This window comes from Nylanderia fulva, unplaced genomic scaffold (genome assembly GCF_048542155.1).
Source record: "Nylanderia fulva isolate GAGA-0341 unplaced genomic scaffold, ASM4854215v1 Scaffold257, whole genome shotgun sequence".
Taxonomy (NCBI): domain Eukaryota; kingdom Metazoa; phylum Arthropoda; class Insecta; order Hymenoptera; family Formicidae; genus Nylanderia; species Nylanderia fulva.
The window spans coordinates 8,432-80,520 of NW_028190322.1; the positions used below are offsets into that span (position 1 = coordinate 8,432).

A 72,089-nucleotide genomic window follows, 5' to 3' on the forward strand; every position below is an offset into this window, starting at 1 on the left:
TTCCGTCAAGTACATGTTCAGCCGAAGAAGAAAAAAAAATGTTTGTTCTCGTAATGTTAGTTTTCCCCCAATAGTTCCCGATAAGTAAAGGGAGAAAGCGAGAGAGAAAAAAAAACTTCTCTCCTTCAAATTAGCTCGTCGCGACAGATATCTTCAATTTTCCACGAAAGTTATTTTTTTTTTTCCCGAAAAGAAAAAAAAAGAAAAATTTTTTTCTCAGTCTTACGTGATGTCGTTAACGTCAACGCAAAAAAAAAATTAATTTTTCGATACTTATTTTACTCATAATAATTTTACAGAACTTTATCTTCCCAAAAATCTCCCAACAAAATTTTCCAACATTTATTAATTTTTGACGAGCCAATTTCCTATCTCCCCTTAATTACACACAAAAAAAAAAGAAAACTTTAATCCTCTGGTGAATTTCAGTTTCTTCGCCACGCACCGGGTCTTCGGGCCCCACGTTGGGCGCCAATTTACAACCGTATCGCGCGGAATTCGCAGCGAATATCCATTCGTCGCGGAAGGAGAAAAGTCTCCTGTGGAATATCGGTTACCTTCGGCGCGATCTCTCCGTTCGATCACCAAAAAAAAAGAAAAGAAAAATATTTTGCAACAAAAGAAAAATAATAAAGAGAAAACTAAAATCTCAATTTAGTTGGGCGCCAGGTGCGGCAGCCGCACCGTCTCTCAATTAATAAATTCGCGGGACGCTAAGTCTTAATTTACTCGGACTTCCTAGTCCCAGCCCTTTCGCGGGCGTCAATCGCGGGAGAGAGAGAGAGATCGCGACGGCAACTTTCCCGCTCGGCTAGCCTCTGTGCGGGTAAGGGTTCGGGTGCGTGGCGGCAAGAAATCACCCTAGGAATTAAAGTTAGTAAAACATATATTTAACTTTGGTTCACAAGACACATGAGTATATAATATAAAGAAATAAGCGGCGTGCACAGACGCACGATTGAGAGTTCGGTGGGGCACTACGCCCGGTGGTTCGCCGTGCCGAGTTATGAATAATCTTTAACAAATTCGCGGCAACAAAGTAGGGTCCCCAATAACGAAAAGACGATTAATTAAATCGGCGACTCGCCACCGGGTATATGGCTCCACGCCGCGGGCGCGTGATCCGCGCGGTATGCGCGACAACAAAGGGGCCGGCGTAAGGGCGCACCGCGTGCGCCGTACATAAATTCCACACACACAAAATCAAACGTAATCACGCCTTTTCGTTTAAGCCTTTACAACCTCAATACTTTACAACATTAATACTTTACATTATCAATACTTTAATGAGCCTGAAAGCGTTTATGAGCTCTTTGATTTTCGCTTCGAACAATAATCGGCAACGCGTAAATCGCGGTAATTTTCGCGCGACAATGTTACGCGCGAAGACTGTCCACGCGGGAGAGAGAATATGCGGAAACGCGAGAGAGTGGATGGGTCGTAATTTCTCCCAATAGGGTCTCGTTACGTTACTAACGCGACTCGACAATAAACGAATCTCTCGCAAATTTTACAACGGCCGGCAACTAAGTCCAGCGTAATCTATTAACGATAAATGACTCGGAACCCATCCACCCTACTACCTTAATTCGGCGACAGCAGGATGACCACGTCGTCTCACCAGTCCTATGACGCTCCTTGGCGTCCTCTCCTCTCTCGCTCTCTCTGAGTTGCGCCTCAGCTCGGGACTTCTGCTCTCCTCGGGCGCTCGCTAGACAGTGCCGAACCGGGGGCCCTCAGGAGACACGTCGGTGACCCAATTACGTAGATAAGCCACTCGCGGCGCTATCAGGTCGGCCGCGCGCGCGGCCTCGGTGATCCTTGCGGCCGCGCGCGTAATTATCCTTACCCGCGGAGTCCTGATCCGCGGGTTGCCCTTCGTAGGCGGTCGTCGCGGCAGCGCACGGCAGGGCCGCTCCTTGCTCTCCTTCGGGATTCCGGAAGTCCCGGGGGCGGCAGCTCTCCTGCCGGCGCTCCGTATGCGGGGACTCGGGTGCTTGTTGCACCCGAGTGGCCATCCCCTGTTCGCCCCTGGAAGGTACAAATTTTGAGGCAGTGGCACCTACTCCGTTGTCGGATATTTGGTGAAGAAATTTTTAACTTTGGGCTTACCGGGCATGTCCCTGACGAAGGGGGTCCCCGTCGTCCTGCTTCCTATGCCTTCCCTTTTCTCCTCCAGGTTTTCTCTATCGGCTGAGACTCGTCGCACATCCTGTCTGCCGCCGAAATAATCCTAACTCTCAACAAAAAAAATATATGGAAACGCGTAGCAGCGGGTTCGCGTCCGATCCCTCGCTTTTCGCACGCACGCTCTCTCTCTCTCTCACTGTCTCGGGAGAGCAGAGGTCCCGTGCCCTCCCCCGATCGGGCCATTCAGCCCTTGTGACGGACAATTTCAATTTGTCACGTCACAATATATATATACACACACACGCGCGCACACACACACACACACACACACACACACACACATACACACACACACACGCACGCGCACGCACGCACGCACACACACGCACGCACGCACACACACACACACACACACACACACACACACATATATATACAGGGTATCCCAAAAAGATCGGAACACTGAAAAATCTCGAAAAGTATACGTTTTACAGAAAAAAGTTTTAGACAAAAGTTATAAAAAATCTATTCATTGATCTGATCAGTTTGACCTTGGACAGTGTTACCAAGGTCAGAATAAGGTTACCTTAAATTTCTTAGATGGAATCCTATATTTTTTATTACATATTCTTGTAGCTTATCTCGAGGGCTTTCAAAACACTATAATAAAATTATTTTTCATAAAGTGCTCTTTGAGTTATAAAGGTTAGAAGCTAACAATTTTTTGACATAAAATATATCCTAAAAAAATCATAAAAATGAAAAGGTCAGGCCATGTTCAAAAGAAGGTACTCAAAAATTTAAACGATCTAATAATAAATTATCACGAAAAGTAACTGATATGTTATTCAAGGTGCCAGTTCAAAGTGAACATACAGTAAAGTGTATATTATCTAAATTTAGTAATAATATATTATCATGAAAAGTAACTGTAATAGTTTATTCAAGGTGCAAGTTCACATTGAATATACATACATATAAGTAAAACTGATTACAATTTGATTCTAGAAAATAAGTGCGATATGTTATTCTTAGTGCACAAAATATAATAGTCGTTTATAGAGATTTGATTTGAAATTCATACTAGCCCGTACAATGAAAAATAATTGCTCGTAATTCCAGAGTACTAATTTGTTAATGACTCAGAAAAATAACATGGCGGCCTGCTCTCAAAAAACTATGATGTTTCTCGATGTCCATTTAGAAATAATGTCGAAGCTCTTACAGAATAATTACTACAACATTTGAAATACGAAAAGTATTACATTAGAAGAAGATTAGATTAGAATAAGGATTCAACGTATTTTTAAAAGCTCTACACACACAACGAAGTGAATATACAAAACTATATACAAATACCTTTTTCTTCTGTGTTTCTGAAGAAAATTGTAAGTCAAATGAAACCTTGCACTTTGAGAACCATGTCACTTACTTTTCAGAGTCAAATTGATAAATTTTTTTTGTATATTTTAATGATATTTATTTCTCACTTGTATTTTGAATAATTAATATGTAATTTTTTATTGTATGTTACGACAAATAATCAGTAAACTTTTTAAGCGTATAGCTTTATTGTAGTTGACCTGAGAACTGTACATTTATAAATTTTACTTAATATACACCCGTTTCAAGCAACAAGGCAAAGTTTTCTGATCAATAACTTACTCCCTGAAAATACGGTATAACACAAATCGGAAGTTGATACGAAAATTCGAAATTTTACTAAAGAAAGATTGGAGGTTTTTAATTTATACAATTTTCACAACTCTTATTTTAATTATTTATTCTACCCATCGAAAGTTTTTTGAGAGCAGGCCGCCATGTTATTTTTCTGAGTCATTAACAAATTAGTACTCTGGAATTACGAACAATTATTTTTCATTGTACGGGCTAGTATGAATTTCAAATCAAATCTCTATAAACGACTATTATATTTTGTGCACTAAGAATAACATATCGCACTTATTTTCTAGAATGTGAACTTGCACCTTGAATAAAATATTACAGTTACTTTTCATGATAATATATTATTACTAAATTTAGATAATATACACTTTACGTATGTTCACTTTGAACTGGCACCTTGAATAACATATCAGTTACTTTTCGTGATAATTTATTATTAGATCGTTTAAATTTTTGAGTACCTTCTTTTGAACATGGCCTGACCTTTTCATTTTTATGATTTTTTTAGGATATCACTTACTTTTTAAAGTACAGATATATAGAGCAGCTTTCTAGTAATTCAAGTATCACAAATATATGTATTTTCGATTCTTATCACATAACTTTGTATAAGTAACAATTTATGCAATACAGTTCAAAATAATTGAAATATATGGTATATATGTACATATATAAAATATATAATTATATTATAGTATACATATAATATTTTATTTAATCATATATGTAAATGTTTGTATAATTGTAATAACTTTTAACGATACATTGCACATTTATTTGAATTGCAACAGAATGAATTTATATTCTTGTATGAATATTGAAAATAAGGAATGGGCCCCTCCATCGCCCATTCTCGTGAGAACGCAACCATATATTTTTCTTTGTCTCTCCGATTTTAACACGACATACATATTTCTGTCTGATAATTTTTTTCTTGATGATACTTTTTGAAATGTCATGAAGCCTAGGTCAAATTAGAAACTTATTGCACTCGTTTTAATGCAGCGCTTACAGCAGCTTTTATAAAGCGCCAGAGCAGCCGATATTTTATTTTGGCGCTTACGGCAACTTTTATACAGCGCTAGAACAGTTGATGTTTTAATGTAGCGTTTACGGCAGTCTTTATACAGCGCCATTATTTAATCTGTTCTAAGAACAATATGTATGCTCCTTGTGCTCCTTTGGGCCATTTTTTCTTGAACACTTCCATATCATTAGAGTAATACCATTCCGATTTTGTGTCAGCTCTCAACATACACGTGTAGTGACCACGATTCATTTTTTCATCTTCGTGAAATATAGCGCTTATTAGCTTGTACTTTTTTTATTAATCGTGATATTACTCGTCGGCACGGCGGTAATCCGATTGTTGATAATTTTTTTAGAAGCACCGTTTACAAAAGTATATAAATTGAGCTGTATTACTACGACGGATAAAGTTGATTCGATTACGGTTTTCTTTTTCAACACGGTGCCCTTACATTCGTTACAATTGCCGTTTATCGTTTCCCATTTAGAAAATTCTACATTAATCAAACTTTGTAGAGTGACACCTTTTTTCCTTTTTAATGTCGAATGTATAGGTAATATTAACAAACTACTGCTTTCCAGCTTAGTTACATTGTAATTACATTTGACATTCGAGCAACATGTTACGTGCTTTAATTCGAGTTTTAATACATTATTGATGTCGGAATACGTCGACATTAGAGCCGTAAAAAATTCCGAAACATCTTGTTGTGTTCGTTCTTCGAGGCGTTTTCCGACAGATCTTCTAACCGCTTGAACGTTGCAATATTTACGTTCACCATACGCGCAGATAGCATCAATCAATGCATTCGATGCTTTATTTTTCAGTATTTGTTGCCTAATGCGTACGCAATGAAACGCACATTGTAATATTACATTAGCGTAACACGAAACAGCATCATTATTGCAAAGGCCATATATTTTCCACGTAACTATACTTTCTGGTTCCTCACAATCATAATTCTGCATATCATCAATGATATTAGGGATATCCCATCGACGATCGTACATTTTCACAACCTTTTTCTCGGACGGATTGATTTGTGGCAGTTCAGATTTGAATATAGATCTCAGTCGATTATATTCTACAATGGCTCTCGTTTGCTTTAACTGATGCTGGATTGAAATTTATCAAATGTAGGCCTTCCAATTTACTTACTCGTGACAAACCTACATAGGCTTGACCATCACTGAATACAGTCGTTCCTAAATCCATCATTGCATTGTTACATGTAATTCCTTCGATTATAAATAATTCGACATTCTTTAATTTGTCTCTCAAAGTTTTCAAGACCATGTCTGACAATTGCGTATATTTTGGTGTAGATTCATGACTAACCGGTAGTTGAAACATTCTATGGATTGTCAAGCCATCGATATTGAATGCTGCGATACCCGTGGGAACAGATATGGCAGTCGTTTTTTCCAAATTTATTCTGATCCAATGTTTAATCGTTTCAATTAGAAAACTTTTACCTGCACCACCCTCGCCACTTACGTACAGTCGCAGAATCTGATTTTTATCTTGTAAAACTTGGCATACTCCATCAAAGACTCTTTTCTGGTCTTTGTTCAATTGCGATATCATTTGCGATAAATCAATCGGGTCGTCAATCTTACCAAAATCTTCCAGATCTTTCATCACGTCGTCAGCTTCTATCGGATTACAATCCAGTTCATCGTCATCGGATTTATCTCTGTCTGCTGTTTTCAGATCATTTTCGCGCTTCTCGATTAATTCAGCAACGTTCTCAAAAGCTTTCTGTATTTCTTCGAGCCTTTCGTGATATTTCATTGCCTTCGTTAAAACAGACTCTGAATTCTTAAAGGCATCCGTGTAAGTCTCGAATGTACCTTTGAGTTCACTCAAATCTCTCCATGGTTTGAACAGAAGAAGCAGCGAGTAAAAGTATTTTTCGGGCTCAGTTTTTGTATTAAATCGATAATGGTTAATTAAATAACCCTTTTTTCGTTTTTTTAAAAATAAACCCGATGCCAGTTTGTAACACTTGACTTCGTCATTATTTGACATCTGTTTCGTAATTTCCCAGAATCTGGCAAAATCGTACAAATTCAATGATTCTAATTCCTGAGGTCTATTTGGATAGTAATCATCGATGAGTGACGAACAGTAAATATTCGTAGAATTTTCATCGAGAGCTTAAATTTCATTAAATGTTTTAACTTTTCTATTTCTCACCTCATTAACATCGATCCATTTGACCATGGTATCATTATCCGTACCGTACAAGGGATTCCCTAATAGTGTATCCGCAGCTTCTAAAGCGCCGCATTCTCTGTTATTTAATGAATGCATTGCAAAATTCCACAGTTTCGATGCCAAGGACTTATTCGAATCTATCACTTTAAAGTCTGTATTGCATTTTTCCGACTTTGTCGTGTATTTTGTTAAATATGAGTTTAAAAACTCTGATTTTTCTCTAATAAATTGTATGTCCATATTTCCCTCCCAGGCTAATTTGATAGCCGGATTATAATCATTTATAAACCTTTCCGACTCCTTGCGAGGAAGATCGTACAATCTGCTCTTACTGCGTAAATTTTTTCTACCGACTATCAAAGTGATAACGTCTCTTAAAACGAAATTCTCAATAACTGGCCGAGGAAAATCGAACCGACACTTTCTGTATATATTAGTTTCCGTTTTTTTTTGTACGCATGCAATCCGAGTTATGTTTATGATTCTGATCACTTATTACCGTATCGTACAACGTTGGCGAAACATTTTCATCTGGAATTTCACACGTTACGTATTTTTGAATAAACGTAGCAACTTCTTCATCCGGCGATTTTCCTAATACTGGAGCATCTTTTATCCAAATCATACAATGCATGTGCTGGATACTTCTACGTTGATATTCCAGTCGCCAGAAGTAATGAATAACCTTTCCTATTGGATTATCGGACGAACAAATAAAATCAATCATGGCTTTGAATTTTATGCACATGAATCTAGAAGTACTTACAGGATCGTATGCGATTAGTTCGCTGATGCCTAACTTCTCTTTATCGGGATTCATATCTCGTAAATATTCACCCAAATCGGACCATTTCCATTCACTAGGACTCAAAGTCAAAAACCACGTCGCTGGACCGTAATGCAAAGTCATGCATTTTACATTATTGGACGGTTGTCGCCAAAATTGATCCGTATTTCTCAATTTTGCGAAAATACTCATTAAATTCGATTCTAATTGGTAACCTTTCAATTCGTTCAAGTATCTACCAGCAGTGTATCTCTCTCGTGGGTTAGTAACCATCATCGTATAATAGATACCACTTTTCAACTGTCGGTAGTTAGCATCATTGAGAAGGAAGAACAGATACTGCAGATTCAACCTGAATCTACTATGTTTCGACATCAATCGTGTTCTAATAAATAAATATTCCGGCAATGCAAAGTTTCTATCTTCTCGTTGTCCATTGACACCATCAGGATATAAATCAGGGAAACACATGACATCCAGATATTTATAACGATTATCCATTGGAAAATCTTCAATTTTCACCATTTGATAAAGCTTCAATGCAGATTCGTTATCAATTCTTTTCGCGTGTATTGGGTATATTGTATACTGATCGTTAATATCCGAATGTTCAGTGATTTGTGTGAGAAAAGCCGTACGTTTTAAAACGGTTTGATCATTATTATTTTTCTCAGAAATAAATATTTTTATCGGCTCTCAATATAAAGAATATAAGTATGCTTCCTTCTAAGCCGGGCAATAGAGCCAAGGAAACGAAACGAAAAATTAATTAAGTTTCCCGCTTCAGCGACTTTTCGGACCTATATTTTTCTCGCTTATTTCTCCATATGTAATTTTCAAAATTAATTTATATGTGGAACTTTGGGATCTCAAATTGAGATACAGTTCCGTTTAATTAATTTTTCGTTTCGTTTCCTTGGCTCTATTGCCCGGCTTAGAAGGCAGCATACTTATATTCATTATTATTTTTGTTAAAACTCTTATATTATTATTTTTGTTTTGCTGTACATTGTACAAATTCAATGCTGGTAATTCCTCAACCACCTCATTTATTTCGTCATTGTCGCTTTCCTCATCGACAATCCTATATTCTGTTTCCTGCAACTTATCCTTTAATAGATCATCAGATGACGCTGGAAGACGAATTTTCGAGTAATGAGGATTATTTTCTTTCAACCATTGTAAAGCCTTATACATTTTATTAATATCTACCAAATTTTCCCAAACCACTTTAGATTTCTTGGGTATACCTCGAACGAGAATGTGCAACTCGTGATTCAAATTTATAGGATCTTCCGGAGGACATATCTTATCCAATGTTTCTTGTAAAGGCAGAGGCAAATGAAATGTTTTACCTTTTCCTAAACAGAGTTCGATTATATAAGTTTCTTGATTTAAAATGTGCTATATTTAAATCATTTAATTATTTTTTTTGTTCAAGTACATTTAACAGCAAAAACTGCATATACGTAGGTATGTATTTGACTCTACTGCCATTACTTGAAACAAATACATTATTCGATATTAACAAATTGGAACTCTAAAATTACGAGTAATTATTTTTCATTGTACAGACTAGGTTTAAATTTTTGAGGACCTTCTTTTGAACATGGCTTGACCTTTTCATTTTTATGATTTTTTGGAGATAGGGTGAGAGAGGACGAATGAGGGTAAGAGAAGACGAAATAGTCGAAAGAGGGTAAAAGAGAACGAAAGAGGGTGAGAAAAGACGTACGAGGGTGAAAGAGGTGAGAGAGGGTGAGAGAGGACAAAAGAGGTCGAAAGAGGGTGAGAGAGAACGAAAGAGGGTGAAAGAGGACGAAAGAGGGTGAGAGAGGACGAAAGAGTGTGAAAGAGGACGAAAGAGGGTGAGAGGACAAAAGAGGATGAGAGAGAATGAAAGAGAGTGAGAGAGGACAAAGGAGAGTGAAAGAGGACGAAAGAGGGTGAGAGAGGTCGAAAGAGGGTGAGAGAGAATAAAAGAGAATGGGAGAGGACAAAGGAGAGTGAAAGAGGACGAAAGAGGGTGAGAGGACGAAAGAGGATGAAAGAGGACGAAAGAGGGTGAAAGAGGACGAAAGGGGGTGAGAGGGAATGAAAGAGGGTGAAAGAGGGTGAGAGAGAATGAAAGAGGGTGAGAGAGGACGAAAGAGGGTGAAAAAGGCGAAAGATGGTGAAAGAGGACGAAAGAGGGTGAAAGAGGACGAAAGAGGGTGAAAGAGGCGAAAGATGGTGAAAGAGGACGAAAGAGGGTGAAAGAGGACGAAAGAGGGTGAAAGAGGGTGAAAGAGGACAACAGAGGATGAGAGAGGACGAAAGAGGGTGAAAGAGGCGAAAGAAGGTGAGTTAGGGCAAAAGAGGGGTGGGTGTGGGGGTGGGGGTGGGGGTGGGCGGTATGTGGGAGGGAAAGGGGTGGGTGGAAGTTGAGGGAGGTGTGAGTGAAAGGTGTGAGAAGAGATTTATATATATATATAATCCTGATGACGTCAGCGGACGCGGACAGAGAAGAAGAAGAAGACGACGTTACTTCATTTTTCATGAAAAACGTCACTTTTTGACCGCTTGTATCTCCAGAACGGCTTGACCGATTTTATTCCTTCTTGGCTCAAATTACTCGTGGCGATGCCGCCTTTCAGGTTATATTACGTGCAATTCAAAATTTTTTATATTTTAGTAGTTCTATACTTCCAAAAAATGGACTTTGATGGTGCAGGATAAGGAGACTTGTAGTGTCTTTTAAGGTCTTTTAGGGTTTGAATATGGCCGGAGACACTACCGCGTCTCCTAATCTTTATAAAATATTCCATTTTCGATAATCATACCTACTTTTTTGCACAGTATAATAAAAAATCAATTTATTAAAGAAAACAGATAATTGAATATGTAATATTCAATATGCAGCAGCATACTTTTTTTTATAAGCAACTATGTGTTTTTTTACACCAATTTATTGGTCTCATTATTCCGTGCAAAAAAGATATGATTACCGAAAATGGAATATTTTACAAAGATATTTTACATTTTATGTCAAAAAATTGTTAGCCTTTATAAATCAAAGAGTACTCCATAAAAAATAATTTTATTAGTGTTTTGGAAAACTCTCCAGATAAGCTACAAGAATATGTAATAAAATTATAGGATTCCATCTAAAAAATTCAAAGTGACCTTATTCTGACCTTGGTAACGCCGTCCAAGGTCAAACTGATAAGATCAATAAATACTATTTTTATAACTTTTGTCTGAAACTTTTTTCTGTAAAACGTATACTTTTCGAGATTTTTCAGTGTTCCGATTCTTTTTGAGACACTCTGTATATATATATATATATATATATATATATATATATATATATAATATATATACACATACCTATTGATTTATTTAGCAATCTATCTATCGAACTATCTATCATCTATCGATTAACCTATCTATTTATCTATCTATCGATCTATCTGTCTCTTCTCTCTTTTCTACATTGCATTCTTTTATATATGCACACGTATATAATAATTTTTTTAAAATATTGTACATTACAAAAGTAAAAATAATTAAATTTATAATCTAAAAATATATAAAAATTCTTTATGAATATAATGATTACAAAGATTTAGTAGATAATTTTTTGTAATAAATAAATTATTTATATGATTTAGTTGTATCTAACTACTGCTCTGTTTTGATAATAATAGCATTATTATGTATTCAATCTCTAAAATACTTTTATATAAATCATTTATTACAAAGAATTATTTACTTTATAATCAATTATAATTATTATAGATAGGCCTGTTTATACACATACACACACTTACACACAATATATATGTGTATGTGTATAAACAGGCCTATCTATAATAATTATAATTGATTATAAAGTAAATAATTCTTTGTAATAAATGATTTATATAAAAGTATTTTAGAGATTGAATACATAATAATACTATTATTATCAAAACAGAGCAGTAGTTAGATAAGAATAAATTATATAAATCATTTATTTATTACAAAAAATTATCTACTAAAACTTTGTAATTATTATATTCATAAAAGATTTTTATATATTTTTAGATTATAAATTTAATTATTTTTACTTTTGTAATGTACAATATTTTTAAAATATTATTATATACGTGTGCATATATAAAAGAATGCAATGTAGAAAAGAGAAAAGAGACAGATAGATCGATAGATAGATAGATAGATAGGTTGATCGATAGATGATAGATAGTTCGATAGATAGACAGATTGCTAAATAAATCAATAGGTATGTGTATATATTATATATATGTATATATATATATATATATATTTATATATATATATATATATATATATATATATATGTATGTGTATGTATGCATATATAGAAAATGTATATAAATAAACTAACCTGTACATCCAGCCCTTCTTGAAGGAAACTCTACGTTTCGAAAGCGGCAAATGTTTGGCGTCATATTTTCGTCCCATGGTGTGGACAACACACAAACTCAAGTATACGCTGCTTTTTACGCGTATGAACGTGTATAGCACCGCGCGACGTGAGTGAGGCGTCGCACAGTAGATCATATCAACGTATAATACGCGCGGATTACTGTGGTACATACATACTACTGATACCGCGCGAATACGAAAGATCTGACGCGCATTTTTACGTACATAATAAATCGGAATATTTGATAAAAAAATATATATATAAAATATATGATGAAAATATATATATATATATATATATATATATATGTATGTATGTATATATATATATATATATACACATATATATTATATGTATATATATATACACATATATATAATATTGGCATATTATATCTACATACTTTTAGAAAGCATATTTTCTCTCTTTCAAATCACTCGCATACAATTATGAACGAGCAATTTGAAAGAGAGAGAGAGAGAGAGAGAGAGAGAAAGAGAGAAAGAGAGAGAGAGAGAGAGAGAGAGTGTCAGAAGCACGGTCGTATACACACCGTGGTCAGAAGACAAGACAGCATGAGAGAGACGAAGATAATATGACTGTCTGTCCTTGTCTAACTGCACGATTGCAGCTCCATCTATCGCGACATCGCGCAACTAATTTTGTGCTCTGTATTATTCCCAAATGTCATTTCGCACATACACATGTGAATGAAATATTCCATAACCAAGATCTTTTTTATTAGACTTCTAAACTTATTTCTGCAAGCTCACTAATATTCCTTTATGCAATCTTTTCCGCGAAGTGGTCTTATTTTGTACGTATAAATTGTGAAACTTTTATACAAGCAAATATTGTTATGACGTGATGCGAGAAGCCAGAAAAAAAACTCGTATTTAAAAATTTTTTGTCTTTTTATCACAAATTGAGACAGCTTCGCAGTTTATTATTGTATTAACTTTAATCGTGGAAAAGCATTTGTTATTCTATTAACGCAATAAAAACTTCTTGGTGTTGGAAAATATAATTGGTTCGGCCGATAATAGTAGACCTCCGGCATCCCCTTAACATCTTTTATTGTACAATATTGCAAAAAATTATTTTATTATAGTATTATACCCAGCAAATACCAAGTTACAGTTATATAATTGTTAGTTGTAATTTTCCACTCAACAATATAATTGTTATAATACACGTATTATATTTTTGAGTGGAAAATTACAACTAACAATTATATAGCTGTAACTTGGTGTTTGCTGGGTATATGTATATATATTACAATATATAAATTATAGAATTTGGATTACATGCAATATTTCCGAAATATTAATGTCATGTTGCTACAAGTGTGCTGGAATTTTGTGCACCTATATCTCTGCAATGTCCTTATAATGTTGCATTGCAACTTGCAACATTGCAATGTTGCTGCAATATAATTGCAATAATCTGTGCTGTATGGGACGGTACGTTCTTTCACGTTATAAGTTATTGGAGCAAATTATACAATAGCATCAATAATCAAAAAGAAATCATAAATAATCAACATATCCCTTATATAATATATATATATATATATATATATATTTATATATATATATATATATATATACGCACATATGTGCATAAGGATATATAAAATTTATAAAAAGTAGGTACTTATTAGCCTTGCTACGCTACTGCCTTCTGCTACGGAAGGCCAGAAAGCATTTTCAGGCGGCATCTCGCGTATACCGGCACGGTAGAGGAACAAGGAGAACACGTGATTATCGGTCCTTGTCTCTCTACGGTGCGTCCGCGTGAGCAATGCAATGGTGTATGTACGTGTACAGACATGCACCACTACATAAAACCCGAGAATTGGTTTCTCGGCGTTGGCAACACTGAAATCGGAGTTTCGCGTTGTCACCGCGCGAGGTCTCCAACATCAATTCGGAGTTTGGCCGACCGACCTGTCGACCCTTAAGCAAAAAAAAAAACTTTGTAATTAAGCAATGGTTTGTAGTTTATAGAAACTAGTTGTTAGCTGATTCATAAAAGAAGTATGTTTTGTACCATTAAAAGTACGAGTCGGGCGGTATGTTCGTGATTGAGCGCCGAAATTAAGAACTTTATCTTAGGGATTGTGGGGACAACACCAATTGAGTGCTGCCGATTCGAAAAACCCTTTCCATTGAGAATCGATACATTCCGAAGCTTGTTTTGATAGACTCACTCTGCTTCGTGCCTCGACGAGATATACTCGTGTTTAGAGTCCTCACTAATTGTTAGTGAATCAAATCTCGATCTGTATTAAAATTGAGTAAATTGAGTGAAATTGACTAATTATCTGTGTATTTCTCCTTTTATCTCACAACGCTATTTCCCAACGCTTCGCAAGATTGAATCGAAATTTCTGTGGCAAACAAGATTCGAAGCAATTGTTTGACATAAAATTATATCTTTGTAAAATATTCAGTTTTACGTTATCATACTTTTTATTTTTATGCACATAATAATGAGACCAATTTGGTGTAAAGAAAATGCACCCAGCAAACACAAAATATAACTGCTGTTACATGTATATAATACTATATAACGTGCATGTTACATGTAACATATACGGTAATTTCTCACTCATAGATGTAACATTTGTAATACGAGGGTCACTATTTATATTTCGGGAATAGGAACAAAAACAAATAGTTAAGCTGCGAATATATTTTTATTGTTTTTCAAAGTACTCGCCACGATGATCGATACACTTTTGCATGCGCTTAAACCAATTTTCAAAGCATTTATTCCATTCCGAATGAGGTATCTCCAAAACATGATTTTTGAACGCTTCAATAGCTTCTTCGGGCGATGAAAATCGTTGACCACGTAGTTTATTCTTCACGGATGGGAACAAAAAGAAATCATTGGGTGCCAAATCAGGGCTGTACGGCGGATGACCCATCAATTCGATGTTTTGAGTGCTCAAATAGTCTCTTGTTTGAGCCGATGTGTGAGAGCTCGCATTGTCATGATGAAGAACAATCCGACATCTCTTGTATGTTTTCCTTATTTCACCGAAGATTTCTGGCAAACAGATGGTTGTGTACTACTCAGAATTTACTGTTCTACGATCCTCTAGAGGCACTGTTGCAATATGACCAGTTTTTCCGAAGAAACAGGCCACCATTTTCTTTGAAGTGCTTAGTGCGCGACCAACTTTTGTTGGATATGGTTCATCTTGGAACACCCATACAGTCGACTGCTGCTTACTTTCGGGCTCATACGAATATATCCATGATTCGTCACCTGTCACGATTTTATAAACGTCTTTTGAAGCACCGCGATTGTATTTCTTAAGCATTTCTTTGCACCAATCGACACGAGGCTTTTTTTGAGCGATTGTCAAATTATGTGGGATCCAACGCGAACATAACTTTCGCACAGCTAAGTGTTCATGTAAAATCGCATATATGCTGATGGAACTAATGCTTAGGGATGCCTCAATCTCACAATAGGTTACATGACGATCTTGCTTAATCATTTCGTGCACAGCATCGATGTTTTCTGGCACTAGAGTCGATTTTGGACGACCTTCACGAAACTCGTCGGACAGCGAACTACGACCACGATTGAATTCACTATACCAGCGATACACAGTGGTTTTTGATGGAGCTTCATCGCCAAAAGTCAAATTAAGTTGATTGACGCACTCTTGTTGTGATAATCCACGTCGAAAGTCGTAAAAAATCATCGCACGAAAATGTTTACGATTCAGTTTCATTTTTTGCCGAGACGAAACTTTCAACTAAATATAAAATAAACAAATAGCGTCCGTATGACAAAATGTTCTGAGTACGTATATCGTCAAAAATGTCAAACTTTACGATGGAACCGTCAGATGGACTCACATGACATCAGTGTTGCCAATTCCCGAAATATAAATAGTGACCCTCGTATGACAAGTTATTTATATATTGTAATAACATCCCAGATAGCATTGATATTGTAGGATGCCGAAAGATAATCTTTCGCTAAGTCACTATCCTATCTAGGATATAATTACAATAAATAATAGAATCCATAAGTGGGAAATTACAACTAACGTGTATGTTACATGTTACATGCACGTTAATTACGTGTTATATAGTAATTATAATGTTGTTTGCTGGGCAGTTGCTTCTTGGAAATTACATACGTCTTTTGCAACTGTGTTTTCTTTGCACCTATTGATTGGTCTCATTATTCCGTGCATAAAAAGTATAAATGTATAACGAAAATTGAATGTTTTACAAGATATTGTCAATTTTATAAAAGAAATGTTCACTTTAAACCTTTATAACTCAATAAGTACATCAAAAAATATTTTATTTGTAGGCGTGCGATTATTATTTTCAAGAGTATGTATCACGCCATCATATTATTGTCGCCTTGTCGTCTCGTCCTCGTGTTCGATTATTTATTTATATTTATGTTACTGTGTGCGAATAATAAGAGATTTGATCGGTGTAGAAAATAACAGATGCGACCGTTCGAAAACAAACCAGAGCACGGGTTAGTTGTCGCTTAGCGATTGGCTCAAGTATGATAGGAAGGGATAAAAATTAGGAGCGATATAAGTATCAGCGATTTTTGGTAGACGAACACTCTTTTGACGCACTTTTACGCTTCATCACGGACTCTCAGACACTCTCTCTTACGATCGGACAGAGGACCGCCGAGGTCGGAGCGACGGGGAAGAGATAAGGGAACATTTCGTATTTGGACGACAAGAGGCACCTTGATTTCGCAATAAACAGATTATACTTTAATAATAATTCCTTATTTGATCCGGATTCTTTCCTGACTCACATTTATCCGGTCTTCTCCTATATATATATCTATTGAAACCACAATCGTTTCACCGTCTACATATTAGTGTTTTGTAAAATTCTCGAGATAAGCTACAAGAATATGTAATAAAAATAGAGGGTTTTGTTTAATAAAAGTTGATCTTGAAATAACCTCTAAATTTGACCCCTACGTCAAAGTCAAGGTCACCATAAAATATCTTATTTTTGCTAGAAACAATTTTTATATATAACAATATAAAATTATATAGAAATATATAAAATTATACATATAATTGCAAAATTAAATATGAAATATGTCTATATATAATTAGATAAAAGAGCTTTTTATATACATATACTTATGTAAATTTATATATATATATATATATATAATAAATAAGTATTCACATATATAAATATATATAATGTTTTATATATAACTTGACATGAGATTGTAACGGGGCTCCTTTCCCGACGCCACGGATCGGCTCGTCGGTGCCAGGATTCGGGAAGAGGGGGGGGGGGGAGACTCAGGTTCGCAATAACCACGCCAATCGTTCTGGTAAACACAGAGTTTATTGAAGCCACCCTTCGAGAGTTGACTTATTATCTAGTCTACGCGTACAGAGGGAATCGCAGGAAGTGCGGAACGCGACCACCTTCTACGGACGCGGACACGATTTATAACTAAGGAATACAAGTAATGCAACGGACGAAGCGTGGCCAAATCATACAGACGTGGACACGGCTTATAACTAAGGTTTACAAATAATAACGCGACGGACGGAACGCGACCAAATCATACGGGCGCGGACACGACTTATAACTAAGGTTTACAAATAATAACGCGACGGACGAAACGCGACCAAATCATACGGGCGCGGACACGACTTATAACTAAGGTTTACAAATAATAACGCGACGGATGAAACGCGACCAAATCATACGGGCGCGGACACGACTTATAACTAAGGTTTACAAATAACGCGACGGATGAAACGCGACCAAATCATACGGACGCAGACACGACTTATAACTAAGATAGTAGCGCGGCGGACGAAATTTACCCAACGCGGCGTGGATACGAGCGCCCTGAAAAGGGCGAGCTCCGTAAACCGCCTTGGATTCGGGCGCCCTGAGAAGGGCGAGCTCCGCAAGATGTCGGTGACTCTCGGAGGATCCGGTGACCGAGGAAACTCGGCCTTCCCGACGAGAACGCTCGTCGGCCGGGGTGATGTTTGGAGTGGATCCGGTGCCCGAGGACGCTCGGCCTGCCCGACGAGAACGCTCGTCGACCGGGGTGATGTTCGGAGAGGATCCGGTGCCCGAGGACGCTCGGCCTGCCCGACGAGAACGCTCGTCGACCGGGGTGATGTTCGGAGAGGATCCGGAGACCGAGAATGCTCGGCCTACCCGACGAGAACGCTCGTCGACCGGGGTGATGTTCGGAGAGGATCCGGAGACCGAGAATGCTCGGCCTGCCCGACGAGAATGCTCGTCGACCGGGGTGCTGTTCGGAGAGGATCCGGTGACCGAGGACGCTCGGCCTGCCCGACGAGAACGCTCGTCGACCGGGGTGCTGTTCGGAGAGGATCCGGTGACCGAGGACGCTCGGCCTGCCCGACGAGAACGCTCGTCGACCGGGGTGATGTTCGGAGAGGATCCGGTGACCGAGGATGCTCGGCCTACCCGACGAGAACGCTCGTCGACCGGGGTGATGTTCGGAGAGGATCCGATGCCCGAGAACACTCGGCTTACGCGACGAGAACGCTCGTCGCCCGGGATGGTTAGGAGGTGAGGAGTGGTCCTTGAGTACGCTCAAGAGACCAGGACGGGACTGGTCCCGAAGTCTCGGCTGCGCCGCTTTATATACCCGTCGGTCAGCCCCCTCCAACTAGCTTGGAGTGGGGCGGTTCGGTCGGGTGGGGCGAAAAGGCAAATTCCCACGTGTTCGACGTGTAGTGGCCCCGACAGGGGCCGTTTGTATGAGCGCGGGCGGACGGTCGGCCTCGCGCTTGCGCGGCTTCTAGTGACGATAAAACGGGTCGTCACAAGATTATACATGAACTTTATAATTTATATATAAATAAATTTAATTATATATAAAATGAACATATTTCACATATAATTATGTATAATTATATAATTATTTAGATATAATTATATATAAAAAATTTTTCCCGGGTTGAACCCTGCAATTTTTATATTTTATTCATAAGACCACTATTTCTTGGACATAATTGACCGTTGCCGGACTTTTGAACCACCTTGTATATAAATATATATATATATATATATATATATATATACGATATTACTTTTATTTTGTGTTTGCTGGGACATATGGGATTTGTAATCTGGCTACAACATTTATATATATATATATAAATGTTGTAGCCAGATTACAAAATTCGTCGTTTTATAAAACGTTTAGCCATTTTATTAAGTGCAGCCACATACATTCTTAAATTATGATTAAAAATGAAATATTTTATAATCTGGCTAAGAATTTTAGTCCTTATATATGAAAAGAAATCATCGCCACATTGTCAAATTCAATGATTTGTACGTCATTTTAAATTCTGGCTGGTTCACTTCAGTCATTTAATATGAACGACGCGTTTTATCCCTATTAATTTTCTGTAAACAAGACTCATGTTACTTACCATAAAATCTCAATTGTAATAAATGTGTTAATAAAAAGTACTATAATTTATAAAATTTATAAAAATACTAAAATTTTTATAAAAATACTAAAAATAACATCAGTCATGCCGTTCATTAAATAACTAAAGTGAATTAGCCATCAGAATCTAAAATAAATATACAAACAATCGTTGCGTTTGACAATGCAGCGAGTTTTTTTTATAAAAAGACTAAAATTCTTAGCCAGATTAAAAAACATTTCATTTTCAATATGTCATAATTTGAGGATGATATTCAATATGTCATAATGTGGCCGCATTTAATAAAATATCTAGACATTTTATAAAACGACGAATTTTGTAATCTGGTTACGATATATATATATATATATATATATATATATAAAACGACGAATTTTGTAATCTGGTTACGATATATATATATATATATATATATATATATATATATCGTAACCAGATTACAAAATTCGTCGTTTTATATATATATATATATATATATATATATATATGTATGTATATATATTCTTCACTCACCCACACACACACACACACACCCACACACACACACACGCACGCACGCGCACACACACACACACACGCGCGCGCGTAAATACGAATATATATATAATATTAATTAATTACTACTTACTCAACTTTTAATCTACTATTTCTGCTAGCCTCGATCTTTCCTGTTTCACAGCCTCGGATAAACTGCCAAGCGGAGTGCTATACACTTTTATATAATATATATATTGGACACGAGTTTCGTTTGTTTCAGATTCTCGAGAGTTAAAGTAGGAACATACGAGTATCATATATCGTTTGTGACTTGCCGAATGAAAGCAAGACAGAGAGCGAACAAGATGATGAGCTTAATAGCTCATAATGTTATAAATAAATAAATAAAAAATTATAACGTGACCTACTAGTTATTGAATCTTTTTTTAATAAAATGTTTCATTATTATTATCATCTAAGTCTAAGTCGTTTAATTACTTTTTAATTTTTTAATAATTAATTTAATTTACTCTAGTCATTTTTATATGAGAAAAATAATATCACGTATATGTTTTATAATGAATTAATATATTTCGGGAGCCGAATTATATATTCTTAATAATATAAGTGTTCAAAAATTATATTTGACTTTTAATTTTAATTATTTTAGCAAAGAATTCCGAAATCTCTTACACACATAATGGGGATTTTTTTCATCCATATAATTCGCAATTAAGTATATATGTTAATTATTAATTTTAATAAAATAAAAATTAAAATTGAAGGTCAAATATAATTTTTGAACACAAATATATTAATTCATTATAAAACGTATACCCATGATAGTATTTTTCTCGTACAAAAATAATTAGGGTACATTAAATTAATCATAAAAAAATTAAAAATAATTAAAGAATTCAAACTTATATTTTATATGATAATAATAAAACATTATTAAAAAACAGATTCAATAAATATAAGTACATGTTATATATATACTTATATTTATTGAATCTGTTTTTTTATAAAATGTTTTATTATTATCATATAAAATATAAATTATTTAATTAATTTTTTATTTTTTTATGAGTAATTTAATTTATTCTAGTTATTTTTGTACGAGAAAAATACTATCACGGGTATACGTTTTATAATGAATTAATATATTTATTATAAAAAAACTGTTAATCTCGGCTCGATTTATTGTGTTACAATAAAAATAACATATCGACGGCAATCGGAGCCTGTGCGGATGACATGCACAAAATTAATAAATTAAAATGAGATCTCAAATCAAACTCATTTATTAAATTCTAAACGTTTCGACCCACTTCGGGTCTTCTTCAGTAGCTGCAAAATACAAAGAAACAAAAATAGAAGATAATCGGTACAATCAGAAAATTATAAAACTCGTATACATACAATCCGCAAATAAATTAAATATCATTCTCCTCCCTATTCAAACCGTCCGGCCGTCGGAGTGTCTCCCTAACGGTGACCATCGTCAGGAAGGAAGCAGAGCCGTGACTCCCTTACCAACACTAATCAACATGGTATAAATTAAACGTAGAACAATTCACAAGAATTAAAAATTAAAAACCGGGAAGAACACTCACCCCGACAGCAAAAACAGAGAGAAGACGATGCTACACGTGACACATCACTCTAACGACTGTGCGGTATTCTACCTCGACACAGTCGATACATATATACGCAAAAAACAAATATAAAAATAAAATATGAAAATAAAAATAAAAATAAAAACAACTAAACTAATCGGCACTCATGTCAAAAGTCTAACAAAAAAACCCGGCTATGTAAAATCACAAAGCTAGATTTTGGTAAATTTTTCTATTAACAGATCAAGATTCTCATTTAATTTATCAGTGTCGCTATGTAAATTTAAACTATTCCTCTGACGTTTTATGTGGATCATTTCGGATATCAAACGTTTACCTATATAAAAAAGGCTCCTCGTCTAAGACTTTTACATCCTCCCAATTAAATTCATGGTTCAATAATCTATGTTCCGATATGACTGATAATTGTGACGCGTTCCTTTTTATGTTGTTACAATGTTCTTTCATCCTAGTTTTCAACAATCTACCCGTCTGCCCTACGTACGACGCATCACAATCCATACAATCAATTTTATAAACTACATTATTATGGAGTTCCCTTGGTAACTTATCCTTGTGTACTTTAATGAATTTACGGAGACTGTTAATTGCTGTATATGATGGAATGACATCCAAATCACGTGTAATGTCCTTGATTCTCTTCGATACATTATTAATATACGGAATATTAAAGTACGAAACTTTTTTCTGCGTTGGAATCTTGTCATTGCATATATTTGCTCTATTGTTATGCAACTTATTATTATAGCGGAAGAACAACTTTTTTAACCGCGCTTGCAAAGTATGAAATATCAAATTGAGAGGATAATTATTAGACAAAAGAACTCCAATCATAGACTCAAAGTTACCTTTATGGAATTTCGGATGAGATAGCCAAAAAACTCTATCTATGAGGCTGATAATGGTGCCTTTTTTATGACAGAGAGGATGCTGCGATTCAAAATTTAAATATCTACCTGAATACGTCGGCTTATGAAACAAATCAAACTCAATGTTCCCATTATTTATAATAATGGTGACATCTAAAAAATTCAATCGGTTGTCAACCCCCTCCTCCATGGTGAACTGCAATCTAGGATGGAAAGAATTGAAAGTGTTTAAAACTATTTTAAGCATGGAGGGTGGGGCCGCCAACGCGATATCGTCAACATATCTAAAATAAAATGGAAATGACAATGGAATCGCAGCAATCGCTCTACTCTCCAAATCTTGCAACGTGATATCCGCAATGATCGGTGAGAGGGGGGAACCCATAGGTGTGCCAAAAGTCTGTTGATAACATACATTATTAAACATAAAATAAGTCGAGTTCATAATAAAACGAATTGCCAATAAAAATTCATCTCGTGGAATAATACACTCTTTTTCAATAAACCCCCATCTGTTAATTAAACTATCAATAGCCATATCCAATCATTCCTAGAATACACCTCTTTATTACTTGGCAAAATTTTTACATAAGATAATATATAAGGCAATTCCGAAACCTGATTCGGCTATTTCTGATAGTTTTCAATTAGTGAACAAATTAAATGGTTTATGTGTGGATAGTGATGTGAAGCTAGTTTCACTAGATGTTGCATCATTGTTCACCAACGTACCATTGGATATGGCTATTGATAGTTTAATTAACAGATGGGGGTTTATTGAAAAAGAGTGTATTATTCCACGAGATGAATTTTTATTGGCAATTCGTTTTATTATGAACTCGACTTATTTTATGTTTAATAATGTATGTTATCAACAGACTTTTGGCACACCTATGGGTTCCCCCCTCTCACCGATCATTGCGGATATCACGTTGCAAGATTTGGAGAGTAGAGCGATTGCTGCGATTCCATTGTCATTTCCATTTTATTTTAGATATGTTGACGATATCGCGTTGGCGGCCCCACCCTCCATGCTTAAAATAGTTTTAAACACTTTCAATTCTTTCCATCCTAGATTGCAGTTCACCATGGAGGAGGGGGTTGACAACCGATTGAATTTTTTAGATGTCACCATTATTATAAATAATGGGAACATTGAGTTTGATTTGTTTCATAAGCCGACGTATTCAGGTAGATATTTAAATTTTGAATCGCAGCATCCTCTCTGTCATAAAAAAGGCACCATTATCAGCCTCATAGATAGAGTTTTTTGGCTATCTCATCCGAAATTCCATAAAGGTAACTTTGAGTCTATGATTGGAGTTCTTTTGTCTAATAATTATCCTCTCAATTTGATATTTCATACTTTGCAAGCGCGGTTAAAAAAGTTGTTCTTCCGCTATAATAATAAGTTGCATAACAATAGAGCAAATATATGCAATGACAAGATTCCAACGCAGAAAAAAGTTTCGTACTTTAATATTCCGTATATTAATAATGTATCGAAGAGAATCAAGGACATTACACGTGATTTGGATGTCATTCCATCATATACAGCAATTAACAGTCTCCGTAAATTCATTAAAGTACACAAGGATAAGTTACCAAGGGAACTCCATAATAATGTAGTTTATAAAATTGATTGTATGGATTGTGATGCGTCGTACGTAGGGCAGACGGGTAGATTGTTGAAAACTAGGATGAAAGAACATTGTAACAACATAAAAAGGAACGCGTCACAATTATCAGTCATATCGGAACATAGATTATTGAACCATGAATTTAATTGGGAGGATGTAAAAGTCTTAGACGAGGAGCCTTTTTTATATAGGTAAACGTTTGATATCCGAAATGATCCACATAAAACGTCAGAGGAATAGTTTAAATTTACATAGCGACACTGATAAATTAAATGAGAATCTTGATCTGTTAATAGAAAAATTTACCAAAATCTAGCTTTGTGATTTTACATAGCCGGGTTTTTTTGTTAGACTTTTGACATGAGTGCCGATTAGTTTAGTTGTTTTTATTTTTATTTTTATTTTCATATTTTATTTTTATATTTGTTTTTTGCGTATATATGTATCGACTGTGTCGAGGTAGAATACCGCACAGTCGTTAGAGTGATGTGTCACGTGTAGCATCGTCTTCTCTCTGTTTTTGCTGTCGGGGTGAGTGTTCTTCCCGGTTTTTAATTTTTAATTCTTGTGAATTGTTCTACGTTTAATTTATACCATGTTGATTAGTGTTGGTAAGGGAGTCACGGCTCTGCTTCCTTCCTGACGATGGTCACCGTTAGGGAGACACTCCGACGGCCGGACGGTTTGAATAGGGAGGAGAATGATATTTAATTTATTTGCGGATTGTATGTATACGAGTTTTATAATTTTCTGATTGTACCGATTATCTTCTATTTTTGTTTCTTTGTATTTTGCAGCTACTGAAGAAGACCCGAAGTGGGTCGAAACGTTTAGAATTTAATAAATGAGTTTGATTTGAGATCTCATTTTAATTTATTAATTTTGTGCATGTCATCCGCACAGGCTCCGATTGCCGTCGATATTTTATTTTTAATATATTTATGTTCAAAAATTATATTTGACCTTTAATTTTAATTTTAATTTTATTAAAATTAATAATTAACATATATATATATACTTAATTGCGAATTATATGGATGAACAAAATCCCTATTATGTGTGTAAGAGATTTCGAAACTCTTTGCTAAAATAATTAAAAATTAAAAGTCAAATATAATTTTTGAACACTTATATTATTAAAAATATATAATTCGACTCCCGAAATATATTAATTCATTATAAAACGTATACGTAATAGTATTTTTCTCATATTAAAATGATTAGAATAAATTAAATTAATTATTAAAAAACTAAAAATTAATTAAACGACTTAGACTTAAATGATAATAATAATGAAACATTTATTAAAAAAAGATTTAATAACTATAATAGATCAGGTTAATTTTTTATTTATTTATTTATTTATAACATCATAAAATTCTGTCCTTTCCGAAATACGCGAACGCTACGAAAAGATAAAATCTCGTACATGCCGCCGGACGAGTTCATGAGCATGAGACGCTCTTATCTTGGGAACGTATTAATAGTTACTGCATTGACCACTACTACGATATGGCGCTGAAATCAGTGAGAAATGCTGGTCTCTCCTAGACCTGTGCGCCGTTTTATTTTATATTGGCGGCGGCGTTCGATACTAAATAGTTAGGCGGCGGCGAATTCGCCGACAATTTTTTCTTTCGGCGGCGGCGAAATCGGCGGATGATAATTTATCGGCGGCGGCGGCGAATAACGGCGTTAACATATATATATATATATTTTTTTTTTTTAAATAAAGGAATTAAACTATAATAATTTAATAAACAGACTGATTATAGATATATAATATTTGAAAATTATCAAGAAACATAAAAATATGTTTTATTTTATATTGTTCTCTTTAGTTTATTTTTATTCTCTTTTTATTTAACTTTTACATTTCAAAATCTTTTACCTTTCAATTATTTTAATTGTTTATTATGTTCAATAATGGTAGAAATTATATATTAAATTTTAAAGTTAATTACATTTCTCTAATTTAGAATAAACTTTAATTTTTGTTTTTAATAAGTACAGATAATATAAATAAATAAAAATAGTAAACAATATATAATTATGCATACATATACATATATAACTTACGTACAACTACGTACATATAACAATACATATTATAACATTTATAATAAGATTATAAGATAAATAAAGATGAAACACAATATTTATTTTTAAAATATATTTATTAATGTGAAAAACTGTGAAACTCGTGAAAACACAAAATAACATCATTTTCTAATCATTAATATCATATGTAACAAAAATAAAATATCAATCACTTTTTAACTTTTTACATATGAAAGACTTTTTCATTAAAAATTATACATTAATTAATAAGAAATTACAAGTAATAATTATATAACTGTAGCAATGTTTTTTGGATAAACTTATACATAACTTATTTTATAGATTTTAAATATATATTAATTAATGAAAGGCTCGTATAAATTAAACAAAATTAAACAATCATATATAGTAGGCCAACTAAACGAGCAAATAAATAAGATGTAAAAAATTTTTTTTATTAATAGTTAAATCATTAAATTAACATTCCGTTACAGAATCGATATAAATTGTAAACGTTTCGACTGCACTACAGTCTTTATCAATACATAAAAATTAAATATTAAAATATATTAATTATGGAATGTTAATTTAATGATTTAACTATTAATAAAAAAAATTTTTTACATCTTATTTATTTGCTCGTTTAGTTGGCCTACTATATATGATTGTTTAATTTTGTTAAATATATATCTTTTATTAATTTAAAATTATCATGAATAAATAGGATTTTGTTAGATTTTGACGGTTTTAACGCAGAACGTTTTGCTGTGATAAGTAAACCTGCAGAAGAGAATGCACGCTCAGATGCTGAACTTGTGATCGGAATAGCATAAATGCAGCACATCAATTTGTACAAATTTGGCAGTGATAACTTCATTTTATTCCACCATTGTAGAGGATCCTCGATAGATTCTGATATATGTAAATACTTCTTAACTTCAATAAGAATAGGATCTTCAGGAGGAATAATATTTGCGTGTTTCGCAGCTAATTCCAAACGTAATTTTTTGACTCCAAGAAGCTGACATGATTTATTAGAATAAATATCTGTTTCTCTCTTAGATACCTATTGTAAAAAAGCAGAATTAAACATGAAAATATAATTATATTATAAAAACAATAATTTTATATTTATTAGTAAACTATATGATTTTATTTTAATAAAAATTTTTTAAAATATTGTTTGATCTAATTAATTTGATCTAAATAATTAAATATTGTTTAATAACATATCGCTTAATGTTAATTAAAATAATTTTACCTGTTCATTTCTAATATTCAAAGGAACTATCTTGTGGATCATATATACTAAAAATTCCTCAGCAGATTGTTGCTTATCTGCAAGATATTCTGCAACACCTTTAACATTTTGAAGAGTCGGATCTAGAAGTGCTCCGCAAACATGGGCTTCGTGTATTGGAAATCGCTTTTTTAAGTTCTGTAAAATAGTTTTCTTAAATTGTTTTATTATAAATGAATCATCTTCATTTTCACACATATTGCTTTCAATTTCTGCCCTAAAAAAAAATTATGCAACACATTCAACAATTAACTTCTTTAAATTTATAATAAGATACATTTATGATATAAAATATAAAAATATATTAAACCTAATAAATCTAAATAAAATAACAAACCTAAATAAAAGTGCTAAGTTTACTGTAGGATATTCTACTCCAGAAAGAATTTCTGTTGTTGTTTTAATACTTATTAAACAATTTGCTATATCTTCAATATTCTTCCATTCACTATTTGTGAGAATTGCATCATAACGCTTTTGCATTTCCTAGCAGCGTATTACTATTTCTACAAAATAAATTATAATTATATTTAATAGTAAATATATATAATTATATTAAATAATATTTTACAAAAAAGTTTAATATTATAAGTGCAATATTCAAATTCAGATAAATAAATTATATCTGCATTTGAATATATGCATTAACATATTCAACTTACCTTTATTTTTAAGTAAACTCGCTAGCATCTCTAGTGTACTATTCCACCTAGTTGATACATCTTTATGTAATCCTGAAGATGTCATAAATGAAGGAAAAGTCTGCGCATAGGAATGCTCGTTATTACTATTAAGTGTGGAATTAAATCTTACATCAGCTTCTAACATCTCTTCTAGATTTTCAACATTATCAAGTATGTTGTTTATTTCCTCTTGCTGTATAATTTCTTTTGTTTTTTCAATTTCTTGAGTTTTAAAAGCAAGAATTTTTATAATACTTCTAGCTTTAGTTATACAACTATTAATTTCTGGTAATTTAAAAAGAGTGTCTACTGTCACTAAATTGTGGAGTCCATGTGCAACACAAGGTACTCTGTCAACTTTCATATCTTTTGCAGATTTGACCATATTTGCTCCTCCATCAGTTACGAGAGTTATAATCTTGTTGTTTAAATTAAATTGCGTTAGCACTCTTTTTAATTCTTCAACAATATTATCCGCTGTATGAGGATGTGGCAAAAAACTTGTTTGTAACGTACATGATTTCAACTGTGTTTCTGTAGGTGATATCCAATGTAATGTAAAAGTCATAAATGGAATATGACAATAATTGTCAGTCCATGCGTCCATAGTTATAGAAATTGCACTTGGATTGTCTTTATTTATTTTTGCTTTAACAGCAAATACGCAGTCATTGTACACTCTTGAGAGTGAACTTCGAGATAGTGTACTTGGATGTGGTAGATCTGATTCGTTTTGTATAACACCATGTATTTTTAAAAAATCTCTTAGTCCACTTTTTTCAGCTTCGTAGAATGGAATAAAATCTCTACAAAACCAGATGGTCATGCTATCAAATAATTCTTTTTGTTTGTCAGTAATTTTTGAAGATTTGCTTGATTGTTGAGATTGTTTAGGTTCAAAGAATCTTTTAATATTGATTCTTTCAAAATTAAACAATCATATATAGTAGGCCAACTAAACGAGCAAATAAATAAGATGTAAAAATTTTTTTATTAATAGTTAAATCATTAAATTAACATTCCGTTACAGAATCGATATAAATTGTAAACGTTTCGACTGCACTACAGTCTTTATCAATACATAAAAATTAAATATTAAAATATAACGTTAGATGTTAAAAATACAAAGTTAGTTAAATATTAAATATAAAATTGAAACGATTCTTCGCTGTTGACCAATAGATATGCAAGGCGATTGGTCTGAGATGCCAAGTTATGCGACATTTGAGCATGCTACGGATATAATACGCGAATTAAATCAATGTCAGAAAAAATTAAAAAATCTTTCAACTTACATTATCGTTTTAACAAGTCCTTTTCCCCGATATTTCAAGTGTGTGTTGCGAAGTCTGAATACCAAATGTCAAAATAGAGAGCGTGATGTATTTATTTATTACCATTGTTTTTTCTAAATTATGATTCAGCAAATTTTTTAAGTATGTCAAAATAACTACTGTCTAACAATTCGGTGTCTGTATTTAAATTAATTCCATTTTTCTGTTCTTTAATGTGGATCATTTCAGATATTAGTCTTTTATGGTAATTCTTTTCATGATCCATAATTTTAATATTGTCCCAGTCAAATGTATGTTGTTCGTTTAGAATGTGTTCCGTGATAACCGAATGTCTGGCAGAGTCTAATTTAATATTATTTTTATGTTCTTTAAGTCTCGTTCCTAACTGTCTTTTTGTCTGTCCGACATATGTGGCGTCACAATCGTTGCAATTCAATTTGTAAATAACGTTAGAATTCGTGGGGCAATTATTTTTGTCCTTTTGAACTCTTATGAAGTCATTTAATTTTTTAATGCAACGATATCTTGGAAACATTAGTAATTAGTAATCTAGATTGCGAAATGACTTTCTATTTCCGTTATGTAGACGACATTATTTTATGCACTTCCGCTGACAATATTACATATGTTTTGAACGAATTCAACAATTATAACGATAGACTACAATTTACATTGGAAAAGGAGGATAATCGTTGTATAAGCTTTTTAGACATAATGATCAAAGTAATAGATAACAAAATTTATTTAGATTGGTATCACAAAAAGACATTCTCAGGTAGATTATTTTCATTTTTTTCAAATCATCCGACTTGTCATAAAATAGGAACAATTTATAACTTGGTAGATAGAGCTTTATTACTATCACATCCGCAATTTCACAAAAAAAATATAGAGAAAGCTATTAACATTTTGCTATCCAACGGTTATCCTCTTGATCTAATTTTCACAGAAATAAAACGCAGATTAAAAAATCTCTCAACTAAGAAATTTAACAAGCCTAATAATAACAATATAACAGATACTAATAATACTAATACTAACATTAAATATTTTGTCATACCATATATAGAATCAATATCTGAGAAAGTTGCTTCAGCAATAAGAAGACCTGACGTAGTGGTAGGATATCGTTGCATTAAAAAATTAAATGACTTCATAAGAGTTCAAAAGGACAAAAATAATTGCCCCACGAATTCTAACGTTATTTACAAATTGAATTGCAACGATTGTGACGCCACATATGTCGGACAGACAAAAAGACAGTTAGGAACGAGACTTAAAGAACATAAAAATAATATTAAATTAGACTCTGCCAGACATTCGGTTATCACGGAACACATTCTAAACGAACAACATACATTTGACTGGGACAATATTAAAATTATGGATCATGAAAAGAATTACCATAAAAGACTAATATCTGAAATGATCCACATTAAAGAACAGAAAAATGGAATTAATTTAAATACCGACACCGAATGTTAGACAGTAGTTATTTTGACATACTTAAAAAATTTGCTGAATCATAATTTAGAAAAAACAATGGTAATAAATAAATACATCACGCTCTCTATTTTGACATTTGGTATTCAGACTTCGCAACACACACTTGAAATATCGGGGAAAAGGACTTGTTAAAACGATAATGTAAGTTGAAAGATTTTTTAATTTTTTCTGACATTGATTTAATTCGCGTATTATATCCGTAGCATGCTCAAATGTCGCATAACTTGGCATCTCAGACCAATCGCCTTGCATATCTATTGGTCAACAGCGAAGAATCGTTTCAATTTTATATTTTAATATTTAACTAACTTTGTATTTTTAACATCTAACTTTATATTTTAATATTTAATTTTTATGTATTGATAAAGACTGTAGTGCAGTCGAAACGTTTACAATTTATATCGATTCTGTAACGGAATGTTAATTTAATGATTTAACTATTAATAAAAAAATTTTTACATCTTATTTATTTGCTCGTTTAGTTGGCCTACTATATATGATTGTTTAATTTGTTTAATTTATACGAGCCTTTCATTAATTAATTTTGATTCTTTCATTTGATAAATGTGTTGTTTTTATATTATGCTCTTCTCTTAAATGAGTAAGTAAATTTCCTGTGCTAACTGCTTTTTTATATCTATAAACTTTTCGTCCATCAGGATGCATAAAGCATATTTTACAATATACATGACATTTGTCAACGAAAGCACCTTTCTCATTATCTTTTAGCATTCCAAAATATTCTCTAGCAATACTTCGAGTACGAGAGGAATTCTCGATGTTCACAACCAGATTTCTATTTTCTTTGAATTCATCGATATCCTGTATTTCAGCTGATTCTTCAATTTCATTGAAAAATGACATTTTGCATATAAACAATCTGAGAACAATAAAATACCAATAAGTCTGATAATTTCATAACAGAATAATCTAAATTAAGTAGCACAAACATACAATAGTAAGGCAGTGATTGTTTTATACTATTTTATTGCTTGACTATGATTAGTTGATACAGTAAAGTATATAAGTATATTTATTACTTACGTAGAATTTTTCTCTTTTTCGTCCACTTTTTCGGCGAAAACTGATTGTGCTGGATTAAGGAAACTAATCGCCCATCAATTTTCATCACTGATTCGATAGTTAAACGGCTATCCCGCTAATTCTTCGTTCATTCCTTTTTCACTCTTAGGGTGCGTTCCGTTATGCACTGCAAGTACTGACAGTACTACCAATAGCGTTCCGATATAGATAGCAGTGCACTGCGAAAGTACTATCATGAGTATATGACGTCATTAATTTTAACGTTATTTCCTGTTGCGATTACTGCAACCGGCGAGGTAAAGCACTCGCAGTAATCAAGATGGCTACCTCCATGTGTACGGTGGAACTAACTTTTAAATTCCATATCTGAATATAATGATACAATATTTTCAACGTAATTTTTACATTTTATTCTAGGTATTTTAATTTGTCGTCTCATTTCATTTATTAATTCCATTTCCAAATCGCTTTCACTTGATGACTCACTCGAATATATATTCTCGATTAAATTATATGTAATTAATGCAATAATGGTATTATCCATTTCACCAATTTTTCACTCGATGATTATTAGCGAAAAAGGTTAGTTAAAAGTCTGCTGAAAGCGTACTGTAGTGCGTTCCGTTTTACTATTTTGCAGTAACTTCAAAGTGCACAAAATTAAAAAGGAACGCTGTCAACAGTACACTTGCATGACGTCATAGTGTCAGTACTTGCAGTGCATAACGGAACGCACCCATAGACTGCTTTCACATGAGGCGTAACTTGCGTAAGCGTAATTTATGTCAGCCAATCAAATCATTCAGCTATTATATGCAAAATTTTGCGTATAGTATCAGAACAATTTGATTGGCTAACACAAGATACGCTTACGCAAGTTACGCTTCACGTGACGGCACCCTTACGATCACGACTAAAATTTTTGTACATGTTATGGCCTTAAGGTACCATTTCATGCGCAGCATACTGCCGCAGCAGTTCGCTGCTATTGGTTGAAGAATTGTTACTAGATGCTGCAAAATAAATTTTACCATATTTTGCTTCATCGCTGTGAAGTTCAATTGAATGAACAGCAAAGCAGCAAGACAAAAAGACACGCTATCATCATCAATAAAAAATGGCATTGAGTGAGGTATGTATATTTATTATATTATACTTATTTTTATTAGTAATATATGTATAATATATATATTATCTTGAAATGAGAACAAAGATCCCAGGAATATATTACAGTTAAAATAATATCATTTTGATCATATTGCTTTTGGTAATGATGTTGTTATGTATCAGCTATTTCATGATACAAAAGTTGCACAGTAATGCATAACATTGTTAAAAGCTACAAAATAGGCACTTCAGTTTCGACTGGGATAATAATATTAACAAGTTCTATTGACTATTTATTAATTGTTTTTTATAAATTTTAGATTCAACTTGTTAACACTTGCGGAATTTGCGAAGAAATTGTAGATAAACCTGAAATTCGCAAACATAAATGTTTAGCAGGATTCAAAAAATTCTACGTGGATAAAAATCGATATTTTTATCCAGTATGTGGTAAGTACAAATGAAAATAATGTAAATTTATAAAGAACTTATAGATAAATTTAATTTAGGGGGCCTATTCTGTAACCTTTAATGATGTTATGTATCATTGCACAGCTATTTTGATACAAAAAAAACTGTGCAGTGATGTATTATATTGTTAAAAGTTACAGAAAAGGTCCCTAAGTGTATAACATTTAACATAATTGTAATATTTTAAATAATTCTTTATAATAGAGGATAACACAATAATACGACGAAGTGCAATGAATAATGGTGAAGAAAACATTGTAATAGATGAAACACCTATTGTCAGTAACAAAGAATCGGAGACGTTTAATGATTTTTCTGATTCCATGGATATAGATGAATTATTTATCGAAGAAGTTTCTAAACACGAAGTATTAAATAATTACAGTATTCCTCTTCAACAACGTAATAGAGCAATAATAAATGAAACGTGGATAGAAGTTTCAAAGGCTTTGGGAGGTATGAAAGTCTTAATATTAATCCAACACACAAGCACACACACACACACATTATTTAACAAAAATAACTAATTTTGTTTACTTATGTTTTACTTTATAGGGCGTTTAGATCCAAAACAAGCTGCTAAAAAATGGAAGATACTACGAGATAGCTATTCTCGTGAGTTGGCTAAAGAAAAATTACCAAGTGGGGCAGAACGACCTACTTTAAAGCGAAAATGGAAACATTTTGATCGAATGGATTTTTTGCGCGACAACATTTATAGAAAGAAGTAAATATTATATTATTTGAAAGTATTTGCTATTGTGCTATTATATTTAGTTGTTTATTATATATTCAAATTATTATAAAAATTTTTTAAAATTTTGAAAAATTTAAAACAGAAAAAGTGATAATCTTTTTTGGGAAAAGGAAAAAAAAACAGCGAAAAAAAAAAAACCCCCAAATTCCAAAAAAGGGGGTTTTTGGTTTTTTTTGGTTTTTAAAAAATTTTTTTTTTTTTCAATAAAAATTTTTTTTAAAAAAAAAAAACCGGGGGAAAACCCATTTTTCAATTTCCCCAAAAACCCCCCCCAAAAAAATTTTAAAAAAACCCCCCTTTTAAATTTTTCCCTTTTTTTAAAAAAAAAGGGATGGTTTTTTGGTTTTTTTTTTTTTAAAAAAAAATTTTTAAAAAAAAAAATTTTTTAAAATTTTTTTTTTTTTAAAAAATTTTAAAAAAAAATTTTTTTTTTTCCCAAAAAAAAAAATTTTTTTTTTTTTTTTTTTTTTTTTTTTTTTTTTTTCCCCCTTTTTTTTTTTTTTTTTTTTTTTTTTTTTTTTTTTTTTTCCCCCCCCCCCCCTTTTTTTTTTTTTCCCCCTTTTTTTTTTTCCCCCCCCCTTTTTTTTTTTTTTTTTTTTTTTTTTCCCCCCCCCCCCCCCCCCCCCCTTTCCCCCTTTTTTTTTTTTTTTTTTTTTTTTTTTCCCCCCCCCCCCTTTTCCCCCCCCTTTTTTTTTTTTTTTTTTTTTTTTTTTTTCCCCCCCCCCCCCCTTTTTTTTTTCCCCCCTTTTTTTTTTTTTTTTTTTCCCCCCCTTTTTCCCCCCCCCCCCCCCCCCCCCTTTTTTTTTTTTTTTCCCCCCCCCCCCTTTTTTTTCCCCCCTTTTTTTTTCCCCCCCCCCTTTTTTTTTTCCCCCCCCCCCTTTTTTTTTTTTTCCCCCTTTTTTTTAAAAATTTTTTTTTTCCCCTTTTTTTTTTTTTCCCCCCTTTTTTTTTTCCCTTTTGTTTCCCCCCCCAAAATTTTTTTCCCCCCCCCTTTTTTTTTTTTTTTTTCCTTTTTTTTTTTCCCCTTTTTCCCCCCTTTTTTCCCCCCCTTTTTTTCCCCCTTTTTTTTTTTTTTTTTTTTTTTTCCCCCCCTTTTTTTTTTTTTTTTTTTTTTTTTTTTTTTTTTTCCCCTTTTTTAAACCCCCCCTTTTTTTTTTTTTCCCCTTTTTTTTTTTTTTTTTTTTCCCCCTTTTTTTTTTCCCCCCCCCCCCTTTTTTTTTTTCCCCTTTTTTCCCCCCCCCCTTTTTTTTTTTTTTTTTTTTTTTTTTTCCCCCCTTTTTTTTTTTTTTTTTTTTTTTTTTTTAAAAAAAAAAAAAATTTTTTTAATTAAAAATTTTTAAAAACCCTTTTTTTTTTTTAAAAAAAAAAAAATTTTTTTAAAACCCCCAATTAAAATTTTAAAATTAAAAAATTTTATTAAAAAAAGGTTTTTTAAATAAATTTTGTTTTTTAAATTGGGAATTTAACTTTAAAAACTTTTTTAGAAAAAATTAAAAATTTTTTATTAGAAATAAAAAAATAAGTTTTAATTGGACCAATTAAATATTAATTATTAAATATAACTTTTTACAGTTTATAATTTTATAAATACATACCATTGTGTATATACGCAATTAAAGACTGAATGTAATTATATGATGTTCCTTATAAATTAATTAAAATAAATGAGTTTTTAATACATTCTGTTTTTATTTCAAAAATAATAGTTTTATTTATAGAAAATCCTATTGCTATTTTATTGTTATTTCTTACTGATAAATTTGTACAAATTGCCATGGAATGGCCCCTTCTTCATTAAAATATTCAGTAAATTTGTTTCGAATTTTTGCAGCTTCCCTTGAATATGTATGAGTACAACAAGTAGCAATATTTTGTAACGCTGTATTATTACTTTCAATCATACTTCTCCATGTACCAGGTATAATTGAGCCATCATTTCTTTCTCTATCAATCATGTCTGGAGTTATAAATATTTCTCTTGTTAGATCTTGTTTGCGAAGCCAATTATGTAACACTACTGTTGCTTTTACCATTTTTTCAGTAGTATCTACTTTAGCAATTCTACATTTTCTATAAATTCGCCATTGAGCCGCCAATATGCCAAATGTATTCTCGATCATTCTTCTTGCACGAGATAGTCGATAATTGAAGACTTTCTTTTCCGGTGATAATCCTTCTCGACCAAGATATGGTCGCATTAAATACGAACTTAATGGAAAGGCTTCATCTCCAACTATTACGTACGGATAATTAGTATAATACTTCCTTCATAAATTTCATCCGGAGGTGGAATATGCATTTTTCCTTGTGCAAATAATTGACCCATTCGAGAATGCTTGAAAATACCACCATCGCTTTGACGTCCAAAAGCTCCAATATCAACCAAAGTAAAGAGATAATTAGCATCACACATTGCTAATAACACAATGCTGTGAGTTTTTTTATAATTATAATACATTGAACCGGAATGTTCAGGACTCTAGACAATATAAACAAAAAATATTTTAGTAAAGTCCTAAAGCAATATAGGCAGTGTACTTGCATGGCATCATCATACTTCATACCTGTATGACAACATGCTTTCCATCTAAAGCTCCAATGCAATGTGGAAAATGCCATTTTTCATTGAAATCATGGGCAATTGCTCTCCAGTTTGCTTCATTACATGGCACCAATACAAGTGGTGATAATACTTCCCATAAGATTTGACATGTTTCGGCAATAATTTGGGATACTGCTGTCAAACTGACAAGATAATGATACGACATCGATGTCATACTATCTCCACTCGCTAAATATCTATAATAAAACATAAAATGTTTAGATGTAATACATAAATGTTTAGAAATATGAGTTAAGATTTAATTTTATTTTTTATAAAATTCAACCTCAAACATATTGATAATCGTTGTTCCGCTTCTATTGGTTCACGAATGACATGCTGTCGAGTAATTTTTGGACCTACTAATTGCAATAATTCTTCAAATTGAGTAGTATCCATTCGAAAATAATTTCGAAAACGCAAGTCTTCCAACTTTAATATAGGTAAAGTTGTATAATAAAATCCATTACGGCGACGTTGTTGAAACAATTCAGTCACCCAAATCCGTTTTTTTTTATATTGCCGCTTCTTTTTCGAAATTTTATTAGCCCAAATTACAATTGCACTAGCTGCTGCTGCAATTGCAACTTTTTGTCTTCGCAAAGTTTCAATATTATATTCTTGAATGGTTTTCTCACATTCTTTATGCCACTGATATAATTTTTGATTGTATGACATCTTGCCGGTCAGTGCTGCTGCTGCAGCTATTCCTTTTCATGAGCAGCAAATATGCTCTAGTGACTTTTAATCACATGACAGATTTGCTGCTGCTGTATGCTGCGTATGAAAAGGCACCTTTAAGAGCCTATCCAGACAAACTTGCATAGTCGCATAAACATATACATAAGAAAATTGATTGGTCCATTTCCTTATGCATTTGTTTATGGGCTAATCAATTTCCTTATGCATATATTTATGCGATTTTACAAATTTATCCGGATAAGGGAGCTATATATAGCATTTTGCTTTTTCTCGGCGTGTCATATTAATTTTCGGCGGCGGCGGCGGCGGCGTCCGGCAAAAATTTCAAAATTGGCGGCGGCGAAATCGGCGAATAATAATTTATCGGCGGCGGCGGCGTGGCGCGGCGGCGCAAAGGTCTCTCTCCTTCATCCAGACCAAGGTCGGTAAATGACGCCCGCCGCGCCGCCACCTCAGGTCTTCCGCCGCACTTCGAGCTGTTTGGATCCAAAATGGCGACCACAACGCTCAGCTGATCAAAAATCCATAGATAGACGCGACGACAGGTACGTGGCGTCTATCTACGGACCTTGAGCTAATCAGCCAAAAAATATAATGTTTGATTTTTAGGTAAATGTTAATGTTTAGGCTGTTTAAAAGTTAAGTTAAAAAACATAAAAATAAATAATACTTGGTCGAAATTAGAAAAATAAACAGCATGCATTCTCAAATATATTAACTAATTTTATTACTAACTCTTAATTAAAAACATTGAGTGTTTAAAATAATTAGACTAGAAATTAAATTTTCCAATAATCTTATATTTTTATTAATAAACATGTAATTATAATAATTAAAATAATAACTCAAATAATACATTTTAAATGGACTTTAACTGGCGATTAAAATATTGCAAAGTTGCATAGTCCTCTGAGCATAAAAACAACAGTAGTGCTTAGTTTTGCTTGTTCTTCACACGTTGTGTGTCCAATAAATGACCCTGTAGTTATAGATAAAAAATATATATTTCATTTTTAACGTACTTTGGATTTCGAACCAATGGGTTACGCCTATGAACTGTATAGAGAGACAAGGAAATAACTAAATTACAAAATATGAGAAAAAAATTATGTTATTATTATTACAATTTTCTTACTCTAATACTATTACTTATAGGTATCATTATCAATACTATTATCAAAATCATTATTTTAATTACAATTATTATTTTTACAATTATTATTAATATTATTATTATTATTATTATACAATTGAAAATATATTCTATTTATCAATAAAGAGACTGTAGAAAAACACTCATGAATTAGTACTTATATACAGAGATATACAGAGTGTAGGACTTTCTTTTAATAAGGATGCTAAGAATATCTATTTTTGTAATCATATTTTGTAATTATTAGTCGTAATATAAATATAAACTTCAGTTTGTATCATATATACCTGTGCTAACATCATACTCCAAGGATTTTTTAATTTCCATTTCATCCATCAAAACAACACTATCACTTTGAAGCGCAGATGAATGAGTTTTCTTTTTCTTTGCCATTAATGAAAGGACGTCATTTAACAGACCAGGAGAGAAATCAAGTTTATTGATGTGTTTGCATAAAGTAGAATAAGCTGGTAAAGGTAACTGAAGGTCTTTTTTCAAATATAAATAGGCCTTCCATCCAACTGTAAACAGAAAGTATCAAAATTAGTGTTAATTCCATACAAAAACTAACATTACTTTATTTAAAAATTGAGGGAATTACCAGCGTATCTTATTTGTGTTGCAAGTTTTAAGCATTCAGGAGACCATTTTGGTTGATGTGGATTAGATAATCCTGCAGCAAATTTCTTGAAAAATGGAATATTTTCCAATTTTTCAGATAAAGTACAACATTTTTTCTTATAAGATTTCATTTTTGTTGTCATTTTTAGTCGTAATAATTTTTCATTTTCATATTTCGACTTTAGCATATTAGCTTTTGCACGCTCTTTTTCTAATTGCAGTTGCAAGTATTTTATTTCATTAGCTTGTCGGATAGTACCTTCTTCATTAGAAATGTATTTTGTTTGTAACATAAGTGTGTCACTGTCACCATCAGTTTGAATGCTTGCATCTGTGACCATTTTTGCTGATGGAAAATGTTCATTTAGTGAATTTTCATCGATAACGTTCTCATTATCCCTAATATTACTGTTGAAATTAGTTAAAATCACCGGATTAAAGTCTTGAACATAATCATTTTCAAATAGGTTTTCGTGAGGAGTTTGTTGCCCTGCAAATAATAAATGTAATTAAAAAATAATAATTATTATCTAATATCCACAGATATTGAATAAAAAAATATGATTCTGTAATAATTCTTACCAACTGCTAACTGGTTATTGAATGTAATTGTTGAATTTTTATCATTAAAAATAGTTGGAACAGCGTTTGGTTTTAATTTTCGCCATTTATCCTCTCGGTGGTTTTCAAATTGGGAGTCATCAAAGTGATGCTACATAAAGTAAAAAGTGATAATTAATACTTGCTTGAAATTTAAATTATAATATTTTTAATTGACATAATTCATTTACATACCTCGCATAACCTCGAAGTCGGTGCTATACTTTTACCGCATTTTTCGAGCCATACTTGTTTTCGTTGCTTGTCTTTGGGAAACCGAAACATACGAAATCCATTTTCACTGCGATTCTTGCAATGTTTTGCACAGCAGCCTACCATTGCAGCTTTTCGTCTTTCCGACGAGACACATGTCCGTACTCCGTACGGTGCCGTACACCATCAGCGCGAATGGCGAACTACGCACACAGTAACAACTATTGTACAGACGTGCACTAACACACAGTTACTGGATCCAAAATGGCGGCCGTCGGAAGACCTGAGCGGCGGGCGTCATTTACCGACCTTGAACCAGACCTTTGGCGATCTGTCTATTAATCTGTGTCTCTGCCTGATTGGTCGTATAGTTAGGACACAGATTAATAGACAGATCGCCAAAGGTCTGGATGAAGGAGAGACCAGCATTTCTCACTGATTTCAGCGCCATATCGTAGTAGTGGTCAATGCAGTAACTATTAATACGTTCCCAAGATAAGAGCGTCTCATGCTCATGAACTCGTCCGGCGGCATGTACGAGATTTATCTTTTCGTAGCGTTCGCGTATTTCGGAAAGGACAGAATTTTATGATGTTATAAATAAATAAATAAATAAAATATTAACCTGACCTATTATAATTATTTTTTAATAAATGTTTCATTATTATTATCATCTAAGTCTAAGTCGTTTAATTACTTTTTAGTTTTTTAATAATTAATTTAATTTATTCTAATCATTTTAATATGTGAAAAATACTAATACGTATACGTTTTATAATGAATTAATATATTTCGAGAGTCGAATTATATATTTTTAATAATATAAAAGTGTTCAAAAATTATATTTGACTTTTAATTTTAATTATTTTAGCAAAGAGTTCCGAAATCTCTTACACACATAATAGGGATTTTGTTCATCCATATAATTCGCAATTAAGTATATATGTTAATTATTAATTTTAATAAAATACAAAATTAAAATTAAAGGTCAAATATAATTTTTGAACATAAATATATTTAATTCGTTATAAAACGTATACCCGTGATAGTATTTTTCTCGTACAAAAATAACTAGAATAAATTAAATTACTCATAAAAAAATAAAAAAATAATTAAATAATTTATATTATATATGATAATAATAAAACATTTTATAAAAAAAACAGATTCAATAAATATAAGTATATATATAACATGTACTTATATTTATTGAATCTGTTTTTTAATAAAATGTTTTATAAGCTTAGAAAACTTGACTTTGACGTAACTAGCAAATTTTATTTAATTATTTCACGACGGTTTGACGTAATAAAATGTTTTATTATTATTATATAAAATATAAGTTTAAATTCTTTAATTAATTTTTAATCTTTTATGATTATTTAATTTACTCTAATTATTTTTGTACGAGAAAAATACTATCATGGGTATACGTTTTATAATTAATTTAATATATTTGTGTTTAAAAATTATATTTGACCTTTAATTTTAATTTTTATTTTATTAAAATTAATAATTAACATATATACTTAATTGCGAATTATATGGATGAAAAAAATCCCCATTATGTGTGTAAGAGATTTCGGAACTCTTTGCTATAAAATAATTAAAATTAAAAGTCAAATATAATTTTTGAACACTTTTATATTATTAAGAATATATAATTCGGTTCCCGAAATATATTAATTCATTATAAAACGTATACGTGATATTATTTTTCTCATATAAAAATGACTAGAATAAATTAAATTAATTATTAAAAAACTAAAAAGTAATTAAACGACTTAGACTTAGATGATAATAATAATGAAACATTTTATTAAAAAAAGATTCAATAACTAGTAGGTCAGGTTATAATTTTTTATTTATTTATTTATAACATTATGAGCTATTAAGCTCATCATCTCGTTCGCTCTCTGTCTTGCTTTCATTCGGCAAGTCACAAACGATATATGATACTCGTATGTTCCTACTTCAACTCTCGAGAATCTGAAACAAACGAAACTCGTGTCCAATATACAGGGTGTCCGTTAACTAACAGACCAATGATTACAAATGGATTCTTTGGTCAATTTGGGACCGATTTTTCCTCAGCGAAAATGTCCAAAAAGGTCATCATTTTTTACAACTTTCCACTCTTTGTCATCATGTATCTTTATAACTAAGCCTTAATTTAAAATTTTATTATAGTAAACTCTACCTGAAATTAACTGAAGAATGTAATTATGTTAGACTTTTAACTCCAAAACGTTTAGTTTTCAAAAAACCTATTTTTTTCAATCGCTTATAACTCGAAAATTATTGACTTCTCAACATTTTTGCTAAGGAAAAATCGTCTCCAAATTGGCCAGAGAATCCGCCCTTAATCATTGGTCCGTTAGTTACCGGACACCTTGTATATATTATATAAAAGTGTATAGCACGTCAGAAGCTTGTGAGCTTACAGCGATAAGTAAAAACAATTGCGTATTTATTTCATTGCGTTTATCTGTTTAAACGCGCGCTTTAATTTTTCCAACGTTTTTGCCTGTTTATATTTTAAAGGTCCTCTCTTCTAAAAATCTTGTTTTAAAAATCCTCTCCGCGAGCAAAATTCGAAAACATAAATTATTTAATATTTTTACTTTATTATTTGTAAATCCTCGGTAATTTCAAAATTTTTCTATTTGAAAATTATTAATTTTCTATTGCCAATTAATTTTATCACAGACTTTACTCTTACTCCCATTGCACTTTCGTTTGCGGTTTTCAGTATACGATTTTTTATCGTAGTTACTGAAAATTATTATTGTGAATTATACTTGTGCAGTGATTTGAAGAATTTACAATTTCGTTGAAATTGTTGATTTTTCAAAAAAATTACGAGATTCGCGGAAATTGCGTGCTTTCTTGGCATTTTCCGTTCGCGGCAGGCGGTTTATTTTTGATTGTTGCAAGTGTTTTTGTTTTTTTTTTTTATTAAATAGATAATAATAATGTGAAATAAATCACGATATTTGACAGATGTGCATATATATAGAAATTGTAATAATAATAATATTATATCATAAAATTGTAAATTGTTTCAATTTTTTATAGACTGCGATAAAAGATTTTACATTTGGATAAGAAACTGCGGTAAGTAAAAATATAAAATTCTTGAAAACGTACCAAAAATATTTGATAACGTAAAAAGGTGAACTTTGAAAAATAAGGAACTTAAAAATTGCACTAATAAATGGGCTATATGTGAGCCGTGCGCGGATGTAAGGTGTGTTATATCGAAATTTAATTAATAGAATTGAGAATTAATCCCAATTTTAAGTCTTACAAATGTCCAAGCTAATTTTTTGTACCTCGTGTACATTTTTGAAAGTTATATCGAAAAATTAAATTTCAATATGCGTCTTACATCTCACATTTCGCATACGGCTCACATATAGCCTATTTATCTCTTATACTTTATTTCAACCCTTATAGAAATTTATTACTAGTAACGCCAATTTATCACTTATTTCGAGTAATTAATCACTTTTATTTCGAATACTTAAATTACTGTATATTATAGTATTTTAAATACTCAAAATAAGTGATTAATTGGCGTAGTGATAAATTTCTACAAGAGAATAAGGAGCCTTTAAATTCTTAATGTAAAAAATTTCAAGTAATTTTCTTTAATAAAATTTAATTAAAAAATTTAATTAAAAATTTTTGAACACTGTGTTATATCACATTTAAAATCGTGATTATTTCAATAAAAAAACATTTTATGTGTAAAAAATATATTTTTTATATTTAATAAATTTTATATATATATATGCATATATGTAAAATATTCTCTCTCTCTCTCTCTCTCTCTCTCTCTCTCACACACACACACACACACACACACACACAACGGGGGCCAAATCTCTCAAATTGGTCTCATGATCAATTAGCCTGGATTCGCACCAGGGGCAAAGTCTGTTGGTAATGTCAAACGAATTTAGCCTGGACTTGCACCAGGGGCAAAGTCTTTTGGTCGAGTCTACGAAATTTAGCACGGACTCGAACCAGGGGCAAAGTGTGTCGGTAAGGGGCAAAGTCTATCGCACGAAGATGGCGGTCTCTTCTTTAGGCAGGCCTTTGGCGATCCACAGATTAATAGACAGATCGCCAAAGGCCTGCCTAAAGAAGAGACCGCCATCTTCGTGCGATAGACTTTGCCCCTTACCGACACACTTTGCCCCTGGTTCGAGTCCGTGCTAAATTCGTAGACTTGAACCAAAAGACTTTGCCCCTGGTTCGAGTCCGTGCTAAATTTCGTAGACTCGACCAAAAGACTTTGCCCCTGGTGCAAGTCCAGGCTAAATTCGTTTGACATTACCAACAGACTTTGCCCCTGGTGCGAATCCAGGCTAATTGATCATGAGACCAATTTGAGAGATTTGGCCCCCGTTGTGTGTGTGTGTGTGTGTGTGTGTGTGTGAGAGAGAGAGAGAGAGAGAGAGAGAATATTTTACATATATGCATATATATATAAAATTTATTAAATATAAAAAATATATTTTTTACACATAAAATGTTTTTTTATTGAAATAATCACGATTTTAAATGTGATATAACACAGTGTTCAAAAATTTTTTAATTAAATTTTTTAATTAAATTTTATTAAAGAAAATTACTTGAAATTTTTTACATTAAGAATTTAAAGGCTCCTTATTCTCTTGTAGAAATTTATCACTACGCCAATTAATCACTTATTTTGAGTATTTAAAATACTATAATATACAGTAATTTAAGTATTCGAAATAAAAGTGATTAATTACTCGAAATAAGTGATAAATTGGCGTTACTAGTAATAAATTTCTATAAGGGTTGAAATAAAGTATAAGAGATAAATAGGCTATATGTGAGCCGTATGCGAAATGTGAGATGTAAGACGCATATTGAAATTTAATTTTTCGATATAACTTTCAAAAATGTACACGAGGTACAAAAAATTAGCTTGGACATTTGTAAGACTTAAAATTGGGATTAATTCTCAATTCTATTAATTAAATTTCGATATAACACACCTTACATCCGCGCACGGCTCACATATATATAGCCCATTTATTAGTGCAATTTTTAAGTTCCTTATTTTTCAAAGTTCACCTTTTTACGTTATCAAATATTTTTACGTTTTCAAGAATTTTATATTTTTACTTACCGCAGTTTCTTATCCAAATGTAAAATCTTTTATCGCAGTCTATAAAAAATTGAAACAATTTACAATTTTATGATATAATATTATTATTATTACAATTTCTATATATATGCACATCTGTCAAATATCGTGATTTATTTCACATTATTATTATCTATTTAATAAAAAAAAAAAAACAAAAACACTTGCAACAATCAAAAATAAACCGCCTGCCGCGAACGGAAAATGCCAAGAAAGCACGCAATTTCCGCGAATCTCGTAATTTTTTTGAAAAATCAACAATTTCAACGAAATTGTAAATTCTTCAAATCACTGCACAAGTATAATTCACAATAATAATTTTCAGTAACTACGATAAAAAATCGTATACTGAAAACCGCAAACGAAAGTGCAATGGGAGTAAGAGTAAAGTCTGTGATAAAATTAATTGGCAATAGAAAATTAATAATTTTCAAATAGAAAAATTTTGAAATTACCGAGGATTTACAAATAATAAAGTAAAAATATTAAATAATTTATGTTTTCGAATTTTGCTCGCGGAGAGGATCTTTAAAACAAGATTTTTAGAAGAGAGGACCTTTAAAATATAAACAGGCAAAAACGTTGGAAAAATTAAAGCGCGCGTTTAAACAGATAAACGCAATGAAATAAATACGCAATTGTTTTTACTTATCGCTGTAAGCTCACAAGCTTCTGACGTGCTATACACTTTTATATAATATATACAAGGTGTCCGGTAACTAACGGACCAATGATTAAGGGCGGATTCTCTGGCCAATTTGGAGACGATTTTTCCTTAGCAAAAATGTTGAGAAGTCAATAATTTTCGAGTTATAAGCGATTGAAAAAAAATAGGTTTTTTGAAAACTAAACGTTTTGGAGTTAAAAGTCTAACATAATTACATTCTTCAGTTAATTTCAGGTAGAGTTTACTATAATAAAATTTTAATTTAAGGCTTAGTTATAAAGATACATAATGACAAAGATTGGAAAGTTGTAAAAAATGATGACCTTTTTCGACATTTTCGCTGAGGAAAAATCGTTCCCAAATTGACCAAAGAATCCATTTGTAATCATTGGTCTGTTAGTTACCGGACACCCTGTATATTGGACACGAGTTTCGTTTGTTTCAGATTCTCGAGAGTTGAAGTAGGAACATACGAGTATCATATATCGTTTGTGACTTGCCGAATGAAAGCAAGACAGAGAGCGAACGAGATGATGAGCTTAATAGCTCATAATGTTATAAATAAATAAATAAAAAATTATAACCTGACCTACTAGTTATTGAATCTTTTTTTAATAAAATGTTTCATTATTATTATCATCTAAGTCTAAGTCGTTTAATTACTTTTTAGTTTTTTAATAATTAATTTAATTTATTCTAGTCATTTTTATATGAGAAAAATAATATCACGTATACGTTTTATAATGAATTAATATATTTCGGGAACCGAATTATATATTCTTAATAATATAAAAGTGTTCAAAAATTATATTTGACTTTTAATTTTAATTACTTTATAGCAAAGAGTTCCGAAATCTCTTACACACATAATGGGGATTTTTTTCATCCATATAATTCGAGATTAAGTATATATGTTAATTATTAATTTTAATAAAATAAAAATTAAAATTAAAGGTCAAATATAATTTTTAAACACAAATATATTAAATTAATTATAAAACGTATACCCATAATAGTATTTTTCTCGTACAAAAATAATTAGAGTAAATTAAATTAATCATAAAAGATTAAAAATTAATTAAAGAATTTAAACTTATATTTTATATAATAATAATAAAACATTTTATTACGTCAAACCGTCGTGAAATAATTAAATAAAATTTGCTAGTTACGTCAAAGTCAAGTTTTCTAAGCTTATACAACATTTTATTAAAAAACAGATTCAATAAATATAAGTACATGTTATATATATACTTATATTTAAATGATAATCCTTAAGAGTCGCCAGTAATAAATAATGAAAATCTCTCCTCCAATTTTAAAGTCGACTAGACTGGCAATAATTTATTTAAAAAATTAGTTAAATTACAACGTTTCGGCTGTCATTGCAGCCCTTTTCAAGTAATCAGATTAAAACAATAAATCAAATTTACAGCAAACCCCCGACAAAATTAACCATTGTTTTGATGAACAATGTATAACTGACAGAAGTGAGCACAAAAAAAAAAAATAGATGTTGACTGTTAGCAGGAAACTTAGTCACTGTGACTAAGTTTCCTGCTAACAGTCAACATCTATTTTTTTTTTTCGTGCTCACTTCTGTCAGTTATACATTGTTCATCAAAACAATGGTTAATTTTGTCGGGGGTTTGCTGTAAATTTGATTTATTGTATTAATCTGATTACTTGAAAAGGGCTGCAATGACAGCCGAAACGTTGTAATTTAACTAATTTTTTAAATAAATTATTGCCAGTCTGGTCGACTTTAAAATTGGAGGAGAGATTTTCAATACTTATATTTATTGAATCTGTTTTTTTTATAAAATGTTTTATTATTATCATATATAATATAAATTATTTAATTATTTTTTAATTTTTTTATGAGTAATTTAATTTGTTCTAGTTATTTTTGTACGAGAAAAATACTATCACGGGTATACGTTTTATAACGAATTAAATATATTTATGTTCAAAAATTATATTTGACCTTTAATTTTAATTTTGTATTTTATTAAAATTAATAATTAACATATATACTTAATTGCGAATTATATGGATGAACAAAATCCCTATTATGTGTGTAAGAGATTTCGGAACTCTTTGCTAAAATAATTAAAATTAAAAGTCAAATATAATTTTTGAACACTTTTATATTATTAAAAATATATAATTCGACTCTCGAAATATATTAATTCATTATAAAACGTATACGTATTAGTATTTTTCACATATTAAAATAATTAGAATAAATTAAATTAATTATTAAAAAACTAAAAATTAATTAAACGACTTAGACTTAGATGATAATAATAATGAAACATTTATTAAAAAATAATTATAATAGGTCAGGTTAATATTTTATTTATTTATTTATTTATAACATCATAAAATTCTGTCCTTTCCGAAATACGCGAACGCTACGAAAAGATAAATCTCGTACATGCCGCCGGACGAGTTCATGAGCATGAGACGCTCTTATCTTGGGAACGTATTAATAGTTACTGCATTGACCACTACTACGATATGGCGCTGAAATCAGTGAGAAATGCTGGTCTCTCCTTCATCCAGACCTTTGGCGATCTGTCTATTAATCTGTGTTGGCGATCTGTCTATTAATCTGTGGTTAGGACTAGATGGAGATGCTTGGTTCTCGGCCTGGGGACCCCAGATCCGATGGTCTTAACTATTAATGCAAAAAAAGCAAAGATAATTAAGTTTAAAACAAATAATAATGCTTAATAGTTGTTAGTAATCTTATTTCTACTTAGGTACGAGTAGCGCGCAATGTGATTATATCAAAAGCGAAAATTTAAAAATAGACGGGACGTTACATCACGATACTAGAAATTAAAACATATTAATTAGCTACACATTTTTCGGTCCGAGAACTCGGATCAATTTCTAGTTTCGTGAACACAAGGCTTAAAAAGCGAACGCACTCGGTTGTGACGTCATATATAAACATGTCAATTATGGATTTGTCAAAGAACGAAATGCAGACCGAGCCAACGTTGATCGAAAATCTGTCAGCAGAGCAGTATTCGAGATACGAATCGCCAAAACGTGGCACCACGCTTTCCACCAGTACTAGCAGTTTCGAGGCGTTGGACCCGCATGATCCGAACCTAAGTCGTTTGGCAAACATGATGTTCGAGAAGACAGGAGAATATCTGCAGGAGGAGCTCACTTCTACTCATGCAGATTATCAATTGTTGGAACGTTTAAACAAAGAAACTATTGCCAAGTATACGGAGCTGAAGATTATATCGTCGAACGTCGTGCAATCATTGGATTCTCTGAATGAGAAGTATCAAAAATTACAACCGATTCTAGATAATATTAATCAAATTGATGATAGTGTCAGCAAACTGGAACAAGCTGCTTACAAACTCGCAGCATACTCTAAACGACTTGAAACTAAATTCAAGGACCTCGAAAAAGATACAAAAAGCAAATAAAGTTACATAATTATAAAAATATAAGTCTGTCTATATGTATTTATATATAATATTAGACATAATATTATCAATATGTATAATTGCATAAAGAATGTAGATTTGCAGTAAGAAAACAGATAGATATGTCATGCAATTGGCTATTAAATAGAGAATTTTTTTTTAATCTTGAAAATGTTTTCGATAGTTAATTGTGTGTGATATTGTCTTAATAGAAAACTTCTTATATTAGAAATAATGAAATATTTTTTTTACATTATATTTATTAATAAATAATTAAATAAGACCTGTAAAGTGTAGTATTGTACATATTTCTTTGCATATCATAAAATGTATAAACTTTATAAGTAAAAATTACAATTAATTTAATTTTATTAGAAATTATGTATTTTATTTAGTCTAATCTCTTATTTTTTGCAATATATTAATCCAGTATCTTGACGATGATACAAGTATAAATACGATTAATATAAATTGAGAATAAATACTAATAAAAAAAATATGCATATATTTGATTTCGCATAAAGTAATATAAAGTATAATATTAACTATATGACATAACAAATAAGGTTTATGATTTAACGTTAGATTTATTTGATCCTAATATTAATAACAATTTTACTGAAACAATGTAATGAATTAAATATATATATATATATATATATATATATATATATATATATATATATAAAACACACACACATGTACGTATGGTAAATCCATGAATAATAAACATTATCAGTAATTGTCACATGTTTGTAGTACACACTTGTGAAACTTTACAATATTATATTAAAGATAAGTAATTAATATAAAACTTCAAGATTGCATTGTCTTATAATATTAAAATATCTATGCCGAATTGAAGAGTTTGACACGCTTAATTATTATGCTCCAACATGAGTTTCAGAAGTATCACAATATATAGACACATTCATATGACCATAATAAAGCTGCAGTGTTCCGTAATTTAATTGCTGATACAGACCAATGCAAATGATGTTTAACAGTCTAAGAAATTGCCAGCCATTAATAATTCTAAGGCAATTTCTGGTGCAATGGGAAATTCTGGTATTTCTGTACTGCTATTTGTATAGCGCACTTTATAAGTAAAGTACATGCAGACTTTTTGCAACACATGAGACCTACAGAAAAAAATATATATATACTTGTTTATCTATATACTGTATTTATTGATAGTTAAAATATACTTGTTTAGATAATTCAATTACGATCGATAACAAAAAAACAATATTTTATAAACGCGAAAGTGAATAACTTTTGTATATTTACTATATTTTATTCACACTTATTCTTTTACTATATTCTTTACACTTACGGGATTTCACGAAAATTAACTTCATTAGCTTCATTCTCTGCAAACTGCCCAGGACCACTTAACATTGCTTTGATAGTACCGCTTGTTAATGCATGTTCTCTTTTAACAATAAATTCATGTCCATCACTACTGACCAGTTTCACATACATTGCATTTGGTCCCTCACAACCTCCATAAACAGGAGCACTTTCTTGCTAAAATTTTCAAAAGATTAATTATGACTTTCACATATATACATTTTAATTTCTCTCATTACATTAGATTGTATAATTATTTAATTATAAAATCGAAAACAATAACAATATAAACAGCAGGATAAAGAAAAGGAATTGTATCTAAGCAGCAAAATTTAATTTGGATAGATAGGTACCACATGCAGGTCTTTAGATGATCTGCCCTCTTCTTCTTCGGTTTTATCGACACTCGCTTCTCCATTGGACTTGATCCAAAGAAATTATTATCAATTAATTAATATTTTAGTTTTACTATAAATTTTCAGCTTTCCAGAAAAGGAATGAGTAAAATCTCAATGTATAATAGCAAACCAATATGTATCATTTTTATTATGGAAAAGTATCATTTTTTTCATCCCAGTAACCACACAGAGCAGCATTACAACATGCAAATAAAATTGTTTTATACATACCTTTTCAGCTTGCATATTCACATCAGTAGACATGTTTACTACTGTGAGTAAATATTTTGCTAAAACAAGACATAAATGTGAGCAGGTAAATTACATTAAAACAAATATGATTAAAGTAAAGCATAAAGACATTGTTTAGCATAAAGGCATACTAAATTATTATTATTAGACAATAGGATTATTAGATATAATTAGCAGTATTAAAACAAAATATCCTATATAATATATAATGAATTGTCATTAGTCATATCTTTTAATAGGAATAGATTGTATATTAAAACACATGTTGTGTTTCACAAAAATAACAAATAAATATTTTCTACTATTCCAAAGTTATACATTTTTAAATACACACAAAATTATATGCTCGAGTTTATATTTTATACAACTTTCTTCTAAGTTACATAAAAATAGTTTGGTATTATCATCATGGACGTTATCGCAATATATTTGTTATATGTTATCCGATCATTGCTGTAGTTAGTTGATTCACAAAATTAATTACAAATTATATATTACGAAATTGCAAATAACTTTGTATACCTCACAAGTAATAAATGTTTTTCTTTTATATGGATTTTCGTCTTAGAGAAATGCAATACTGCAAAAGTTCCTTGAGAGTCAACACTACTCAACAAAAATGACAGATAGATTCCGATCTGATATTGGAGCTATTAGGGTGCGATTACATGGACGCGCGGAAACACGGAAACGCGGAAACGCGGAAGAGAAAGTAACTAAACTTTACTAGAGTCCCGCATTTCCGCGCGTTCCGTTCCGTCTGTTTTGATTGCCTTATATTACATGGAGCACATTTTGAGCGGAAAAGCGGAACGGGGAATTATAAAATATTAATATTTAACTATATTTATTGATTAAAATGCTTGTATTCAATAGATAAGTTGAAAAGATGAACATATTAAAAGGAATTACAATGAATTAAGTAAATATAAATTTAAAAAATTAATACAAATGTCTATTTGTCACTATACCGTTCCGCTTTTCCGCTCAAAATGTGCTCCATGTAATATAAGGCAATCAAAACAGACGGAACGGAACGCGCGGAAATGCGGGACTCTAGTAAAGTTTAGTTACTTTCTCTTCCGCGTTTCCGCGCGTCCATGTAATCGTACCCTTAGAGACCTCGCGTGATGACAATGAGAAACTTTGGATTCAGGATTACCAACTCATAGTCCAATCTAGAAGTTCCTAGAAGTTAGTTTATAGCGTTTTCGATTGGGGTGCACTGGCTGCACTGAATGTCAGGCGCGTGTTCGATTGGTAGTGCCAATGCGCACTTGGCTAGTGTTGCGTGTTCGTTTGAACGCACAACACTCGCATAGTGCGCACTCAGTGCGCACTAAGTGGCACGAGATATTTTGACGGTGCCAGTTCAGTGCACTGGATGCATGCAAGCAGTAGGGCATTCTTTTGAACGAAAATTCGACATAATGAGCAATTCGAATTTGGCTCTTTTTAATATTTTGGAGACATTTTTGGAATCTTCTTCTAGTTCAAGCGAGCAAGAAGAAATAATTACAACTCTTCGAACTAGAAGAATAATTCCAAAAACTGTAAATTATGTAGAATGTGTGAAAAAAATGGATAATGACACCGTAAGTGTTATATCTTTTTATATAAACATCGAACCTATACCCTTTTTTAAAATATAATTAATGTACTTAATGTAATAGCATTTTTATACTGAATAATAATAATTTTTATATTTGTCATAGTTTTGTAGGCACTTCAAAATGTGTCCAGAAACATGTGAGCAATTAATAGATGGTTTTCAGCAATCAGATTTCTTTCCAAAAAATGAAATGCATACAATTATTGATAAATACGTGATATTCTTGATCATCTTCTATATTTAATTACATATAATAAAAATCATTACTTAACTGAACACAAGATGTCGAGGTTACTTTTTCGTTCTTCCCGGAATCTAATCAACTCAAGTGGCACTGAAAATTTCGGCGTGTTCTTTTTCATCTGCACTATTCAGTGCAACCCATGGAACTTGTCCAGTGTTCGTGTGAACTGAGTGCGCACTGGTGCGCACTAACTTTTTCCCAATCGAAAACGCTATTAGTTTTAGTTTCTTGTACACTGACCGGCAGGAATGGTGTCCGACGTCAGAAATGTACGACGGAGGAAACGAGACATCGATAGACAAGCGCGACCCGCGGTGTCCATATGTCCGTATAGCTGTCTCACTCGCACTCCTTCAATTCATAGTCGAGTGAGTGAGACAGCTACTAGACACCACTAAATGACACCACGTCTTGTATTGCTTTCTCTCTCGATCATACGATGTTTGAGAGAGATGCAATATCGGAGTACCCCTACTTTCTCCTTCGCTCCTTGATCTCCGCCACGCTTCAAACGACACATACAATGTCGCGCTACGTATGTGTGCATATGATTTTCGGCTGTCATACACGTATACACACATCTGAAATCTGGGGATTGATTGTATATTTTAAAGTATGGTGAAAATGAGCTCTCGCTTGATTGGGTAACTTTCATCATATAGCGTTTTCGATTGGGAAAAAGTTAGTGCGCACCAGTGCGCACTCAGTTCACACGAACACTGGACAAATTCCATGGGTTGCACTGAATAGTGTAGGTAAAAAAGAACACGCCGAAATTTTCAGTGCCACTTGAGTTGACTAGATTCCGGGAAGAACGAAAAAGTAACCTCGACATCTTGTGTTCAGTTAAGTAATGATTTTTATTATATGTAATTAAATATAGAAGATGATCAAGAATATCACGTATGACAAATATAAAAATTATTATTATTCAGTATAAAAATGCTATTACATTAAGTACATTAATTATATTTTAAAAAAGGGTATAGGTTCGATGTTTATATAAAAAGATATAACACTTACGGTGTCATTATCCATTTTTTTCACACATTCTACATAATTTATAGTTTTTGGAATTATTCTTCTAGTTCGAAGAGTTGTAATTATTTCTTCTTGCTCGCTTGAACTAGAAGAAGATTCCAAAAATGTTTCCAAAATATTAAAGAGAGCCAAATCCGAATTGTTCATTATGTCGAATTTTCGTTCAAAAGAATGCCCTACTGCTTGCATGCATCCAGTGCACTGAACTGGCACCGTCAAAATATCTCGTGCCACTTAGTGCGCACTGAGTGCGCACTATGCGAGTGTTGTGCGTTCAAACGAATACGCAACACTAGCCAAGTGCGCATTGGCACTACCAATCGAACACGCGCCTGACATTCAGTGCAGCCAGTGCACCCCAATCGAAAACGCTTATAGTGAAAATACGAACTAACTCGCATGAAACTGTTCGGCAAGAAATTCTGTGTCGAATAACGTCAAAATAGTGCGTAGTGTTGTTTAATATCCTCTATATCACACATACTTTGAGAAAGTTACGTATGTAAGATGAATTATTTTATTGCTATGATAATATAAAACGACGATAATGATAATAAAAGACAACAAATAAAATATCCAAATATTATAAGGAGGCAATTAAGAGATACTTTAGATCCGTTTGATACACCAGAGATTACATTTGTCAAACTATACAGATATAAATAAATTTTATTATAAATTTCATTTGCAGTATATGTTAAATTATAATTTGCATATATATATATATATATATATACATTGAATATTTATCTATATTTTAAATTATAATCTCTTTACTTGTTATGATTTCATATATCTTTAATGTAATTTTTATATCTTCAGATTAAATAAAGCTGCAACTATAAAGCTAATAGAAGAATTGATACCTTTTATGCCAATTAAAAAGAAAAAGACAGCAATTCCACCACAAGTTGTTAATTTTTCAAATATTTTCCTTCATCTTTCCTATTTTATTAAAATGTTCTTATAGTGTTTTCTACTTTATATAAACTAGACAGTCAATGCTCAACAAATACCAAATGCTTTATACTATATTATATTTAATTAAATAAAGATATCACTGAAACATATATGCATGCATATCAAAGAGGGTTGTATAGATAGAGGGGAAAAGCCAGCCACGAATGCGTGAGCTAATAAAAAGAGACAGAGAACGAGACGCCCATCAGCATCCTTGTTCAATCGCGCATGCGCTATAGATTTTCGCAGTCAAGTGGGGAGATCAGGATTTGAAGAGAGCAATATATCGGAGTGTGTTTCGTTTCCCGCATGCGTGCAATGCATCATTTAGCCTTGTTGCGAATGTTATCGAATGTTAAATAAAGATATATAATCTATTATGCATGAAACAGAAGAGAGGAGAGAAGGAGGAAAATGTTTATATTAGTAATAACAATACATTCCACATAAAGTTTTTTATTTATATAAACGCTTTTAAATAACAAAATTTGTAATGCTATAATAATAAAATATTCAAATAAAACATTTTATGTATTTCTGATATATATTCAATCTTTAAACTCTTATTTGTTATAAATTTAACATAAAATATGTAGAACTCAGTAGTCTCAACGATACCTCCCCACTCAACTCCATTCATCTTGATGCGCGCGCAACGTTAGACAAGGATAAAGATGGGCGTCTCATATTCTTTCTCTTTCTATTGCCTCACGTTTTCCACTTACAGGAGTCCCATGCCTATTACACACCTTGTTTTGAACAACCGATAATTCACTGTTGTGAATTAATGTGACGAAATTGTCGGAGAATCGTTTCCAATCTTCGATTTCTCCCGAGAACGTTGGCAACTTAATTGTCGGCAGCTTTACCTTGTTCTCATTGTGCGCACTTGCACCCAACACTCGGATCACCTCTGTCTGTTGTTCCAACACGTGCGCGAGCGATTCGTTGCTGCCACTCGCACTCACAGCAGGCTTGAACGCAGCCTTCCATTTCGATAACGTCGCCTTCAATTCTATATATCGATCTTCGAAAGTATGGTTCTCCTTTTGATCATCGGCTTGTAGATCTTCTTCTTCAATTGTGCATACTAGTTTTCGTTGTAACTCGTTAAAATCGTTGTACGCCTGTTCTAGCTTCTCCAGGTGTACAGTAATTGTCTCAATGTTCGCTGCTATTCTCTTATTGACGACATTCTCAACGTATTTCCATGTCTTTGTCACCTTGGCCTTGACATATCCTCGTTGTCGACGCAACTCCTGTGCACTCATTGTACTAGCTTGATTGCTCACAACCTCCGGCTCGAAGAACCAATGTAAAGGCTTGTAAATGGATAATTGAATCGTTTGCTCCAACAATACTTTAATAATCACAAATAATACATTGCTTTCGTTCTTCTTCGTCGTCTGAGTACGACGGCTGTCGCCTAACTATATGTCTGTTCAAAGGACGACAGCTAAATTGACTCTACATCTAATCGCTACGACGGTTACTAAAACAAAACTCTTTCTACATCGTCTCGGTACGAACGCTAAACTGTGTCTGCCCGTAAGTCCCCAAATTTAGCATACGTTCCATGACCTCTCGCTTGGTCACGTTGTTGTCATAGCTGGCTCACGTGCTTTCTTATAGTGAGCCTTGACAACAATATACTTAAATATATTTAAATAAAAGTTTTTACCTGTATGATAACATGTTTTCCATAAAGAGGTCCAATACAGTTGTTAAACTGGCAAATATTTTCAAAATGTTCTGCAATGTTTTGCCAATTAACTGTACTCGGTTGTAGAAATACTTCGTCTTTAAGAGAATTCCAAATAGCGTCACAAGTTTCGAAGACAATTTTGGAAACATTATTATGTGCAATACGAAAAGCATATTGTTGTATATGGATCGCGAATCGAATAGCGCGCTTCTTCATGAGTATTCGAGGACGCGGCTTATCGATAGTAGATTCAAATTCCGCCGAGAGAGGAATCGCGATAGAGCCGGGCTCGAGGATCGGTGCGTGGGAAAGCAGAGAGCAGAGAGTACCCGAGAACCGAGTGAAGCATATCTCGATTTCCCGGAGGAATAAACTTTTCACGACTCGTAGTGAATTGTATCCACATACTAAGACTTTCTATTAAATAAACATATCGTTCTATATTTACAAAAGACATAACAGTTGGCGACGAGGATGGGATACTAATTTTCGGAGTGAAAAGTGAATTGGAAGAGCACGCGTTATGTGCGTGTGAAGCAACGTGGATTAGTGAACACGTGGCATAGAATTTTCTAGAAGGACGGTTCCGTTAAGACGACGATGCCGTTAGAAGGGGATAAAACCCGGGGTCCAGAAACTTCAGGAAATACAAATCCTGGACAGTTCACCGGTCAAGTATCGGGACAAACTGTAAGTCGTGATACCATTAATGTGGATTTTTTTGATCCTAAACAGCAAACGTTTCGAAGATGGTTGCAACGATTAGAAGGAGCTTTCCGCGTTTTTAAAATTCAAGGAGAGCAAGAAAAAGTTGCTTATTTATTACATTTTCTTGGCGTAGAGGCATTCGGAATTCTTTGTGATCGTTTGGATCCACAAGATCCGTATTTATTGCCTTACGATAATTTACTTAATAAATTAAAAGAATATTACGCTCCGGAGCCGTTAGAAATAGCGGAGATTTTTGTTTTCCGGAAACGATTACAATTACTGGAAGAAAATGCTCAAGAGTACATGGCCGCGTTGCAGAAGCTGTCTTTATATTGCAAGTTTGGCGAATATTTGAAGACGGAGCTCAGGAATCAATTTGTTTATGGACTACGGAATCAACGTATCCAAGGGCGACTTTTGGAGACAGCAAACCTGACGATGGAATCAGCTTTGAAAACGGCTAGCGGTATGGAGTTAGCGGAAAAAGGTGTAACGGAATTAAAAGCAGAAGCTGCAGTGGCAGTCGATTTCGTCGGATCAAGCGGTAAGGCGAAGAAGAAGATGACGGACAAAGAGATTAAATCGAAGGGTCACCAGAAGAACTACAAATCTGGAAAAAGGACAAATGCGTTTAACGGGAATAATAATAAACTCAAAACACATTTCTCACATAATTCAAAAATTAATAACGTTTCTTGTTACAGGTGTGGACAGAATCATCTGGCGCCGGATTGCACTCTTCCTCGACACGTGAAGTGCCATGAATGCGGCGGTTTTGGCCATTTGCAGAAAGTCTGCAAAAAGAAAGGCAAAGCTCAATTATTGGAGGAAGTTTTTCGATTAGATGAATTGGAGCATTCGCAATTTCGGGATAAGTACATGGTCTCTCTCTATCTGGAAAATCGACGAGTTACTTTCGAGGTAGATTGCGGAGCCGCGGTCACTCTGGTGAGTGAAAAATGGTTAAAAAAAAGTATTTCCGCGGTCAGTTTTACAAAAGACAGAATTAAGATTGCGATCTTATTGTAAACAGAATTTTGCGCCGTTAGGGTTTGTCAAGGTTAAAGTACGTGATGTTGATTGTATACGCGAATTGAATATGTATGTAGTTGGTTATGATAGAAGTCCTTTACTAGGTCGTGAGTGGATAAACCAGTTAGGAATGTTAGAAAAAGTAAAATCGAGTTTAAGAGAAATCGAAAACATTAAATCACTAGAAATTCGTGATCAAAATAAATTAGAATTGTTATTTCAGAAATATTCTGATATTGTAAGTGAGGAGTTCCCATCCATGAGTAAAGTAGAAGCTCGGTTAAAATTAAAAGAAAATGCGAAACCGGTATTTTTAAAAAGTCGGGCAGTCCCATTTAAATTAAAAGAAAAAGTAGAAGCAGAATTGGAAAGTATGGTTCAATCGGGAATCTTAGAAAAAGTTGAATCTTCAAGATGGGCTACGCCAATAGTACCGGTACTAAAAAAAAACGGACAAATTAGAATTTGTGGCGATTTTAGCGTCACAGTAAATCCGTTGTTAATTGTGGATGAACACCCCTTACCCACTATTGATGAACTTTTTGCGTCGATGTCTGGAGGAAAAATTTTCTCTAAAATTGATTTAAAGCAAGCGTATTTACAATTGCCGTTAACAGAAGAAGATAAAGAAATTGTAACTTTAAATACACATAAGGGATTGTATAGAAGTAACCGTTTAATGTACGGGATAGCTTCGGCACCAGCTATATGGTAGCGAACGATAGAGAACATTTTGAATGGAATTCCAGGAGTTGCAGTATTTCTAGATGATATAAGAGTTACGGGAAAAAATTTTGATGAACATATTAAACGCTTAGAGTTAGTTTTTAAACAATTATCGAAACATAACGTACGCATTAATAAGGAAAAAAGTGAATTTTTAAAAGATAGTATTAATTATTGCGGATATGTAATCGGTAAAAACGGAATTTCAAAAGAGAAACAGAAAATTGAATCAGTAAGAAAAATGCCTAGACCTAATAACATTACAGAATTAAAAGCATTTATAGGATTAATTAACTATTACGGTCGATTTATTGAACATTTGAGTGATCTTTTACGTCCTTTGAATAATCTACTTAAAAAAAACGTTTCCTTTAAATGGACTAAAGATTGTGAAGTATCTTTTAAAAGAGCTAAAGCTGAATTTGAAAAAAATAAAATATTAGTTCCTTTCGATCCACAGTTGCCATTAGTTTTAGCCACCGATGCTAGCCCATACGGAGTAGGTGCAGTTTTATCACACACATACCCAGACGGAAGCGAGAGAATTATTCAATGCGCCTCAAATTCGCTTACGAATACACAAAAAAAATACGCACAAATAGATAAGGAGGCGTATGCGATTATTTTTGGCGTTAAAAAATTTCACCAATTTCTATATGGAAATCATTTTACATTAGTAACGGATCATAAACCACTAGCGCAGATTTTCAATCCACAGAAAGGCTTACCAGCATATAGTGCAATGCGAATGCAGCACTACGCGGTATTTTTGCAAGCGTTCAATTTTAAAATTAAATATAAAAAGTCAAGTGAGCACAGCAATGCGGATGGATTTTCGCGACTACCAGTTGCAGAAAAGCGTGTAGGGGAATATGATCCGATAGATATATTTTTAATGGAAAACTTGGAAACGCTACCAGTAACAGCGAAAGAAATTGGTAAGGAAATCCGTAAAGATGAAGCGTTGTTAAAAATAGCGGAAGCATTAGAAAAAGGGGAAAGTCTTGTACCCCTGGGTTATCAAGATAATGAATTCTCGTTACAAAACAATGTAATTTTTAGAAGAGAGCGAGTGGTAATTCCAAAATCTTTAAGGAAACGTATTTTAGAAGAATTACATGAAGGACATTTTGGTTGTGTAAAAATGAAAAATTTGAGTAGGAATTTTTGTTGGTGGCCTGGATTAGACAAAGAAATTGAAATGTTAGCAAAAAATTGTAAAACTTGTAACACGTTTAGTAACAATCCGGGAAGCGTTAAAATTAAACATCGTTGGGAACCAGCGATAGAACCGTTTCAACGAGTACACATAGATTTTGCAGGACCGTTTATGGGATATAATTTTTTAGTTCTTGTCGATGCGTATACACGGTGGCCCGAAGTGCATATTATGAAAAATATAACCGCAGAAAGAACAATAGAAAAATGTAGAGACATTTTTACAACATTTGGACTACCACAAGTATTGGTATCGGACAATGGCCGAACCTTTATATCTAAGGAATTCAAAAATTTTCTTAAACAAAATGGTATTTTTCATAAATGCATGGCACCATATAATCCAGCCACAAACGGATTAGCAGAGCGGTTTGTACAAACATTAAAACAAGGATTGCGGAAATTAAGCGTAACTGATAAAGATGTTAAACGTAATGTACAAAAATTGTTATTTTACTATAGATTATTACCACTTCAGGATTGTAAGAAATCGCCAGCGGAATTAATGTTTGGTAGAAATTTAAATAGCCGATTAAACTTGATCTTCCCTCGAACAGAGCGGAAAAATGAAAGCGAAAATATTGCGACATCATTAACAAAAATTAAACAATTTGAGGTAGGAGAGAGAGTCGCAGTACGCGAGTATCTAGATAAAAATATCAAATGGAGGTTTGGAATAATCATTGAGAAACTAGGAAGATTACATTATAAAGTTCAATTGTCAAATAACAAAATATGGAAACGTCATGTGAATCAGATGCGAGCAGTAGGTCCGGCGGTTGTCGATAACTCTCAAATGCAAGCGTGGGATTGTGTAGGCCCGATTGTTAATCAGAATCAGGATGGAAACGAATTTCGTGAACCATTACCCGCGTTATCAGAGAGAGAGAGATCATTGACTGTATCCTCGGAACTTTCTGAACAACGAGAGGTTCAGGAAGGGACATCCGATGTTGAGGAGGAGGCGCCAGATCAAGCTGTTCACCCTGAAGTACCACCGGCGTCAGTATCGAGCCGAGAACGGCCAGAGCGTAAGCGCAAACCACCGGATCGTTTCGGTGATTACTTCTCATATTGATGTTGCGAGGTGTTGGCGAAGTAACACTGAAATAATTACGGGGAGAAGAGATGTTGTATATGGATCGCGAATCGAATAGCGCGCTTCTTCATGAGTATTCGAGGACGCGGCTTATCGATAGTAGATTCAAATTCCGCCGAGAGAGGAATCGCGATAGAGCCGGGCTCGAGGATCGGTGCGTGGGAAAGCAGAGAGCAGAGAGTACCCGAGAACCGAGTGAAGCATATCTCGACTTTCCGGAGGAATAAACTTTTCACGACTCGTAATGAATTGTATCCACATACTAAGACTTTCTATTAAATAAACATATCGTTTAATATTAAGAAAAGACATAACACATATGATATTGAGATTATACTGTCTCCAGAAGCTAAATATCGCAAAGTTACTTGCAAACGAGTGCGCGCAGGTATTGGTGTTTGGACAACAGTTTCTTTTGTAATATATAGTTCAATGATACTTAGCAGTTTTTCAAATGTTTCTAATGACATCCGAAAGTAATTGAAATATTTTTCATTATCTATATTCCATTTCGCGAACCAGATTATCGCTCGCTTCCTGCATTATTCTTCTTTCTTCTGAAAATATTGATTGTACCCAATACCGACGTTTATTTCTCTTTTTATTCTCTCTCTCTCTCTCTCTGTCACGTCGTTTAATTATTACATATAATAAATGTAATTTAAGCATTCGTTTCCGAATGATTTGCTTTTAACATGCAGAATAAGATCCTAAATGAAATCCGACAAACGCTATATAGAATATCTTATGCTTCCATAATTAAAGAATTTATTTATTTGTCAACAGTATTATTTTTTTTAATTATTGTTTTTTGTTTATCATCGCGATTCCGCTAATGTATCTCTTCTAATGTCCCATGAAGCGGCAAACGCGGTAGCGGAATTAAGTTTCAGCCAATCATGAAATAGATTTACATTTACGTCAAAAATATATGTTATAAAAATCAAATTCTATTGTTCACCAGTTTATTATATATATTATTATATGTATATTAAAAGCTATTCCAACTATTATAAGTATTGTAAGTAATATAAAAAGACTGATTTTATATCATTCCGTGTAATCCTTTTCCGCGTATTCCGCTTTATGGGACATAAGGAAAATGGAAAGGACGAAGTAAAGAAAACGGGGTATCGATTCTATAACTTTTTCTAAAGTGAAAACGTGAAAGTGAAAAATTTCCGCCAATCGCACATCAATTTCATTTTAAAATCAATGCGTGATTGGCGAGAATTTTTCACTTTTCACATTTTCACTTTAAAAAAAGTTACAGAATCGATACTCGGAATGGCTGTGATTGGTTGCGCTGGTTCCGCGCGTTCCGTTCCGCTATGAATTTCCGCTCAATGAGACGTCGGCCTTAGGGTTGCAAGTGTCACGTCCTAGTGACCTTCCTACTTTCTCTATTCCTAGGCTAGAAAGAATGGGGCGCTCTCTATTTTTTATGAGGCAACCTGCTTACACCGGCTATACCTCAGGGACGCCGAGAGCACGGACTATATTGTGGAACTAGGGACCGAGTGGTGGGACGTTGGGGATGGGGAATTCTAGTTACTAGTAAAAAAAGGATTTCTACTAGCAATTCTTTCTAAACTATCTAATGAATTTATCAATTGATTGACCGTAATTTCCCCGTTTAAATAGTTGTTAATTAATAAATTTAATAACGAAAACATTATATAACTCTCGAATCTAAGGTCTTGAGAATCCTTCATGAAGTCCTATTATTAAACAATTATTTAATTTACTTGAGTTATCGGTTTCCGTGAAGTCTTGCGTTTATTCATTTATAAAATTGTCATTAAATAATAATGGAATATCTATTCAAATTAGATGTTACTAGGAGGATACTACCCATACAGCACCGAAAGATTGCAAAAACATTACAACAATCTTTCACCGCAATATTGCAATATTGCAAATTCACTCAAAATGTTGCTACATCATTGCTGTTGAATTGCAGCAATGTTAAAATGTCCGCTTTTTGGAAGATTGCAACAAAATATTACAACAATATTGCAATATGTTATGAGTTTGCAATAATGTATTGTTATTGCAACCATAAACTAATGTTGCATATACAGGTATATAAATGTAAATAAATCATTAATGAAAATACGTTGTAGTTAATTCATATATATTACAATATATAAATTATAGAATTTGGATTACATGCAATATTTCCGAAATATTAATGTCATGTTGCTACAACTGTGCTGGAATTTTGTGCACTTATATCTCTGCAATGTCTTTATAATGTTGCATTGCAACTTGCAACATTGCAACGTTGCTGCAATATATTTGCAATAATCTGTGCTGTATGGGTACTAGGGGGTGGTATACTGAAAGAGATTACGTTAATTGAATCAAATCTAATTGACTAAAGAATTTGTCAAAATAACATTCGCTAAATTATTGATCTCCTTGTATCGGTTATTAGGAAAGAGAAGATTTAGGCATAAGATCTACCTCGGGGCGTTGATAGGAGAGTTGTTTCCGGTGCGCTTATTCAGCGCTCGGGGGAAGGAAATAATCGGAGAGTTGTTTCCGGTGCGCTTATTCAGCGCTCGGGGGAAGGAAATAATCGGAGAGTTGTTTCCGGTGCGCTTATTCAGCGCTCGGGGGAAGGAAATAATCGAAGAGTTGTTTCCGATGCGCTTATTCAGCGCTCGGGGGAAGGAAATAATCGGAATGAGAATGAAGGGGACTATTAGAATAATAACAGGGGTTCTGTCTTTATGCTAGAATCGATTATCTATCGTTTATGTATTTTCTTATTGATAGGATACTTGGAAGGTGATTGGATAATGATTAAAAGAAATCTACGCGACCTTCGAAACTCGTTCAAATTTTTATGTAATGTCGGAATGTCGGATGATCTGTGTGATTAACAGAGTCCTACCTTTAAGACGACAAACTCTTCGTAGACCCGTGATGTGTTTGGCCAGCTTCGCTCCCTCGCAAAGACCTCGGTCGTGGGGTGCTTATGGCGAAATCAAACGCTCGGTCGTACGATGCTCTGAAGTTCTTTATTCGTCTTTTAATCCGGTTACAAATTATGCGCGATTAAAAGTTAGGAAATCAGCGAGTTCGACGGCTAACCCGTGACTTGAACAATGTACTAAGTTACAAATTTACGCTGGGCTACAGCAGTTAAGTGTCGTTGACAAAATTATATGTTTTGAGATTCGCGTTATAATAATCGCGCGATTAAAAGTTTGGAAATCAGCGAGTTCGACGGCTAACCCGTGACTTGAACAATGTACTAAGTTACAAATTTACGCTGGGCTACAGCAGTTAAGTGTCGTTGACAAAATTATATGTTTTGAGATTCGCGTTATAATAATCGCGCGATTAAAAGTTAGGAAATCAGCGAGTTCGACGGCTAACCCGTGACTTGAACAATGTACTAAGTTACAAATTTACGCTGGGCTACAGCAGTTAAGTGTTGTTGACAAAATTATATGTTCTGAGATTCGCGTTATAGATCGTTATGATGATTTTAGGATGGTACGAAATTGTTGCTGCACTTCTTGGCTAGCGACAATTTAGAATGTACACTGTAACTTTCTGTGATGAAATGCGGTCCCGTGATTATGATGAAATGCCGTCGTCCGGCCAGATTTTCTAAGGTTTATATACTCCTCGAAACCGAAAAATCTTGGTGTCGCGTGCAAAATTTTGGGTGGGAGGATTCCCACGAAAACGCTTTTTCAGGAAGATATCATAATAAATTTCTTATAAAAGAAGGGGTGGTTTAGGGGTCCTGAGAAGGCAACGAGTGAGCTCTTCTTATGACCAAATATGGTCAAAAGAGTCTATCATGACCATATAAGGTGATAGACGACGAGAAAATCTAAGAGAGAATAAGTCGTAAAAGTATATGATTTGTTGATTCTCGAGGCTCGTGACGTGCAGGTGTTAGCATCCCGAAAGACGCGGGATTGCTTATCGTATCAAGATCGGGGGCGGTCCGGCAGACAAAGAAAGATCAAGCAGTAGCCGCACGTTGGGGTTCTATTGTTTGCTTGCTAGCTTCTACGTTTCTGAAATCGTTCTCTATATAATTCTCTGCTATATTCTAGTTGTTGCAATTTTAATATAATGAAATGAAGTTATGATTGCTAAATTATATAGTTATGATTTCAGAACGTGGTATATTCTTATATAGTTACGGTGAAATGTTGTTATATTCATGGAATCCTTATTTATGTAAATATATTGAAATAAAAGGAGAATAACATCTCTGATACTAAGTTGCAAAAATCAATAGTAAGGTTTCATAAATATAATTACAATTGAGACGCATCGTTTTCGTTATCTTATAATTTAAAGAAAAGATTTTATGGAATATTTTATGACAAATAGTCGGTCATTAGAATTTATCAATTTTTATAATTCATTCACCTTTGTGTGATTAAAACATTTATTCAGACGATTCATTATTCTAATTATTCCATAAATAAGATTACTCAATTTCAAACATGTCGATTATAGAGTTCACACATTGATTAATAGGTTTGCACACATTGATTATATTTCGCATTTATCGTTCATACCGTTAGGGTTGTAAGAGATGGCGATGTCTAGTAATTTATAGATATACGCTTGTTGTGTTGGATTGGTCGCGTTGCTAGTCCCTAGACTAGTTACAACTAGAAGATTCCCTATGCCGGTATTACTAACGATAAATAATAAAAACATCTAACTCTAAGTTAAATCATTCTCAAAATAGTTAATTATATGGGTTCTCGCAAGAAATGATGTAAAAGCGAAAAATTTTAGGTTTCGACCAATGGCAAAACGTCACACCGGTGTAAGCAGTGTCAGCGTCCGGACGATGGTTCCTTTTCTCTTCCTACGCCTAGGCTAGGGAGAAAAGAGGGCGCTCTCTATTTTTTGCGGGGCAACCTGCTTACACCGGCTATACCCCAGGGACGCCGAGAGCTAGGACTGATGTTAGAAATCTAGGGGATGGGAAGGCACTAGGATGGGGAATTGGAGTCACTAGTAGGCGTGGCGAAATCTCGTGTAAGATTCTTGAAGTTTTCTAAAATGGAGATTACTTCGTCGGCGGTCAAATCGTCCGTCATAAAATCACAAATGACGCCAACTAATGTCTTGAATAACAATTTTAACATAAACTCGTTTATAGTTCTACTGACAACTGTGCAGTTTATTTATAATTTAGAAATAGGGATCAAAATTGTCCTCGGGATATCTTATAATTTCTACTCTTAATTTCCCTTTGGGAATATAAGGATTTTCTATGAGGACTGCGAATAAATCGGCATCTATTAATCCCGTAGCTAAGTCCATTAATAGTCCAATAATAATATCAATAATAGAATAAAGACCTATTTTCCTGAGGTTTTGTACAGTCTTATCCAAAAATTTAGGTTTTATTTGAAATAACAAATAGGTAGTTTTATTTCATTTTATTCGATATTTTATATGAATATACAAATGTACTTAATTTAATTTTGCAAATAGGCTGTGTATTGGTCTATTTGCATATCGTTCTCTGGTAATTGGTCCTTTAGTCTCGTATCAATAGGTGATAACTCTCCTTGTGAGGTATCTTCTTTAGGTTTAGATTCCCTATTTAATTCGAGGTAAGTTAATAGGTCTGAAGCGGCTGCCGGTAGATCTGGAGTGTGCCCTTCCGTAGGCTCAGTTTTAATTCTGTTAGACGCGGGTGTTAAAGCTGCTTGTGAATTGGTAGAGTTAGGAGAAATGCTAGTCTTCCAGAAGCTGCGCAATATGTATCGAGGGAACGAAACCGTCTGGATTGTTTTAATGCGAGGTTTATTAGCAATCTGTTCACGTGTTAACCAACGCAGGCATGAGGCTACGTGCTTTGCGCGGGTCTTTACGCCGGCTCGATGGTTTCGTTTACTTCGCCGTTCGTTTTTAGCTTTCCGGTTGCTCATCTACAATGGAGTTAGAATGCGTCTAGATCAAAGTGTTTATTTGTGTTGATTTTATGTAGTAAGAGGAGATAATGGGTAGTTTTCAGGAGGTGAAGGAAGTTCGATGGTGAGAGATGAGGGAAAATCATCAAGGGCAGAATTGTACTGTTCGATGATTAGAAAAGAATAGATATAGCAGGCGAGAAATAATTAAAAGCAGAACGCAGTGCTCAATGACTATTAGAGCTTTGACGAGACGAAAAAAAGGTGCTCGACAATAGAGAAAGAAAGCGCAAAATCGTCAAGAGCAGAACGCAGTGCCCGACGATTATAAAAGAATAGAGGAAGAAGGCGCAAAATTATCAAGGGCAGCACTATACTGCTCGATAATTATAAAAGAATAGATAGAGCAGGCGCGAAATAATCAGGAGCTGAACGCAGTGCTCTATGATTACTAAAGCATTGACGAGACGAAAAAAGATACTCGACAATAGAGAAAGAAGGCGCAAAATCGTCAAGAGCAGAACGCAGTGCCCGACGATTATAAAAGAATAGAGGAAGAAGGCGCAAAATTATCAAGGGCAGCACTATACTGCTCGATAATTATAAAAGAATAGATAGAGCAGGCGCGAAATAATCAAGAGCTGAACGCAGTGCTCTATGATTACTAAAGCATTGACGAGACGAAAAAAGATGCTCGACAATAGAGAAAGGCGCAAAATCGTCAAGAGCAGAACGCAGTGCCCGACGATTATAAAAGAATAGAGGAAGAAGGCGCAAAATTATCAAGGGCAGCACTATACTGCTCGATAATTAAAAAGAATAGATAGAGCAGGCGCGAAATAATCAAGAGCTGAACGCAGTGCTCAATGATTATTAAAGCATTGACGAGACGAAAAAAAGATGTTCGACAATAGAGAAGGAAGGCGCAAAATCATCAAGGGCAGAAGACAAATTTTTGCATTGCTCGATGATTATAAAAGAATAGAGGAAAAAGGCTGAAAATCATCAAGGGTAGAAGACAAATTTTTGCACTGCTTGATGATTATAAAAGAATAGAGAAGAAGGCTGGAAATCATCAAGGACAGAAGACAAATTAATGCACTGCTCGACGATTATAAAAGGATAGAGAAGGAGGCTGGAAATCATCAAGGGCAGAAGACAAATTAATGCATTGGTCGACGATTATAAAAGAATAGAGAAAGAGGGCACAGGAAAATGATAGTAGGATGATAATTATGGATCTAGCGCGACTTCTGAATAAGATTCAGATTCTTATGCAAGTAATATATTAGAGAGAGATTCTTGTTAGTGTGAAAGGTACTTATCTTACGTTGGATGAACTTTTATATACCGTCGCTCTGCAGCACGTTCACTTGTCGTCACCCCCTTAAAAGACCTCGGTCGGGATGCGCGTAGTGAAATCAAAAGTACACAGATTCTAATGGTTTAAAGTTCTTTATTGTAACTCTCTTTACTTTACAACTATGCGCGATCAAAAATTAATAAAGAAAGTCAACGTCGTCGACGGCAAACGCGTGACAAAGTTTCGTACAGAAATTTAGAGTGACACAATGAGATGCAGTATCTAGTGTGTCGTAATATGCCGAGTATAATTATGCCGCGCTGATGTTGGGACCGCAGGGTTTATATACCCATCGAAATCGGAAAAAGTCTTTGTACTTTGCGCCCTTTGGTGGGGGTTCCTTCGTAAACTGTATCTCGAGATCATCGGTGTAAGTGATATGTGTGGAAAAAAAAGGAGGAGAGCCAATGGAATGTCTAGAAGGGCAAGAGTTCCAAATAGAGGCATAATTTATGACATGCATATGGGCTTCGGCGCGTAGGGTACCGAGGCGATGCGGTATGGAGGGAGGGTGGATAACGATTCGGCCAAGATACAGATTCCAAGAAGCGTCGAATAGTAGCGAGGGTTTTTCGGCCGACAAAGAGCTGAGAATTAGGTCGCCTTAAAACTAACGGATATAAATTCAATCAACATGATTATTTTAAAGAGCGTATTTCAGAGAGTTCGCGCACAAATATGCTTATTTCTTACGAACGTGGAATCGTACAATTCATATAATTTATTTTATATTACTTAGAATTGAGGAATAAAATTATAAGGTAGAAAATTGTCGCTAATATATGAGCGAGAGCGCTGAGAATTTCTAAATTATACGATTACAGTTCCACGATGTAGTGGTGAGAGTTCGGGTTATATATTTCGATTACATGATACAATATATGCCCTTTCTCTTATATAGTTATATTTACGTAAATCTTACTGTAATTTATTTATTATAGATTAGATCTTAAAATCTTAAATTCTTGAAATGTCATTTTTAATGAGATTATTCAATAATCTAGAAGGTAAGGTTTCGTGAATATAATTGACAAGTTAACGCCCGATAAGATGGCGTTTCTCAGATTAGGCGTATCTAAAGATTTATGGAATCTTCATAATAATTTTATCAAGGCTAGAAGCCCCTTTTTTAAAAGGTAGTTGAAGCATCTTATCAATCATTCAAGTATTTGAAATATTATAATTATATTATATTATTATGTTATGATTCCATAAGTTCTGTTTCTTAATTTTGAACATGTTAGTGTCGCATCTATATGCAGTTCAGTTAGTCGTATGGTTGGAAGTATGCGCTCAGGTGAGGTCTAGTGACGTTAATTGCGAATTATATAGATGAACAAAATCCCTATTATGTGTGTAAGAGATTTCGGAACTCTGCTAAAATAATTAAAATTAAAAGTCAAATATAATTTTTGAACACTTATATTATTAAAAATATATAATTCGACTCCCGAAATATATTAATTCATTATAAAACGTATACGTAATAGTATTTTTCTCATATTAAAATGATTAGAATAAATTAAATTAATGATTAAAAAACTAAAAATTAATTAAACGACTTAGACTTAGATGATAATAATAATGAAACATTTATTAAAAAAAGATTTAATAACTATAATAGGTCAGGGTAATTCTTTATTTATTTATTTATTTATAACATCATAAAATTCTGTCCTTTCCGAAATACGCGAACGCTACGAAAAGATAAAATCTCGTACATGCCGCCGGACGAGTTCATGAGCATGAGACGCTCTTATCTTAGGAACGTATTAATAGTTACTGCATTGACCACTACTACGATATGGCGCTGAAATCAGTGAGAAATGCCGGTCTCTCCTTCATCCAGACCTTTGGCGATCTGCCTATTAATCTGTGGTAAAGCGTATATGCATCAAGGTGTGTAATAGGCATGGGACTCCTGTAAGTGGAAAACGTGAGGCAATAGAAAGAGAAAGAATATGAGACGCCCATCTTTATCCTTGTCTAACGTTGCGCGCGCATCAAGCTGAATGGAGTTGAGTGGGGAGGTATCGTTGAGACTACTGAGTTCTACATATTTTATGTTAAATTTATAACAAATAAGAGTTTAAAGATTGAATATATGTATATCAGAAATACATAAAATGTTTTATTTGAATATTTTATTATTATAACATTACAAATTTTGTTATTTAAAAGCGTTTATATAAATAAAAAACTTTATGTGGAATGTATTGTTATTACTAATATAAACATTTTTCTCCTCTCCTTTCCTCTGTTTCATGCATAATAGATTATATATCTTTATTTAACATTCGATGAGCAACAAGGCTAAATAATGCATTGCACGCATGCGGGAAGGGAAACGAAACACACTCCGATATATTGCTCTCTTCAAATCCTGATCTCCCCACTTGACTGCGAAAATCTATAGCGCATGCGCGATTGAACAAGGATGCTGATGGGCGTCTCGTTCTCTGTCTCTTTTTATTAGCTCACGCATTCGTGGCTGGCTTTTCCCCTCTATCCAACCCTCTTTGGTTCAAAAGCACCAATATCTAGTCGGTGCAGTGACGGGCAGTACGGCAAAAATCATCGAGTCTATTGAAATTTCGGTGCAAAACTATGAAATAACTTGGAATCTTCTGAA

General features: G+C 33.2%; 6 protein-coding genes and 1 pseudogene across 8 annotated transcripts; 3 read left to right on the top strand and 4 right to left on the bottom strand.

Annotated features, from left to right (window-relative positions):
• Positions 1–15,364: 15,364 nt before the first annotated feature.
• Positions 15,365–16,009, bottom strand: LOC146722904 (histone-lysine N-methyltransferase SETMAR-like). The gene has a single exon (XM_085483539.1). It carries the CDS (start codon positions 16,007–16,009, stop codon positions 15,365–15,367), a length of 645 nt encoding a protein of 214 aa, XP_085339665.1.
• Positions 16,010–27,021: 11,012 nt separating this feature from the next.
• On the bottom strand, positions 27,022–33,021 carry LOC146722905 (E3 SUMO-protein ligase ZBED1-like). The gene is given in 6 exon segments (XM_085483537.1): positions 27,022–27,527; positions 27,723–27,978; positions 28,099–28,267; positions 28,424–29,370; positions 31,802–32,125; positions 32,290–33,021. Coding segments are annotated over 5 exon segments (2,091 nt in total). The 5' UTR covers positions 32,110–32,125; positions 32,290–33,021; the 3' UTR covers positions 27,022–27,116.
• A 296-nt stretch (positions 33,022–33,317) lies between these two features.
• On the top strand, positions 33,318–34,598 carry LOC146722906 (uncharacterized). Its single transcript, XM_085483535.1, has 4 exons — positions 33,318–33,421; positions 33,717–33,846; positions 34,072–34,323; positions 34,423–34,598. The coding sequence occupies exons 1-4, from the start codon at positions 33,407–33,409 to the stop codon at positions 34,596–34,598; spliced, it is 573 nt and encodes a 190-aa protein (XP_085339661.1). The 5' UTR covers positions 33,318–33,406.
• Positions 34,599–39,295: 4,697 nt separating this feature from the next.
• LOC146722907 (uncharacterized) lies at positions 39,296–40,682 on the bottom strand (annotated as a pseudogene). Its single transcript, XR_014924865.1, has 4 exons — positions 40,498–40,682; positions 40,285–40,414; positions 39,683–40,192; positions 39,296–39,602 (listed from the first exon to the last, which is right to left on the bottom strand). The product of XR_014924865.1 is annotated as an uncharacterized LOC146722907 (transcript).
• An 8,306-nt stretch (positions 40,683–48,988) lies between these two features.
• Blos2 (biogenesis of lysosome-related organelles complex 1 subunit 2) lies at positions 48,989–50,206 on the top strand. The gene has a single exon (XM_029322398.2). It carries the CDS (start codon positions 49,334–49,336, stop codon positions 49,826–49,828), a length of 495 nt encoding a protein of 164 aa, XP_029178231.2. The 5' UTR covers positions 48,989–49,333; the 3' UTR covers positions 49,829–50,206.
• Positions 50,207–50,567: 361 nt separating this feature from the next.
• EloC (transcription elongation factor elongin C) lies at positions 50,568–52,490 on the bottom strand. 2 transcript variants are annotated; one of them, XM_029322400.2, is made up of 5 exons: positions 52,354–52,490; positions 51,811–51,869; positions 51,535–51,603; positions 51,165–51,358; positions 50,568–50,970 (listed from the first exon to the last, which is right to left on the bottom strand). In XM_029322400.2, exons 2-5 carry the CDS (start codon positions 51,841–51,843, stop codon positions 50,829–50,831), a joined length of 438 nt encoding a protein of 145 aa, XP_029178233.1. In that variant the 5' UTR covers positions 51,844–51,869; positions 52,354–52,490; the 3' UTR covers positions 50,568–50,828. The 2 variants fall into 2 exon arrangements, with proteins under 2 accessions (XP_029178233.1, XP_029178234.1); XM_029322401.2 differs by lacking the exon at positions 51,535–51,603.
• A 5,378-nt stretch (positions 52,491–57,868) lies between these two features.
• On the top strand, positions 57,869–59,897 carry LOC146722908 (uncharacterized). Its single transcript, XM_085483540.1, has one exon. The coding sequence runs from the start codon at positions 57,994–57,996 to the stop codon at positions 59,131–59,133; it is 1,140 nt and encodes a 379-aa protein (XP_085339666.1). The 5' UTR covers positions 57,869–57,993; the 3' UTR covers positions 59,134–59,897.
• Positions 59,898–72,089: the final 12,192 nt, after the last annotated feature.

Bases quoted from the DNA above. Each gene is read 5' to 3' on its own strand.
- Blos2 (XM_029322398.2), top strand. From the start codon at position 49,334: ATGTCAATTATGGATTTGTCAAAGAACGAAATGCAGACCGAGCCAACG.
- LOC146722906 (XM_085483535.1), top strand. The intron at 33,847-34,071 runs GTAAGTACAAAT...TCTTTATAATAG, and splicing joins ATATTTTTATCCAGTATGTG to AGGATAACACAATAATACGA. The intron at 34,324-34,422 runs GTATGAAAGTCT...TTTACTTTATAG, and splicing joins AGTTTCAAAGGCTTTGGGAG to GGCGTTTAGATCCAAAACAA.
- EloC (XM_029322400.2), bottom strand. From the start codon at position 51,843: ATGTCTACTGATGTGAATATGCAAGCTGAAAAG. The intron at 51,604-51,810 runs GTATGTATAAAA...CTTTGGATCAAG, and splicing joins TGAATATGCAAGCTGAAAAG to TCCAATGGAGAAGCGAGTGT. The intron at 51,359-51,534 runs GTACCTATCTAT...TGAAAATTTTAG, and splicing joins CATCTAAAGACCTGCATGTG to CAAGAAAGTGCTCCTGTTTA.
- LOC146722904 (XM_085483539.1), bottom strand. From the start codon at position 16,009: ATGATTTTTTACGACTTTCGACGTGGATTATCACAACAAGAGTGCGTC.
- LOC146722908 (XM_085483540.1), top strand. From the start codon at position 57,994: ATGCCGTTAGAAGGGGATAAAACCCGGGGTCCAGAAACTTCAGGAAAT.